Genomic DNA, 63,783 nt, shown 5'->3' with positions numbered 1-63,783 from the left:
GGGAAAGAGAGAAAAAGCAGATTAGCTTTTATACCTGCGCATGTGTGTGACGGGGAGTTTTGTTTCTTTCCTCCCATTTTCCCATTAAAATCTCTGACATATTGCCAGGTATATATGAAAACAACACCATATATATATATATATATATATATAAACAGCTTCCAAATTCCAATATTGTATTAAGGAGGCTCACGTTTGGTGGTTCGAGGATTCAAATTATGTAATTCAAATTATTTTTTATTTACGTGTATTTTTTATGAGAGAAAATACTGTAACAAACTACGAATCATGATTCGAATCAAGGAACGAATCCATCTACTAAACATCCTCTTAATAGATGTTTAATATAAAAATTCTGTTGTTTGGTTGGGACCCCGATTCGAATCATGGTTCATGATTTGTTATAGTGTTTTTTCTCATAAAAAATACACGTAAATCAAAAATGATTCTAATCTTATGATTCTGATCCATTAACCAAATGTCTATCTAGTTTAAATAGTAGTTGTTATCGCCAGGGTAAAAATTCAGTTGTTACTGTGTTCCCTAATTTGTGTTACATTTTTTGATAAAAACACAAAAACAAAGAACACAGATAACCTATAGAGTATAAAGTCTTTACCTTATATTTGTTCTTTTGGATCAAAACTCAAAAATGGACTTGTTCGGTTGTATTTTTGAGTTATGGTGATTTGAGTATAGATCTTGAGTTAAATTTGAATTATAACTTGAGTTGAAGTTGTAACTTGAGTTTGTATTTGGATGTGCACATTTGAGTTATAGTTTGAATTGAGAATCTATTTGAGTTTGTGTTTGGGTGGGTCAAAACTTAAATTTGTATTTATATAGTATTTTAATAAAAACCCAATGGTGATGAAAATTTTTAATATGGTATATAGATGATGTTTTATTCGTCTCTTCGTTGTGAACGCATAGAAACAAAATTATCTCAATCGGAATTAAAACGAAAAAGTTATGGTGTTTTTAAGAATAGAAAAAATATTGTTCATTAACTTGAGTTGAATGAGAAACTTGAACTCAGATTTTAGCCCAAACTCAAGTTAAAACTCAAATTTTATAAAAGAACATGAACTTGAATAAAGCTGTAACTTGAGTTTAAATTTTTTTTTTATAACTTATAATAAGTGGACTTCACCGAGTTATCCTTTCTTAAGAACTAATAATTAAAAGAAAATTTATGGTATTTATTATTTATGAGCACTTGATATCATAAGGATTCGTTTAGTTCGTTAATTTAAATTTTTAATTTAAATTAAAATGTTACTTTATGTGAAAATTTTTATTATAATAAAAAAATTAGATGTAATTATTTAAAAAAAAATTTTACCGTAATAAAAAAATTAAATATAACTATTTATGAGAATTTTTTTCTATAATAAAACTTAAATTTTAAATGTAACGGGGACTTGTCGGCTATATATATATATATATATATATTATTTTTTTCTTTTTGTTATTTGTCTTTGAATTTGGAGCATGTTCCAAGTCATCATAGAATTTCATCATTTCTCTGGAGTGCAAGTGTTCACATACAGAGTTCAATACATGATAGTGAAGAGTAATAATAAAAGAAGACATTATCCCGTGATTGAGTGTCGCAATTGTGGGAAGGAAGGAGAAGGACCGACCCCATCCTGCAAAAAGCAGAACGCAAATGGAATACAGTCTGTTTATAGGCACACTACCCACTAAGTCTACGCGCTGTCAACCCAACTATACATATACTCCTATTCTACTAGTGATACAAACACACGTGTAAGTGACAATAATAAAGCGAAAGAAAAAAAGGAAATCACATTGATCCCATCCATGCTTTGTCAAGATATTGTTGAATTCATGGGGTAAAATGGGACACGTGAGCGTTTAGTTTATATATTTAAAATTATTTTTATTTTATGTGTATTTTTTTTTTAAAAAATATTGTAATGAGTCACGAATTATAATTCGAAGTTTTAAATATTAGTTCATATGGGTATGGTATGAGAAAAAAATCTCTACCGATAAGATGTTATTTTGAAATGTTGGTTCGAAATTATATTAGATAACAATGGGTCTGGCAGCTTAGTAGAAACTGTTGAAAATTTGACATTGTTTTTTGTTTTTGCAGTTAGCTCCATAACAAACTGTAATGTAGGTAACATGGTTCTGTTCTTTTAATTTTTGCAAACCGAAGTGTTAAAACATTTGCAAATGAAGGGCTTTGATAAATTGTCAGATGATTTTCCGCACATGACCATCACAGATCTCCCTTTTTCTTTAAAAAGACTTAAATGACCCTCTTAACTGTGATAATAGCTGATGGTTTTACTACTTTAAGGCTCCGTTCACTTCACCGATTCAAATTTAGAATTCGAGTTTTGTTACAGTAAAAAGTTCTTATAAACAGTTATATTTAACTTTTTTACTACAGTAAAAAGCTCTCATAGAAAATCACATCTCAACTCGAATTACAAATTCGAATCAACAAACTAAACCGAGTCCTAAGAAGTTCAAAATCGATGGTTCCAAGTTCTCTTTTTCTCATGATGCCAAAGAATTATCTGGTAAGAAAGAGAGAAAAACACTGAAAAATAGATATTGACACTTGCATACATACATATATTCATACTGAAAAATAGATATTGACACTTGCATGCATACATACACATATAATATATTTTGAGTCTGTCTTTTGAAGACACCATTCTTTCATATGTACTATAGCATATTTACGTGGTAGAGTATGAAGAAAAAACTTTATTAGTAAAACACAAATTACAATTAGATTAAAATCAGAATCATATTAGGTCCAAAAAGCATATCACAATTTAAGTAGGGCTGTTCATAAATACGCAAAACCCGCAGGCCAAACCTACCTCACCCCAACCTAACCTGAAAAATACAATTTCTAGTATTACATTTTTTTTTTTTTGCCCATTCAACCCGAAGTTTTGGGGTAGGTGTGGGTTGGGCCTATAATGGCCTGCACACCCTAACCCAACCCGCGCTCTAACTTGTCTCCTCTAATATCTAATCCTATGCATGCAACTCATTTATACTTTCTAGTTTTTTCATGTTTGAATTAAGCCTCTATGTTTGCTTTATGTTAAGACTAATTTATGAATGTAGACTAATTTATGTTTGATGTTGGATGAACTATTTTGCTTCATGTTGGATTGAACTTTGAATTTCTATATGTTTAAATGTTAGAGTTATTATTTCTATTTGATGATGAACTTTGAATGTTGGATTGAACTTTGAGTGTTTAATTCTTTAAATATTGAAACCGACCACCTAACCCATCCCACACTGCCCCAACCCAACCCAAATATCATTAGGCTATGAAATTTTTTTAAAATCATCGGGGTTAAATATGTGCAACCCGTACCTTTTAAGGTACGAGAAGAAAAAATTATACCCCGCACTAACCCAACCCATGAACAACCCTAAGTTTAAGAGAACTTGATGTAAATTTACAAACCTGTCTATCCAAAAAGTAGAAATTACAGAACGGCACTTACACTAGCAATATATATGTGTGTACATAATTAGAGTCAGTCAGTCTCAGTCATGTACATTAAAGCATCAAGAACACCAAAACATTCAATAATAGTAAAGCCAGCCATGAAAGCCCTACTCCCCACACTACTAGTGTTAGCGCTGCTGCTGGTCACGGCCAGCGAAGCCCGAGCGGCCAAGTGCTGGAGCCGGCAAGACCAGGGCTCGACCCTCCAGGTCTTCCACGTCTACAGCCCCTGCTCTCCTCTCCGGCCGCCGCACGCCGCCGCGTCATGGGAGGAGAGCGTGCTCCAAATGCAGGCCGAGGACAAGGTCCGGCTGCAGTACCTGTCGAGCCTGGCGGTGGCCGGCAAGTCCGTCGTGCCGATCGCCTCCGGGAGGCAGATCGTGCAGAGCCCCACCTACATTGTGAGGGCCAAGATTGGGACGCCTCCGCAGGCTTTTCTCTTGGCTCTGGACACCAGCAACGACGCTGCCTGGATTCCTTGCGACGGCTGCCTCGGCTGCTCTTCCACCGTCTTTTCGCCCCTCAAGTCGACCTCTTACAAGCCCCTTCCGTGCTCTGCTGCTCAGTGCAAGCAGGTATGAGTATCAATAAATTATCACATTAGCCTTGACTTTTTATTTTTGTTTTTTTTTTTTTTGTATATTACTGGTTTTTGTTACAATATTGTTATTGTCGATTACAAATTGGACTGTAATTAGGGAGCTAGATGAATAAAGTCCAGATGTTTTTTTTTTTTTTTTTTTTTTTTTTTTTTGTAATTAAGACAAAAGAGTAGCTATTAAATATCATAAATCACTCAACATTTCATCGCTAGTTTGATTTTTCACAAGAGCTTTGTAGTTTGGAATTGGGAGTATCAATACTTATGGTTTATTGGCTTGAACAATGGTAAAGTAAAACAGATCCATTTTGGTAATTACGTATTAGCTTCCTTTTTTTTTTTTTTTTTCCTTTTGCTGAAGAGGTGATTTTTTGTTATTATGGTCCCGTTTGATTCATGATTCAAGTAAAGTAAGTGATTTTAATTTAGTTGCTGGAACTTTATGGGAGAATTATTGATAGGAATTTTTTTAATTCAAATCTTTTATAAAAGAAAAATATTGTAATAAAATTAGAATTATAGTTTTAAATACGTCAACTGGACGGGCACTAAATTGTACGGTTATGCATGAACAAAACCGATCACATCTCTCTTTTCTTTCTTTGGTTTTTTTCCCTTCATTTTACAGAAGGGCACCTAGATAGTTCTTAGCAAAAATACACAACTAGATGGTTCACAAAATTAAGTTATTTTGACTTAATGCAAAGGTGGAATTATTAAAAGGATGTTTGGTAGATAGATTCGTTCCCTGATTTGAATCATGATTTGTGGTTTGCTACAGTATTTTCTCTCACAAAAAATTCACATAAATCGAAAATAGTTCGAATCACATGATTTGAATCCTCCAACCAAACGTCTTATTAGGATTCGTTTGGTACTAGAGTTTAAATTAAAGTAATTCTAATTTTAATTTTAAAATCAGAATCATGATTCATAATTTTATGTACAAATTATAATTTTTAAATCATAACTAGAATTATGGGTTTGTATAAATAAATATTAATTTAAACTTGAAATCATGATTATAAGATCAATAATTATGATTATGAGATCAATAATTATGATTATGAGATCAGAATCTTTATACCAAACCGTGACTAAAATAAGCTTTTCTTAAAAACCGTACATAGTGTATTCGAGAAGGGTCGTATGAAAGTAACTTTTGTCTATAACTTTTATCTCAATTTCTGAAGTTTCTGTCCTGACCGACTAAAAAGAGTTCACGGGTCAAAAAACCTACACCAAAATGGACATTTCATGACCACCACCCTTCTGAAGGGTGGTATCTAATCTGCAAACGGTGCCCGTGAACTTTCAGGTACCCAACCCTACTTGCGATGGCAGCGCGTGCGGTTTCAACTTGACCTATGGTGGGTCCAGCATAGCAGCTGACCTGACCCAAGACACCCTCACTCTCGCCACTGACCCTGTCCCAGCCTACACCTTCGGCTGCATCAAGAAAGCCACAGGCACTTCGGTCCCACCTCAGGGCTTGTTGGGCCTGGGCCGAGGCCCACTATCGCTTCTATCGCAGACCCAAAGTCTCTACCAGTCCACATTCTCTTACTGCTTGCCCAGCTTCAAGGCCCTCAACTTTTCTGGGTCGCTAAGACTTGGGCCTATTGGACAGCCCAAAAGGATAAAGTATACTCCTTTGCTCAAAAATCCAAGGAGATCGTCGCTTTATTATGTTATCCTGCGGGGAATCAAGGTTGGCCGGAGAACTGTGGACATCCCTCCCAGTGCTCTGGCATTCAACCCAACCACTGGTGCTGGCACCGTCATTGATTCTGGTAAGAGATTATCAAGCTTTTTATGCTTTTTGATTTTTTTAAAATTTTATAAGTCCTCCCTATTGGTTAATTCGGTTTCTTTAAATCCGGTTAAAACTCAAATTAAAATTAAAAAATATATACATAATATACAGGGTGCGATACAAATTTAACGGATAAGAACAGAAAATTACCGATAGTTAATTTTTCATGGTACCACTAGAAAAACTCTCTTTATTTTCATGTCCTTAGAGAAAGTTTCATATCAAAAGGTGTTTTAGCTTTTAAAGGAAAAAAAAAAAAAAAAAAAAAAAAAAAAAAAAAAGAGAGAGCACTACAATACTCTTAACTGGTGGCGCTTTTAAAGGAATCACATTTTATTGGATTAGCTTATGTAAGATCCATTTACTATTATACAACAGAGTAGAGAGACAAGAATTGTAGTGGTAAACACGTAACACCAACATAGGCGATCTTAAAAATTTGGTGGTCATTTTTGTGGGCCATGAAAATCCTATTTAAAATGTTTGGGTGTTTAATATTGTCGCTAGAGCACATGAGGGGAAATAGTCTTGATTCCACTTAGGAGTTGTTCTTTTGCAACAAAACTCAGAAAAATTTTAAACTTAAATTACAACTTTATTTAAGTTCACGTTCTTTTAAATTCTCACTTTATTCAACTTTATTTAACTTTATTTAAGTTATAATTTCAACTCAAGTTATAACTCAAATTCAACTCAAAAACTATACTCAAATTACACTCAAATTACACTTCAAAAAAAACAACCAAATAAAACATTCTCCGGGAATTCAATAATTTCTCCATCCACCGAATTGTCTCCTAGCTGGTTTCCAATTTCGTTTATTCATTTTTTTAATAATCGGATTCGATCCTCTTGTTTGATTAGTTTTAAAGTAATATATAGAAACAGTGTGTCATATCGTGCCCCAATAATTTAGGGGACCATGAATTATTGGGCATGCCACTTTTGCCACATGAATATAGTAATAATGCATTTCTTTTGTTTCTCTGACCCTCCTTTTTCTGAGCAGGCACCGTCTTTACAAGATTGGTGGCACCGGCGTACACGGCCGTCCGAGATGAGTTCCGGCGGCGAATGGGAAAGGCGGCGTTGTCATCGCTAGGCGGGTTTGACACGTGTTACTCGGTCCCGATTGTCGTGCCCACTCTAACATTCATGTTTGAGGGGATGAATGTGACGCTGCCACAAGACAACTTCCTCATCCACAGCTCGGCCGGCAGCCTCACGTGCTTGGCCATGGCGGCGGCGCCAGAAAACGTGAACTCGGTGTTGAATGTGATCGCCAACATGCAGCAACAAAACCACCGGGTGCTTTTCGACCTCCCCAACTCTAGGCTTGGCGTGGCCCGTGAGACCTGCTCGTGAATTTATTAATTAATTTGTTTTGGGTTTGGCTTAGGCCATTGGTCCAACTGGTTTATTTTCTAGTGGCTTTTCGTGTTGGTTTTATGGGTTTCTTAAGATTTGCTGTTGGTGTTTGTAGTTAACTCTTAATCTTAGAAGATGCTAAAAAGGAAGATTGTAGCTTTTGTGTTGGGACTTGTGTTCTATCTTGGTATATGCATATGTATCTTTCTTTGTTGTTTTAGCAGACGATTACTTGGATAGATCGTACCAAGTCGCGAGCTATTTACAATCGGCTTTCATAATGTTATTGCCAAAGCATTTCTGTTACAACTTACAATAAAATAATTAGTGCGTTTAGAACTCATTTTAAAATAATTTTATTTTTTTGTATGAAAATGAAAATGAAAATATTTTCAATCTCAGACAGAAATTATTTTTAAAAATGCGTTTAATAGTTTTATCAAGAGATTATTTTCAGTGTAAAAAAACTCATTAATGTCCCTCTTTCTCTCTCTGCGCTCGAAAGAGGAGAAAACGAAAATAAAAAATGAAAAATAACTAAAAGTCATTTTTCATTTCTCTCTCATTTCACATTAAACTAAAAAATCGTTTTCATTTCCGTTTTTTATCTTTATTGTGCCAAACGCCGTTTTAGAAATGTTTTCATTTTTTTTTCTCGAAAAATGTTAAAAACAAAAACGGAATCAATTCCAAGCACGCCCAATAATTTTCCTAAACAGAAGTATTATATATATATATATATACAACATTTTTTTTTTAAATACAAGTGCATCATTGGATCAAAGGGCAAGCAAACAAGTCATTCCTAACCTAACTTGTTAAGCACTCGACATACTACCATTTCGGAAAGCAGTCAAACGTCTATTAAGAGTTTTTTTGGAACAACGCCCTAGAGTGAAGACAAGTTGTACAATTCATCCCATGCCAACACCAGCAAAGCATGATCACGAGCTGCCCTCATCAAATCTCGGTGAGTCGGTGACGGTGTTAGTTGCTGTCTTCTAAGTCCATTATCCTCCAAATGGAGGATTATTCCTTGTTGCAATAGACAAAGAGTGGATGGATAGTCTGTTGAGAAAAATACATGTGTGTGTTATCCCACGTAAAAAGTGAATGAGAATGTGAAGTGGTTTATATACATAGAACGACCTAAGACCTAATAGGTTAACATTTTGGGTCAAGGTAGACTTTTAAAGTGTGTTAAGCCAGTTTCACATGTGGTGTCTTCCTAACATAGTCGTCCAACGGATGTTCTTCACGGGATGCCATTGGGGAAAGAAAATGTGCGCAAGGCAATCACTACTGTTTATGTAAGTAATGTGTTGCTACATTTCCCAACAAATGAGGGCGCAATTGTGGACGATGCAGATGGAGGATTTGTTGTTTGACTTAGGTCATTGGTTGATCAACAGCCATCCCTAAACCCAAATGCCTCTAATAGACAAGAGTCAAGTAAACAAAAACTTGATACATGTAGCGAAATACTCGATAAGTGTCATGATGGGCTCTGGTCTAACCATTACCGTGACAAATTCTACTTGTTTTTGTCCTTAAGTGGAATTTAGGTCCACCATATTCATTGCTTGTTTACACCTCTGATTCGTCTGATTCAGAGTTAACGCGGATCCTTATTGGACATGACTGGCAATGATATGCCAATTCACCATACTAGTGATGGCAGTCATTAGTTCGCCAACTTTGAAGAAATTGATTAGTGTGTCTTGTATTATCGTCTACATGAGATAATAGCATTGTCTCTACACTTCACTATTCATACGTCTTATTTATTATTAATTTATAACAAAATTTGACATTACTTTTGTGCATGGCTGTTCATAAACCCGCAAAACCTGCAGGTCACCCACCCTACCCCAATCGAACCCGAAAAATACAATTTTTAGCATTAATTTTTAGGGAGGGGTGTGGGTTGGGTCTATAATGGCCCGCACATTCTAATCCAACTCGCGCTCTAACTTGCCTATTCTAATATCTAATCCTAGACAGACAACTCATTTATACTCTATAATTTATTCATGCTTGAATTAAGCCTAGATGCTTGCTTTATGTTTAGACTAATTTATGAGTGTAGACTAATTTATGTTTGTTTTATGTTTGATGTTGGATGGACTACTTTACTTCATGTTTGATGTTGGATTGAATTTTAAATTTCTATCTGTTTGAATGTTGGAGTTATTATTTCTATTTGATGATGAAGTTTGAATGTTGGATTGAACTTTGAGTTTTTGATTTTTTGAATGTTGAAACCGACCACCCAACTCAACTCAAACATCATTGGGTTGTGAAATTTTTTTAATATTATTGGGGCTAAATATGTACAACCTGCACTCTTTAAGGCGGGAAAAAAAGCCTTTTTCCGCATTAACCAAACCCATAAACAGCCATACTTTTGTGTAGCTATTTGTGGAAATTTGTTGGAGTATGCGTGTTGATGGCTAAATTTTGTCAACAGAAATACGCCGGGTTACCCACTGGTATCCCGTTTGGTTACCGGCTGGAAATTAACTGTATATTTAAAATCGAGCTGTGAAGTGTTTGTTGTATTTTTGGAAGCATGAGTGTAACGCTTGAATGAGAGGACACACGAAATTTATAGTGGTTCACTCTGTTAATGAAGAGCTACATCCACTTGTGTATTGTATTTCTCTTTAGACTTTTACAATTTACATGCATGTATGTTCTCTTTTTGATTCAATACTCGAGAAGTCCATCCCCTTCGTGTATGGGGCTTTGCCCCTTTTATAACTCAAGCTTCCTTCATGGGTGGTTTTCCTTCGTATGTAGAAGTACTCGAGTGGTCTACCTTTTTAGGCCCAGACCGTAGCCCACTAATCACCTTTTGGACTGTTCACTCAGCCAATTGGTCTTCTATTACGGCTCTGTGGATTCCTGTAATCCTTCACTGCCCACTGTAGGGCGGTTTAGGAGATTGTAATTAATGCCCGTACTGTAGACGTCTCTCATCCCTAGACGCAACTTGTAATGTCAAGCTCCTTTCTAAAGAGTATTCCTCTCGTCGTCTGTACTGCGTAGAAACTTTGAAGAAATTAATTAGTGTGTTTTGTATTATCGTCTACATGAGATAATAGCATTGTCTCTACACTTCACTATTCATACGTCTTATTTATTATTAATTTATAACAAAATTTGACATTACTTTTGTGCATGGCTGTTCATAAACCCGCAAAACCTGCAGGTCACCCACCCTACCCCAATTGAACCCGAAAAATACAATTTTTAACATTAATTTTTAGGGAGAGGTGTGGGTTGGGCCTATAATGGCCCGCACATTCTAATCCAACTCGCGCTCTAACTTGCCTATTCTAATATCTAATCCTAGACAGACAACTCATTTATACTCTATAATTTATTCATGCTTGAATTAAGCCTAGATGCTTGCTTTATGTTTAGACTAATTTATGAGTGTAGACTAATTTATGTTTGTTTTATGTTTGATGTTGGATGGACTACTTTACTTCATGTTTGATGTTGGATTGAATTTTAAATTTCTATCTGTTTGAATGTTGGAGTTATTATTTCTATTTGATGATGAAGTTTGAATATTGGATTGAACTTTGAGTTTTTGATTTTTTGAATGTTGAAACCGACCACCCAACTTAACTCAAACATCATTGGGTTGTGAAATTTTTTTAATATTATTGGGGCTAAATATGTACAACCTGCACTCTTTAAGGCGGGGAAAAAAGCCTTTTTCCGCATTAACCAAACCCATAAACAGCCATACTTTTGTGTAGCTATTTGTGAAGCTTATTGTTGACGGCTGAATTTCGTCAACAGAAATACACCAGGTTACCCAATGGTATCCCGTTGGGTTACCGGCTGAAAATTAACTGTATATTTAAAATCAGGTTGTGAAGTGTTTGTTGTATTTTTGGAAGCATGAGTGTAACGCTTGAATGAGAGGACACACGAAATTTATAGTGGTTCACTCTGTTAATGAAGAGCTACATCCACTTGTGTATTGTATTTCTCTTTAGACTTTTACAATTTACATGCATGTATGTTCTCTTTTTGATTCAATACTCGAGAAGTCCATCCCCTTCGTGTATGGGGCTTTGCCCCTTTTATAACTCAAGCTTCCTTCATGGGTGGTTTTCCTTCGTATGTAGAAGTACTCGAGTGGTCTACCTTTTTAGGCCCAGACCGTAGCCCACTAATCACCTTTTGGACTGTTCACTCAGCCAATTGGTCTTCTATTACGGCTCTGTTGATTCCTGTAATCCTTCACTGCCCACTGTAGGGCGGTTTAGGAGATTGTAATTAATGCCCGTACTGTAGACGTCTCTCATCCCTAGACGCAACTTATAATGTCAAGCTCCTTTCTGAAGAGTATTCTTCTCGTCGTCTGTGCTGCGTAGACCTCATGTCCTTCTTGGCAGTCGACCCTTTCCAGAGGAATTGTTGCCATAAGTTTGACGGTACGACTGGTCGACGCCCTAAGTTAGGCCTTTATTTGCAGTGTAGAGGGGAAGCGAGCTTCAAGCGTCGAGGGTTGTCACCTTTTGAGGGAAAATATGGTCACGTATCACGTTGTCATTGTTCCATATGTCACCCGTATTTTTCCACACAACAATGCACATCCTCGATCGATGGAGCTTCATTCCCCATGATCACATTATATTTGTTGGGTCAAGCGGAGGTTGGGATTGTAGAACGAGCAACAAACGTCCGTCAATTTTGCAAAATCCTGACTCTATACGAGTGTATTTCGCACCATACAATGAAGCAGGTCATTCTATGCAATGATTATTTTATCATGATTATATGATAGTTGGAAAATAAATATGGGTAAAGAAACACACGCATACGAGCTCAAGCGCGCACACAAAAAAAAAACAAAAAAAAACAAAGAAAAAAAAAGTTATACGCATCAAATATAGCCAACATATTATATTTCATATTTTTAATCACAGAATGAGCTCCAGAAGAGCAGTGATATAGATATTAACCAAAGTGTTATGTGATAAGTTTAGATAATCGACTATAATAATTATTTGTCTTGAACATGAATAATGATATACATTGACTCAATTAGTTCATATCATATTAATAATTATTCAAACAACCATAGATATGGCTACGATTTAGAAGCTGTAAATGTGCATTGTACTCTTATGATTAGTGTTGACGGTCAAATTTCGCCAACAAAAAACCGACCGGATTACCTCTTGGTTTCTCTACGGATTACCGACCGTGTGTGTATTTGTAAGTAAACTAAATCATACACAGACAAATGACACAAGGAGTTTTTATAGTGGTCCACTCTATAAAATGAGAGTTACATCCACTGTAATTTTGTATTTCTTTGTTGGAAGATCACAACTTACAATCGTAATTCTTACTAAATTTGTTCTTTCCTCGTTATTCTCTCGAACCCCTTCCTTACGGGGGTCTTCCTCCTTTTATATTCGGCTTCCTTCGCTTAGGGGGTTTCCTTCATAGGTAGAAGCACTCAAGTGCTCTCCTTTGGTAGGCCCAGACGTAGCCCACTAATCAGCACTGTTCACTCAGCCAATTAGTCTTCTATTACGGCTCTGTGCTTCTCCTTAATACTTTTCTGTCCCCTGTGACAGCTTACAATTAATGCCTGCAGACCTTCTCCACTTCTGCACGTAACTCGTTATGTCCTCTAAAGGACGTTCCCCTCGTCGTCAACACTGCTTAGCCCAACCGCCTTCTTCGGTGGCCCTTTTTGCGGTCGAGAGATCTTCATCGCTTAGTGTCGACGGTACAATCAGTCGACGCCATAAAGGATCGTCGCCTTAACTTGGACTTCGTCCTTGGGCCTTCGCAGCGGAATAGGAGGAGTTTGTAAGCGTCGAGGGTTCCTTGCTTGGTGGGGATTAGCCAAGGCCACGTGTCGCGGTATACTTTATCCACGCGTCCGTTACATTTTTCCACACAACAATTAGTAACATGAGTGTTTTTTTTTTTTATATATATCTATCTTGCGTTTCTTTTTTATTTTTGTTTTGTAGTTTTTTTATTATTATTTAGAGTGATAGAATTCAATCTCTTTATTTTATGGGAGAATAAAATCTAGAATTACCGCTAAGCTATATATGTAACCATATATTTTGCACTTTTTGATCTTTTGTTTTGCTCTATATTTATTTTGTTTTATAACACTAGCATATCTTGTAGATTCCCAATGAGCACATCACATTTCAAGACAAAACATTAAAAAACCATTTGACGAATAACGCTGATTAGCACTTGATGATAATGAAAGGGCAAATCCTAAACCCTTCAGCCAACCATTTCCCCACTTTTTGTTATCATATAACCTTTTATAGATATAGATATATCTAAAGTTCACATTAGTTTCTTTTGTTTTTGACATGAACTTTTATTTGTCTCCTTATCCCTAATTTTATTCCACATGCAAGATTGATGGATTGGTATATAAATTGGAATGTAGATTGGACTTCGTCAAATAGGCAAAAAGAGAAGGGTAACTTTGGACAAAGAATTAGTGTAGTTTACCTCACCATTGCATGCGTCAATTCCCCATACTTTCCTTCGTCTCTCATTCCAGGCTCCAAAGATGATGTTCCCTTGTCAATTGATCAAAGATTTTGAAAGATTCAGTGCAAAAAAGTGGGCTAGAGAAGCTTGTGAGGAAAAGTTACTTGACGGCCCGTTTATTTCGTTGATTTGAATTTTTAATTTGAGTTTAGATATAACTTTATGAAAAAGCTTTTTACTGTAGTAAAAAAGTTAGATGTAATTGTTTCTGAGTACTTTTTATTATAGCAAAACGCGAATTCTAAACTTGAATCGGTGAAATAAACGAGAATTATACTAAAATTTTTGGGAAGTGCATGGGTGAAAAAGTTCGTGAATGCATGGAAAAGGGAGGGACCCCTGCCATTAAAGCCCCAAACTTGGTCAAGAAATTACTGTAATCTTCTCCTTTAAGCACACACTTTTTTATATTCACAATTTTCTTCTTCTCCATAATTAGTGTTTGTCACTTCCATAGGATCTTTATTGTTGTTTTTAAAGCATTGTTTGCCGCAAGCGTATGATGTCAAGTTTTGATAGTAAAGTGTGAGTGAGTGTCGTCTACACATGAATTGGGTATTAAATTACCGCTAAGTACCACGATTATCGTAACTCTACTTTATCTAGGCAACCGAACTCAATAAAATAAAAATAGAACTAGAACAAATATAAATACAAAAATAAAATAAAATATGGAAACTTCTATGCACAAATGTACTAGAGACTTGACTTCACCTTATCATTTCTATGTTCATCCTATCAAACCATTGCTAGTTAATTCCACTCAATTCATTAATCAAGGGACCTATTCTAACCTCATTGCCCAAACAACCAACAAAACAAAGCCAACCAGTGCGGAAAAAAAAAAAAAAAAAAAAAATCACCAAGTGACCATATTGTTTGTAACAGAATTAAAATACAGATTACTTTTTTTCCCGAGTAACTTACAGTTTACTACATGTAAGATACTAAGATTTTAAGTTTTTCATGTGCTCAAACAGGACTTCCAGACCTATTGTTAAACGAGAGTGGAAACTGACTTCAATCTAGAACCTCTAAGAAGTTGCTTGATTTCTTCATTTTAAGGTTTCAACTCTATTATTTTTTTCTTATTATTATTATTATTATTTTTTGTCATTTCATAATTTATGTCCATTCTATGATAGTAAAAAACGCGGAGTTTTAAGTGCTTTGCTTTTTCTTTCCCTTTTCCTTTTTAGGTTTCAAGTCCTTTATTTTTTTATTTAATTTGTTACCTTAAAATTTAGAATGTTTCATGTATTTCTATGATTAGATGTAACCTTTTGACTAAAACTACTATTAACATATATTCTTCTTATATATATATATATATATATATATTGAGTGTGTGTATCAGTGTATGTATATAAGTTAGATACATAAAAGCCACACTCATATATATATATATATATTATATAGTTATGGACATATATATAAATATATTTGAGTGGGGTTTTAATAGTTGTAATTAATATGCTAATTATAAATATAATATTTTATTGTAAAAAAAATTCTTTAATGCAATACTATATGTTGTATTAAATTTACCATATACTATATTTTATGCTAAATTGATATTTTATTACTATTAGTTAGTTGATATATTTATTCATAGTTGATTATTAAAACACGGTCTCATGGCAATACCCAATGGGAAAGGAATATTTATGAAACTAGTCCTAAACGCAGTGGGAAAAGTGTTTGCACAAATTAACTAAAATAATTTATGGTCAAATGACAATACCCAATGGGCAATTGGTTTCACAACGAGACATTAAAAAGGTATCATAATTTGAGAAATAATAATGTGATTATTAGCACTTGATGATTGTGAGAGGACAAGTCGCAAAGCCTTATCCGCCATTTCCCCACTTTTCCGGCGGTTTGCGTCAAACGCTTACCGCCGACGCTACCAACCATTCCCCTCTTTCTTCTCGAGCTTCCACCTCCCCATCCAAGTGTCATCTTCGTCTCTTCTCACTTTTGGTCCTCATCATCCTCTTTTTCCAACAAATACAACAATATTATATCTTCCAAAATGCCAAAATTTCTCCCTCTCTTTGCGTTAATAATCCTACGATCACCTTTTGGCTATGTCAAAAGTTCCTTAATTTCTTGTTCCTTTTCAAATCCTTGATTTCCTGTTCCTTTTCAAATCCTTAATTTCTTGTTCCTTTTCAAACTAAAACCTTTTACTTTCCGTTTATTTTACTCCTTCAAACGGAACCCAAATAGATCCGAAGCAAAAAAAAAAAAAAAAAATGGATGTGAAGCGGCGAACGATCCGGTCTCTAGTATCAAAGCTCAGCTCGGTGTCGGAGCAGACGCGATCGGAAGCCCTGAGCGAGCTGCGTTTGATCAGCAAGCACGACGCCGAGAGCCGCTCTCTTATCGCCGACGCCGGCGCTGTCACTTTCCTTGCCGAGACTCTCTTATCTCCTTCCCACGCCGCCCAAGACGACGCCGCCGCCACAATCCTCAACCTCTCCATCTCCTGCCGCCACTCCCTCATCTCCACGCGGGGCCTCCTCGACGCTCTCTCCCACGCGCTCCACCACCACCGCAGCACCTCCTCCCCCTCCGCCGTCCAGTCCTCCGCCGCCGCCCTCCACAGCCTCCTCGTCGTCGACGACTACCGCCCAATTGTGGGGTCCAAGCGGGACATCATCTACTCTCTCGTCGACATCCTTAAAACCCCCAATTCCCCTCCTCGCTCCGTTAAGGACTCCCTCAAAGCCCTCTTCGGCGTCTCCCTCTACCCACTCAACCTTTTCCGTCATCGACCTCGGCGCCGTCCCCGTCCTCTTCTCCCTCGTCGTGAAGGACGGCCGCGTCGGCGTCGTCGAGGACGCCACCGCGGTCGTCGCGCAGCTCGCGGGCTGCGAGGAGAGCGAGGAGGCGTTTCGGAAGGTGTCCGGGAGCGGCGTGCTGACGGATTTGCTCGACCCAGCCACCGGTTCCAGTTTGAGGACGAAGGAGAACGCGGTGGCGGCACTGCTGAATTTGGGAAGGTGCGGCGGAGAGAGGGCGGTGAGGGAGTTGAGGGAATTGGGGATGGGACGCGCCGCCGCGGGGATCGCCGAGGTCGCCGAGACCGGCTCCGCCAAAGGTAGTGGCAAGGCAGTGGCTCTCCTGAAGATGATCGACAATGGCACTGGCTTGCTTCTTTCTCGGTTTGATTCTGATTTGCTAAACCAATCTTCATGAGATGCAATAGGGATTTGATTTTTTTTTTTTTATTTGAAGTTAGTTTTAATTCATTACACTTCTGATCTTCAAAACTAATTTTGTACAAATACATGATATGATGATTATATTGTTGACAGTGTGAGTTTGAATGTGCATTTTTTTTTTCTTTACTTGTTTTAGCTTCATATACTCAGCTCGTGTAGATAGGAAAATATTTGAGCTTCATAAGAATAGAGGTATATTTGTTCTACAGATGACGATTGTAGTCTTTGATTTCAATAAAATTAAGAGTTGTTTTATTTATTTACGATTTCAGAACTGACATATAATTACATTGCTTGAAGATTGTTCAGTAGTTTTGGTCTCCATGGTTGGTGAGATTTCGTGAAATTTTGTATTTACACGTTTTGGGAGATGAACTAACAAACGAAACAAAAACAAGTTGCAGTTTTTTAAACCTGAAGAGGAAAACATTTGCTGGAGCAAAGTGATTGATATATATCGAGAAATATGTTTTGCTTCTATGCCTTTACTATCTTCATATGACCTATGAGGTTTCCTAGTAAGGTTTTAATGATACGCGAAAAGGAGACGACAGATCTTTGCTTATTTTATTCCTCACAAAGCAGCTACCTTAAAAGATTCAACTCTTATGTACAAATTGACGTTTGTAAATTGTCATTTTTTATTAACATAGGGTCTGTTTAGTTCGCTGATTCGAGTTTTTAATTCGAGTTGAGATATAACTTTATATGAGAGCTTTTTACTGTAGTAAAAAAGTTAGATGTAATTGTTTATGAAAGCTTTTTACTGTAGTAAAACTCAAATTCTAAATTTATATCAGCGAAATGAACGGGTACTGTAGTAAAAAAGTTAGATGTAATTGTTTATGAAAGCTTTTTACTGTAATAAAACTCAAATTCTAAATTTAAATCAGCGAAATGAACGGACTGTAATATCTTATCATTAATTGATGTCTTAATATTTTAAATAATATCAATATAAAAATGATAACTCATTATTGGTACACAAAAGTTAAGAAGTTGGTGTCCGTAATATATATTTTTTTTTTCTTTTTGCGGTTTCGGGTCCATGTACTAATGGCATATAGCTGCTATTTGTGGTAGAGCTCTTGCTAGAGATTAGAGAGATAGATAGGTGGACCTCTCATCTGAAAGAGAAGCATTGGAAGAATTTTGTAAATTTATTGTGATAGTACTACTAGCACAGTCAAGAGATTGACATTTTGGTGCTTGTATTGATCATTTTGTTGATTGAGAAGTTGCTATCTTCACTTTTATTATATGGCCAGCCTTTTAATTTCTGCTAATCCTTTGAGATTTCTGAAGCATGAATCAAACATTGTAAAATTGTTGGATTGAGGGGGTTTGAATTTCAAGTTTATCACGGCGAATGACTAGAGAACACGTTTTGGACACCCATCTTAAAAGTTTAAGCTGTTAAGAAATTAGTCAACAATAGTTTTATAATTTAACACTCCTCACGTGTGGGCTAGACAATAAACAATCGTGTTGGTAAATTAATTTAAAAGCCAAATACGTGAATATTTAAGCCCGAGATATATTAAAGACCCAACATGTGATAACAATTTAAATGTGGATAAAAGTGCAATTATGGGGGTTTGAATTCAGGACCTCTCACTCTTATATTATGTTACAGAAATCAAAGGATATTGGGTCTAACTCAACCTAACAAAACCGGCTTGCTAGGGGGTGATTGCCCTCACCTTATTAAGTGAATCATGACAATATCTCCAGCCAATGTGTGATTCTAATACACTCCCTCATGCACAACGTGGACCATACCAAACCATTGCGAATAAGTCGATATTGGGGGACCCAACGTTGCAAAACTGGGGTTGTTATGATACCACTTATTAGGGAGACTACGCATGTAAAACTGACCCAACACATTTCAGGAGCCCACTTGACCCAAAAAGTTAACCTAGTAAGTCTTGGCTCCTTCCATGTATATAAACAATTTCATATCTTTATTCACTTTCTATGTGGGATAACATACACGTGCATTTTTCTCAACAATGTCCCCCTCATATGTGTATTCACTGAGCTCCCTCCCAAACTAAAGTTTCTAGTAGTCGGTACATCCAAACATCGCACTCCAAATGAGAGCCAACTCGAGCATGAGAAATGGGGCAAATCCATGTGAGTCCACCAAATGCTTCACCATCCGCACCTACTACAGCACCAACTGCGGGAACACCAACTCTCCACGGAAAGCAACGTGGGAATTACGACCAAGTGTGATCGTTTAGCCTATACGAACTATCGGCTTTGATATCATTTTACAAAAATAAAATGATATTGGGCCTAACTTAATCTAACAAAACTGGTTTGTTAAAGGATGATTGTTCTCACCTTATTAAATAGATCGTGTCAATATCTTCAACTAATCTGAGATTTTAATATCAACTATACAATGATTAAACAGACATCGTATTTCTAAGATGACAGCATGTTGTGATGGTTTTTTTTTTTTTTTTCCTCAAAAGGTGTTACCATGGTTATTAATTCATTACAAATAGCAAATAAAGTTAGTCAAATATTTTTCTTGTAAGCCAGAATCAAGTTTCGATAAAAAAGTATTCGTTAGATGTGCATAATAAGTTTAATCCACTTTGCTTCATTGCTCCTATTTCGGGACTTTATTTTATTCCTTTGTTACCTCTTACGGTTGTCGCTTGTCGGGGGATCCATAGTTGACTAACTTGAAACCGTTTTATTTATTCATTATTTTTTATGGTTGAACTTCAAACCTGATTTTTTTAGGTTGGAAGAATATAATAATTGCCTTAAGTCTGGCACCCGGATTAGTCTGGTAAATGTAATTTCTTTGTGTATTTTATTTATGTGCATCACACTCAGTTTATTTAAGTGACATTTTAAAAATGTAATTAAACACATGTAACATTAGTGTTACACCTAAGTAAATTGGTTATTACGCACACACAAATAATGTTACACGGGAACATGAAAATTTTACATTTGTCAGACTGTATGAAAAGACTATAGACAATCGAAAATCCAACATTTCAAAGTCCAAAACACATACATACCACCGATGTCGAAAGTCCAAAACACAATATCTCAAAAAATCCAAATTGACATAACAATCAACAACAAAAGTTGAAGGCCTTATCAAATGTTGCTACTTGCTACCCTTACTTATCACCCTCATCTAAATCCATTATATTCTCGTCTTTTTTGAAGGTACATAAGAAAATAAAATTGGTGTGTATATATATAGAGAGTGAGATATATATATATATATATATATCTTTGGTATATTTATAAAAAGAGTGTGTGTAAAAATAAAGTGATTTGAAAGTGAGAGATATCAAAAAAACAGAGGAATTTGGCCTTTAATTGGGCAACAAAAGAGGGAAAATTGTCACGTAGGGCTAAACAAGATAACCGGCAAATCGGAATTGTCTGCTGTAAACCGATAAAGCTTGTCGTAAATTGAGGGTTCATTTAGTTTGTTGATTTGAGTTTAGATGTGATTTTATGTGAAAACTTTTTACTGTAGTAAAAAAGTTAAATGTGACTATTTATAAAAAAAATTTACTGTAACAAAACTCGAATTCTAACTCAAATCGGTGAAGTGAACGAGATCTGACTCTTTTGGCACCATATGGAGCCGACGTCCATCGGTCAGTGAACGAAATCGCTGGAACATTGAGCGACTTCATGCTCGATTGGGGTCTTGCACTCAGTTTTGGAAGTAAAGAAACTGATCGATGATAGTGCTCTTCTTCATTGATTTGCATTTTGCAGGTCTGGAGTCTCTAAACAATCACGGCCACTGTCAATGGTCTGACGTCTCTTCTTTACATGCATGAATTTGAAATTGCTGATTAAGCCTAAGGGCATAAAGCATGAACCCATATCATACATATGTCTTCGAAAGAAAAATTATAATAAATAGTATATTTTTGAAACTAAATTAAGTGAATAACAGATTTTAAAATTATTTGAAGTAAATAGTAATTTATGTGACGGGTAGAAAATAACTTATGTGATAAAATTTTTAAAAAAAAAATCTTTTTATCAGTTATAAAAAGAAAATTTACTAAGAAAAAAATGTTGTTATTAGTTGTAAATGAATTATTTACGCATTTACCATATAAACTATTATTCAATTTATGTGACGGGTAGAAAATAACTTATGTGGTAAAAATTTAAAAATAAAATTTATTTACGCAGAAAAAAGTCTTTTTACGAGTTGTAAAAAGAAAATTTACTAAGAAAAAAAATGTTATTACTAGTCATAAATAAATTATTTACGTAATTACCACGTAAACTACTATTTATTTTAAATAATTTTAAAATATGTTATTTATTTCATTTAGTTTTGTAAATCTGTTATTTACTACGTGGGTAATCATGATAAATACTCGTTGAAAGTGTATGGGTCAAGATTTTTGTCTTTTACTCTTAATTCATAACTTTTTTAGTTAAATAATTACACTTAAAAAATGATATTTATCAAAAATAAAGAATGAAAATCTAGATAGATTCTACAATTTTCTCTTACTTTACATTCTCCCCTAGAAAAAAAAAAAAAAATCCTAATAGCCCATAAGTAACCTATTAACTCATAAGCCCAATAGCATATAACTCATAAGCTGAATAGCCTATAGTTTAGAAACCTGGAAGTATGCTACATTTGAAACGAGAAGAAAGTCATGCCACCAGTCACGCTGTCGAGTCCCCATGGCCGTAGTCGTTTCGGTTGCTAGTCAAGGTAAGCTCTCCTCTTGACTTTTTAATACGGTTGTTCTTACAAAAACCGAAGACCACCAAAAACCGAAAACCTATTAAAACATTAATCGAAATCGATCAAAGATGCACAAAGTGGACTCGGCTTCGGTTTCATATTTTCAAAAAGGGATGAGGTCAATTCGGTGACGGAACGGAGTAAAAGCATATGCATTCGACCGATAGTCACCGTTACTCACGGGGGCATATGCACTAACTACAAATCTGTAATATGAGTACGATTTGAGTTGAAACTCTAATTTGAGTTTGTATTTGGATGTGCACATTTTGAGTTATGATTTGAATTGAGAATCTACTTGAATTTATATTTAGATAGTATTTTAATAAAAACTCAATAGTGATAAAAAATTTTAATAGGGTATATGGGTGAGGTTTTATTCGTCTTTTCGTTGTGAAAGCATAGAAAAAAAAATCATATCAATTGAAATTAAAACGAAAAAGTTATGGTGTTTTTAAGAATAGAAAAAATATTGTTCATTAATTTGAGTTTGAGTTTAGGAACTTGAATTGAATGAGAAATTTGAAGTCAGATTTTTGTCTCAAATTCAAGTTTAAACTCAAATTTTATAAAAGAATATGCACTTGAATAAAGTTATAACTTAAATTTAAACTTTTTTTGAGTTTGGGTGCAAATAAATAAGTCCTATTAGTCCCTTCTAAAAGTGTTTTTATTGCCCATTGAGACATTTCCTATAAGAAAAATACTAATCAAAGAAGTCTAAAAGACATTAGTCCCTTGTAATAGTATTTCTATGGATATTGAGGCAATTCCTATAAGAAAAATACTAATTAAAAACTCTGAAACTCTAAGTGGACGTTTGGTTCATAAGTTTAAAATTATAATTCAGAATTATTCTCAATTTACGTATGTTTTTTGTGAGAGAAAATACTATAACGAGTTACAAATCATGATCTGAGTCATGACATGAATTCTTACTCCAAACCTAAAAATTAGGGGATGTATTTCCTTAATTTATCTCCTTTTCTTTTTTTTTTTTTGGGGAATTTCATCTCTTTAAAAGTAATAATAAAGAGGCATGTAGTTATGACCTTTAAGAGGACGTAAATCTTTATTCACCTCTACTGATAGAATCCTGGACCCCACCTGTTAATAACATGCCAACATAATTTATTTATTTATTTTTTTTGGTGGTTTGTGTTTATACCTTTTTGCTTTAGCATTGCCCATCTTGTAATGGAAAGGAATGGCTGTTACCCGTGATTCGTGAAATCGCTCTTCAACATTTATTACTACTTTAATCGAGTTAAATATGTATATCATGAATTATCTTCTATTCAAATAGAATTAAGGCATCTTGTAAAGTAGAATATTTATATTCTCCAATAAAAAGCAAAAGTAACGGATTTCATTAGTATACACGAGTAAAAAATAAAATGGACTGATGCGTAGGATTTTTTTTACGCTCTAACATTTTATTAAATTGGTGCCTTAGATTGAATTGATAAGTTATTTTTAGATATTAATTATAGCAATTTTTTTAAAATTATTAAAATACTAATGGTATTTAACATTTAAAAATAGATAATGTCATACACATGACGATGACGAGTCATGCTCCAATCATCATCTAAAATTGAACTCTTTTTTTAAATGAGCTCATATAAGGGGAAAAAAAAAAAAAAAAAAAAAAAACAAAACAAAATCCTCTTAAATTTTAAGAGTCTTTCTCTATTAGAATAAACTCTATAATACATTATTAAATTAATTTACCAAAACTCCAAATCAATAGTAATCAGCCAATTGTAAAAAGTTCAATAGACAGGTTTATTTAATTAAGCTAATGAAAAAGAGCCTTTTACCAACCGGCCAAAAAAAAAAAAAAAAGTGAAAAAGTTCTGTCCTTTTAAGTCCTTATTTTCTCCTCTAAACAAGTTCATTGATGAAATGCTGAATTATGTGGGTTTAAGGACATAAAAAAAGGTGCAAACTTTCCCATCAAAATGACTCAGCAAACCTTCAATGACTTGGAATGGCATTTAGTTGGCCAAACAGAATAGGTATATGCCAATCCAAGAGGTCAAGAGAAAGTTCCCCATAAAATTTTCTTACAGTCGGTTTCAGGTCATTAGATCTAATCAAAATCACGTCAAAAAATATATAAAATAAACGGTTCTTATTAATACAGATATGACTGTTAAAAAGCAGTGGATTATCAGTTTTTTCTGATCTTATTGAAAAAATTCCGTGACATTAACATTACTCATCAAGTGGCGATGAATCCCACCAAAAAGTATTCAAAAGGGCATAAATAAAGGCAAAGCTAAAAAGGAAAGCAGGAAAGATAAAAGGGCTAATGTAAGAGGTTTTGCGTTTTGAGTGAGTGACGGTAGCACAATTGGGGTTAGTGGTGGTGATAGGGATGTGGAGTGGGTGACAGACCCACGTGACTGACCCACCACCAGCACCACCAGCACCACCACCACCTCCACCATCTCTCTAGCAGTGGATGTTTTGGTTGGCTTTGTATCAACGCTAACAGCCAAAATAAAAAACCAACCTCAACAATAATAATAAAACCAACAAGCTACAAACCAAATAATGAAGGAGAAAAAGGAAGAAAAAGTTAGAGGGTTAACATCATTTACTCATTTGACTCAGAAAAAAAGGTGACCATTAATTTCCTTTGGGTTGCCCACTAACTCTTCCCTTTACTCGATATATATATATATATATATATATACATGTCTACTATAAACTATATATATAAATACTCGTATTGTGCAAAAACAATCGTTTTCTTAGTAAGAAATGGTCGTTTTATGGCCTCCATTAATATATGTTTTAGACCTTTTAAAATTAAAAAGTAACTTCTCATTTTGAAAAAAAAAAAAAAAAAAAAAGCAATGCGATTTAGAAAAAAATAATAAGTCAATTAGTGAGGTTATATGTATTAATTAGCGTGAGTTACTAGTCAATAACTAAAAATAATAAGTGATTATAGATTAATTAGTGAGGTTATATATTTATTAATTAGTGAGTTGCTAGTCAATAATAAAAAAAAAGCAATGCGATTTAGAAAAAAATAATAAGTCAATTAGTGAGGTTATATGTATTAATTAGCGTGAGTTACTAGTCAATAACTAAAAATAATAAGTGATTATAGATTAATTAGTGAGGTTATATATATTTATTAATTAGTGAGTTGCTTGTCAATAATTAACTCGCGCAAATCATACATCAGACGCTTTTTATCAATTAGTGTTTAAATGAATGATAAAATAAACAGGATCAAAGTATATTTATTTGTAACTTAATGCCTCAATTTTATTGACTGATATGCATGATTTGGCTTTTCTTTTTTTTTTTTTTTTTTTGAATACTACCAAGTACGTGGAATATTTGCTAAAAAAAAAGTTCATGAAATATGAGAATAATTGGGTTGTTCAATTTAAAAGTGAAACTAATAATGTGATCATAAATGGAATACACAAAGGTATCGTTCATTTCACCAATTTGAGTTTTCAGTTTTAGATTTTTACAGTAAAAAGCTCTCTGAATATGTCACATCAAACTTTTTCTGTTACAGTAAAAAACTCTCTGAAAATGTCACATCTCAACTCAAATTGAAAACTCGAATTCGCGAAGTGAACGAGGCCAAAATGTATTTATACTATTATTTTGGTATAAAAAATCAGAATATAGATTTAACTGAATACACACGTACTCTTTGATTAATGTCTCGGATACTACTGCTAGTGGCTTTCTCTCTTTACTTATCATTCTCTTTCTTCCTTTGGTTGGCCACTAACGCTAAGCCTTTTTTTTTTTTTTTTTGTTCTCCTTCTCTCTACATGCTAGTGGTTCTCTGTCTTTTACACTTTTTTCAATTCATGCCCTTTAACTCCACTTTCTGTTCGCTCTTGTGGATGCAGTTAGCTGCTTAAAGAAAGGGTAAAAATTTTTTTTTTTTTTTTTTTGGTTTTTTTAGCATGGGGAGAAGAGATGGACAAAGAAACTAACCAACAAGAGAACCCATCTCTCCTCCCCAACAACGCCACCATCGTCGGAGCCGCCGCCACCGTGATCATCGTCCCCAAGGAAGAGTCTCCGAGAAAACCCTTCGGAGGCGGCGGGGGCGGAACCGGTGGTGATAGGTTAAAGCGAGATGAGTGGAGTGAAGGAGCCGTTTCTAGCCTTCTGGAAGCTTATGAAGGCAAATGGGTTCTCCGGAATAGGGCTAAGCTCAAGGGTCATGACTGGGAAGACGTTGCAAGATATGTGTCGTCGAGGGCAAATTGTACTAAATCACCAAAAACACAAACGCAGTGCAAGAACAAGATCGAGTCCATGAAGAAGCGGTACCGATCGGAGTCAACCGCCGATGCCTCCTCCTGGCCTCTCTACTCGAGGCTCGATCTTTTGCTACGTGGCGGAAATGGGCCATCGGCTGCGGCGGCGGCGGCAGCTGCACAAACTCTGCAGTCACCGGCCCCTCCAACTCCGCTTTCTCTTCCGCCAAGTAATAATTCTGCTTTAGTCTTACTAGAGCCAATCTCTACGGCACCGCCGCCGCCGCCGCCGCCGCCTCCTCCTGCTTGCCCTCATCCTCCTCCTCCTCCTCCTCTTGGAACGGCACAAAATTCACATGGATCTAACGGCGTTGACAGACTGGCCAAGGTCAGTTTCTAACACTGATTTGTTTTTCTTCTTTCTTTCTATCTTTCCCTTTTTATTTTTATTTTTTATTTATGGATTTCACTATAAGTACACAAGTTTACTTCATTTATGAATGAAACTAATGAAGTAGCTTTTTTATGCAGAAATAATGCAGTAACTTGTGTACTTAAATAAGAAGTTACTAAAAAAAATACTTAAAATGGATTTATTTGTCAAAAAAACTTCTAGAGATTTTGGAGATAAAAATATCCCATTTGTTTCTTTTTTTTTAAAAAAAAAAAAAAAAAAAAGTTTTAAAAAATAAAAATTTCCCCTTTTTTTTTTTTTTTTTTTTTTTTTTTTTTTACTTTTTACTCTTATATATTGGCAATTAGATGGAGCACGATTGATCACGCCAGATACTTAACGGTATTACTCTTTTATTACCTCAAAAATTGATTTCAATTAGGCTGATATTAGAACATTCTAAGACTTGTAATATCTATATTTACACGAAACATGTTAGCATCACTCTTTCTATCATTCTCTTTGTGAGTATTGTCCGCATTCACTATTTGACATGTGCACTCCACTATTATTTTTTATTTAAATAATAATATATCATGTAAGTGGAGTCAACGTGTCAAACAGTAAATACAAATAATGACAGAAAGAGTGGTGTTAACATTTCTTATTACACGTAATTTTGTTGGGACAATTCTCAACTCATGAGTACCCATTGTAGTAAAAAGGAAGTTATTTAAGCACTAATTAAGCTGAATGGCACTTTGTTCCTTTTCAATTTCTTTTCCTGGTAAAAGTGTTAGGGCCTGGGGGCTTTTTTTTTTTCTTTTTTTTTTTTGCTTTAGAAGTCTTAGTGCCACTAAACGTAACGTTATAAAGTGTATAGCTAATTAAAATCATTTTAGCGAAGAATAAATTTTTCTAATATTATATGTTGGCGTAATTTTTATTTAACTTGTTGTCTACAGGAAGATCATGAAGCAGTAAACAAAATATTATCGGACCATGCATCCGACAAGAACAATTCAATGGAGACTACGTCGGATAGCAGCACGCCAGCGCTTTACAGCAAAAAGGCGGAGAAGATGAGGTTGAGATCTAAAACAACGAACAAGATGATGAGAATGGAGAAGAAGAAGAGGAAAAGGAAGGAATTAGAATTAGATATCGCGGAGAGCATCCGGTGGCTGGCGGAGGCGGTGGTGAAGTCGGAGCAAGCGAGAATGGAGGGGATGAGAGAGATAGAGAGGATGAGAGTTGAAGCGGAGGCTAAAAGAGCGGAGATGGACCTCAAGAGAACTGAGATCATTGCAAATACTCAGCTAGAGATCGCTAGGCTTTTTGCAGCATCTGGTGTTGGTAAAGCTGTTGATTCTTCCCTAAGAATCGGAAGAAATTAATCATTACAACCAATTATATATAATAATTAATCAAATTACTACCTAGTGATCTTCAAGGTGTATAGAATTTATGTCATCATATATATATATATATATATATATATATATCGTTTATATTGCATGAACTTGAAATAACATGCAGTCTCTACCTCATTCTGTAATTTCTCTTTTTCATAATGGAAATCAGTGTTTTGGTCATTATACTATTGAAGATGTTAAAGTTACTACATGACTTGCAAACAGAGAAAAAAAAAAGAGTTACTACATTAAGACTAACTTTGAGACAAAAGTTAAATTTTACATTAATGTAATAGTAATAAAGTTGATATGAATTACTTTAAAACCATGTTTTGTTTCATGTCTCTAAAAATAGTATTATAGTAATAAATAAAAAGACGAGGTCTACGATGTAGTGCATGTATTGTACACAGCAGGATGTACTTTGCTTGTGTGTTGTTATATTTTTGCAAGATCAAGCCTGATAGTTGGCCCAGAATGGAAAAATAGCAGCTACAGAAAGTTTGCAAGAAACAAGCCGTTAAAAGTCTACCACAAAGCCGTCTTTAAGTTGTTTCCATAAAGAGATCTATTTGTTAGGGCACAATTTCTTTCTGCGGTACATTTAAGAACTAGTTTGAAAAACAAAACAGCCGTTAAATACAGATGCTATAATGTATAATTTTTAGTAGTGTGAATGCAAAACTAGTCTCAATCGGTCAATTTAGGATTCTTATATTGTGAGAAAACACAACAGTAAGTGTTTGGCACACTTGAGATGACGTACAAGGAGGTTACGAGTATGTTGTCGCCTCAATTGATGACTACTCGACACATGAATATGCATACCTGTTTGTTGTCCATTAAGGGGGTGCATCAGTGCGTCTATTACTTTTTTTTCTTCTTTTGAATACCAAATCAAGGGTAATTTAATCTTTTGATTTGAAAAGTGAAGAAAATAAATGAAAAATAAAATAATTTTTATAAGGATAAAGGGTATTATTTGTTTGAATGTGTTTCTTTTGGAGGCTGCTGATTGATCAAAACAATGACCCTGACTCTTCTCGCCCATTTATCCATTCTTTAAGTTCTTCCAAGACTTGCTTTTCCATTCCTCAATCCTCCCTAGAAACCCATCACCATAACTTGTGGTATGCTCATTTTTGCATATACCATTCCATTACATAGTTGGAATTGCTTTATTTTCTTTTCGTTTTGTGTTAGAAATGATTACTGTTGCTTTTTATTTTCTTTTGTGTCCTGGGTTTGGCATAGCATATATTTCCTCAGTTCAGAAGCTAAAATGGGATTAGAATCTTGTTTGTTTTTGTTAATTTCAGTGACGTTTGATATCATTATTGAATCTTGAATTTCAGCTAATGTATCTTTTTTGTTGTTTTGGGAGTGCAGAAGTTGTCTGCTCAAGAGATCAGGAACTGGTTAAGGGAGAAAGAAATGTCAACCTTATGGCCTTATTATTGAATTTTATGCTACTTGGTGTGGACCCTGTATTCTAATGGCTCAAGAACTTGAAAAATGGTATGTATCACTATCTATTTATCTTTTCTCTGCTGCAATGCAAAGTAGTTTCAAGATATATAAATTGTCCCAAAACATAACATGTATAGGTTTTTTTTCGCATTGGCACCATGAACATGTTGGTGTTTGATAACTTGGACACCAAACTTTAAATTTTAGCAAATAGGACCCTATGTTTGAAACTTATAACTAGTTGCAATTGTGATTCAATAGCTAACATAAGTCAGTTTATAGGCAAAATACCCGACGATATTTGCCACGATTTTTGCAACCGAAACTTCTTGTTGGTTTGCAAGTTGAACTTTGAACGATTTGATTTTGGCCTTTGGGACCTTAATTGCTATTTATCAGTTGACGTCCATTATCAGTTGGACTACTATTTGTCAAAAATTGTTATATTTCAGATCCTAAATGCCAAAATTAATAGTTTGGAGTCAAAACTCACAAATGATGAAAAATTGGGGTGCACCAGTGCAATTAACTTAAGATATATGTATAATTTTGATGCAATCTTTTCCGTTAATGATATACTCTATATTATGCATGTGGGCACCTCTGTATACGATACAAACAAATTAAGTTTGATGAAGATCTGACGCTCGAAATGAGGAACTTGAAAGTTTAGTTTAGTAGATAAATATTTATGTTCATGGTTGAAACTAAAAGGCTGAGATGATGCATGAAAGATTTAAGTTCTTTTGGTTGGCAGATGGATCATTTTTGTAATTTTGAACCTTTATTTTATTCTTTGCACCAAATATTGCCTTTTGGATATTGTATTTCATGCGTTACATTTTCTTTTCAAGTAATTCTTTCTTCTTCTGTCTTTGAGTTTATGGCCTTCTGTAACTTATTTTCACATGCAAGTGCTTTTCAATGCGGGCTAGTATATGTTTTCTGGTCTATTACTTTATTTTGTCCTTATTTCACATTTCAGAAATCATCACACCAAATTACTAAGAAAATACGTTAAAACAAATATTTGTCTCCATTGGTGCAGCCGTAATCTCCAGTAAAAATCTCTAAGACAACGAGCACGTCGAGTTATTATCTTCCTTAGTCAAATCACCGGATTCTTGAATGGGATGTTTTCTCTCTAGATGAGAAAAAAGGAAAACAGCCAAATGATTTGACATATTGATGACCATAACCTAAGTTTTTTTATATAATGTCTCATTAGGCTCCCATTAAACCTAATTGGGTCAATATTAAGTATTCATCCATTTAGTCTATACCATGTTAGGAGACTATTTGGGTTCTCTAAAATTAGACCACTTAATTAGTTTAATTAATTAAATAGTATTAATATAATTATTATAAATATGTGGTCCATAATTATTATTAGGAAATATAATTTCCTAACATATTTCACTTTGAGAAAATCAGTAGGCAAAAGTTTTCAACTAAGAAGATTGTTGGTTTTAAGTTTTCATGAAAAAAGATATAGTCTGGTTCGGCGCTTTCTTTAGCATTTGCGTATTTGTTTTCGCAATATTGACAAACCATGTTTAGTTATAATAATCTGCAGGTATTCGGTTATTGTGTATTGGATTATACCATTTGTAGAACACGTTAACATTATAACTACTTTCTTAATTGGAAAACTGAGATAATAAATATGTTTTTAGACTTTTTACAGCAACTCTATTAGCTTGTTTCAGATTGCTGTCAAATAGCATGTATTCATCGTTAATTCTGAATTATAGTATTATTCTCTCACAAAAAACACACGTAAAACGAAAATAATCTGAATCATGATTCTGAATACATGAACCAAACGTCTACAAAATCATTGTACATATACATTTCACAATTAAGTATATGTTGTTAAATTGATGGAGTTGGTTCCTATTTACCTTTGCAGAAGCTGTTTCATGCGACACAAATTGAAGATTGTCTGTTAATTGTCATTCTCGGAATGAATCAGGTACGGCGGTTGCCCACACTGTTCTTTGTCAGTCCCGACCCAAATAAAGATCACGCCATTCAAACCGTAGATCTCATTCCGATATCAATAACGAGATCATATTTGAGTTTAGCAGCAAGAGTGGTCTAGCTTGTCAATTTTGAGAGAAGCAAGGTCTTATTCTGTTTCATGTGTCACAAATTTAAAATTGTCTATTTGTCATTTTGAAATAATTAGGCGTCATTATAACTTTTTATTTTTTTTATTTATTAATAGCAATGATATATTTTTAGTACCGAATAGCATAAATAATATTTTACCGTGGTATTTTTTTTTTATCAACTCAAGTAGAGTGTATTGAGGTCGAGCTCATGATAACCCCATGGTAGGGGTGTTCGACGGTTAAAAACCGTCAATTTTGGTCGGTTCGGTGGCCGAACCGACCTTGTCAGTTTTTAAAAACCGAGAACCGAAACCGAACCGTAGAAATACGAATCGGTTCGGTTAACCGAATTTTCAGTTTTCGGTCGGTTTTCGGTTTTGGTAATCTGGGTGGTGACTATCAGTTAACTATCCGGTTACCTGCATATTTAGTTGCATTTTTTGACCAAATAACATGCTTTCACTACATGAGATTTTTCAAATTGTACACAATGCTTTCACTAACAAGCATGAAATCCAAAGAAGGCAACTTGAACAATAAGAACAATGCAAAAAGCTTTGAATTTTGATACGTTTAAGGCAAACAAATTTACATCTTGGGGAAGCTTAAACACACCAACATTATGTCCAAACTCCAAACGTGCATTGAATTGAAGGGTAAACGTCAGTGGAAGTTGCTCCCAACAAGAAAAGGGACCAACTATTCTTGGACATATATTCCATTCATGTCATCTATCTACGTGACTGTATATATATATATATATATATATATGTGTGTGTAAAGTAAACATCCACTTCTTACACTAACTTTTTGCCAATCACAAGATCTAATTCTTCTGTGTAATATGTGTAATGTGTGTGCGCGCTTGTGTACCCTCCTTAACTTCCCTTTTAAGCCTTAAAGCATATATATTATATATGAGAGCTTTGGACGGACACAATTCCAAGATATTAGCAATAAACAATATGTGCACAGTGCACTCATGAACTTAAACACGTACAAAACTTGGCCGTTTCTTCATCAATCATCAACATCACGAAACAAAAAAAAAGTGGGGAATCAATCATCAACATAAACAATAAACGCAACAGCAATCCAACATTTCAATCCAATAGAAAGTGGGGAACAGGCGAACAGCAATCGTCCAAAATCAAAGCAATCATCAACATAAACAGCGGCCATTCCAACATAAACAGCGGCAATCATCAACATAAACAGCGGCCAATCATCAATTGCCCAAGCTTGATTGATGGAAATAGAAAGTGGGGAATCAAAAGCCTAACCTCGGCGGAGCTTGGCGGAGGTGGACGTGCGAGCTTGGCGGAGGCGGACGTGCAAGCGGTGGCGGAGGCGGACGTGCGAGCTTGGCGGAAGCGGACGTGCGAGCGGCGGCTGCCGGCTAGGGCTTCTTTCACCGTGAGATGCGGACGTGCGAGCAGCGGCGGAAATGCGATTGAGGACGACGGAGGAGAGAGGCGGCGGCTAGGGCTTCCGTGAGGGTGGGTGAGAGTGAGAGAGGTGAGGCGTGCGTGAGGGTGGGTGGTCGGTCGTGTGGGTGGCCGGTGGGGGGTGTATGTCTGGGCTGGGGTGAGAATCGTGAGATTGAGAAACAGAGAGAGTGAGAGACAGAGAGAGGCGGATTGGTAAGAGATTGAGAGAAGAAACGAAAGAAAAGAGGGTTTTGTGATTCCTAAGAGTGACAACGACATCCAATCTTCAGAAACGACATCCACTCTTCAAAAACGACAACATAAATTAAAAAAAAATGAAAACATTTTAAAAAACCTCGGTCGGTTCGGTTTTAACCGAAGAGTCCACAACAAAACCGAAACCGAACCGAGAATCTTGCTGATCGGTCGGTTAACCGAACCAAAGTAGTTCGGTTCCACGTGGTACTGCCGTTTCGGTTTTTGAGCGGTCGGTTCTTCAGTTGGTTGCAGTCGGTTTCGGTTTTACGGTTTTTTTGTACAGTCCTACCCCATGGTATCCCAGGAAGGATGTTAGGCATACTCTTTATGCATTTATTTATTTTTTGCTGAATAAAAAAAATAAAAATAAATAAATAAACATTGGCCTACCATAGTAACGCTGAATACAAGAAATACTTTGTGCGCCAATATGAATACTTGGAAATCGAAATCATAGGTCAAATTCAATTTTGTAAAAGAATTCAGCTTTGATAATGCTGATTTATTTCTTAAATTGGCCTTATTGATTCTCCTTAATTTTTCAGTTGTACAATAGTTGTTTCTCTTCCTCAGATATAAATAAATTCTCAATCGTAGTTTAGCCTACTATAGTGCTACTATCCTACAAATTAATTATATACTTTGTAATCAGAATATAGTGAACTATTTTAATTTTCATACCATTTTCCACATTTTCCCGCTAATACACTGCAACTGAGTTAACCCGCTTATAGTAAAATGGGGCGGGGACAACGCCAATCCGCGCTGTTGCAGTCCCCAACTTGGGGAGAGGTAACCAACTTCTTACTTCCTAGCTCAAAATCTAAAGAAATGTAAGGACGGTTTAGTTGGCTGATTCGAGTTTTTAATTCGGGTTGAGATATAATTTTATGTGAGAATTTTTTATTGTAACAAAAAAGTTAAATGCGACTGTTTCTGAGAACTTTTTACTGTAACAAAATTCAAATCGGTAAAATAAACTAGGCGTAAGATGTTTATTCAAATATAAGAAATGTGTGGCGTCTAACTATCCTGTTGTCACACAACAGTAGTAAACACAGAAATGTGTGTGTTCGTGTAGGCACATAAAGGGAGACGAAAAGTTTAAGGTCGGTAACTTAAGCCAATAAACAAACTCAAATTCTATTCGGTTTGTTCGTTTGAATTAAAAAGTGAATTTATTTAATAAAAAAACACTCACAGAGAAGCTGAATTTGAATTTTGTAAAAGAGAAACACTAAAACAAAAAATTTGAGTTATTCATGCCAAACAAAGCACCAAAATGCTTAAAACTCTAGTTCTATATAATATAACATATGAAGTACATTGCATCAAAGGAACTCAAACCCCACAAAGCCAAGTAACGTATCAGCACTCGTTACCAGATGACCTTTCTTCATCATCTCCAATGTATTGGCTGAGGCAAAACTCTCATAGAAAACTCTCAGAACTTTTTCCATGAGACAAATATCTCCGTACGCTAAATCCATAGTAAATACACTCCCAAGGCCCAAACGACGAAAACATAAAACGACAATGAAAGCGGGGAGCCGAGGATGTACTCCAATGGCTCTTCAATGTGGATGGATGTTCTAATCAAACAGTTCACCCTCGGCAGCATCGTGATAAAGAAGAAACGACAATTCTAGAATGATAATCAGTTGAGTTTGACAACACAAATCTCGTTCTTCTTTAATCTAAAATCACGTTTAAGCAAAACGCAAGAACTAAAAGTTTGTGTATATTATCCTTCCCTTTTTTCTGTCGTATATCCTCATCAGACAGAGCAAACGACGACGTTTGCCTCGATCGAAGGCGAGAAAGCGAGCATCATCAGGGCGGCCATGATCCCGACGGGAAAGAAGAGCAACAACAACGGTGGAGGAGGCAATGGCGGCAAGATCAACGGCAGAACGACCATCGACGCTGCTAGAGCCGCCAGTACCAAAACCGACCACACGCTCAGACACCGGCTCATTTCCAATCTCCGATGACCACGTTTGTAAACACTTTTTTTTTGTTTTGTTTTGTTTTGTTTTGTTTTTGACTGGAAATAGTGTTTTGCTTAGAATGGCAATGGGAGAAGAATCTGTTATTTATAAGAGGGAGCAAAATGAGAATTCGGTTTTGGGGTGTTGGTCCGAATCAGACAGAATCAGAGCGCCGGATCCTCCAAGATATTGAACATTATATTTTCAAATTATCGTAATTAATACTGACCAATTATTTTTATTAAATTCAATCTTATTGTAATGACTTATGCTTGTTTATTTGACGAATGTTTCTCAAATACTTAGGCTCGTTTCGTTCATATACAGTAATTCTTAATTTTAATATTTAAAATTTAATTTTTTATGAAAAAAAAATACTGTAATAAAATTAAAATTATAAATTTAAACACATAAAACAAACAAGCCTTTAAAATTTACAAAATAAATAATGAAAAGAAAAGTAAAATATGGTAATTTTTATGGTAGAGCAAGTTATTTTGCTTCACTTATGAGGTAATTTTTCAATTTACAGTAAAAATAATTTTATGTGATGTGTTATAAATTTTTAATTTTTTTTTTTTTTTTTTTGGGTGTCATCAACCTTTTCAGTGAACACTTTTTGAACGAAATTAGACGCTATAGGGGCTAGGGCCAACACGAGGAAGAAAAAAATATACCATCGTTTAGTTTACTGATTTAAATTTTTAATTTAAATTGAGATGTAATTTTATATAAAATTTTTTTATTATAATAAAAAAATTAGATGTAATTATTTTTAAAAATTTTTTACTGTAACAAAATTTAAATTTTAAATTCAAATCGGTGAAATATACAGAACTTATATATGCTTTTTTTCACAACAAAATAAGACAAAAAGGACAATATCAAAAACTGGTTCAAGCCTCAAGATTATTCTTATATAATAGTTATTTTTTTAATGTATTAATAATTTAGGTCAGTGATTTTAATTTTAATTTTGAATTTAAATTCTGTAAGAGAATTTATTGGCGAGAACTTTTCATTTTTTAATTTTTTTTTATGAAGAAGTAAAATCAACATTATAAGTTTAAGTCCTAAAAGTAAACGGCCCTAAAATATACCGTATCAATGATACTATTTCCCAATTCTTAAGTCGATTATTAGCCTATTATTTGAATTCGGGATCAAAATTTCTGCATAAGAATCAAAAGAAAATCATGGTTGCTTTTTAGAATATTCAACAATTTATCTGACATTACATCCTTGAAACTTCTAAACTGCTAAATTGTATCCTTTAATCGATAAAATACAATTTTTTGTTGTATAATTAAAAATTAATGGGGATCACTATTTGGTATAAAAATTTAAGAGAGAAAGAGGGAAATAGGCCAAGACTTGAGATGAATTAAAATTAATAGGCTAATAGTTTACATAAGTTAATAAATAGGTCAAATTACTATTTTTATCCATAACTTGTCTGGTTATGAACCATAACTTGACAAGTTATTGTCCATAATTCACGGTTTTTATCCATAACTTGTCTGACTATGAACCATAACTCGACAAATTTATCCATAATTTATCTGATTAAGAATCATAACTTAACAAGTTATGACATATTAATTTTTATAACTAAAAATTAACTTATATATCTTTTAAAACTTTTCATACGTACTATTTCTGAAAATTTAATGAATAAAACGTGCATGCGGTATGGTGAAAAAGAGTCAGAGTCAAAGATCGATAAATGCCTACAATTTTTTTTTTCTTTTTGTGGTTTTTCTATTGGCCATGTACATTGAACATAAAAGATCTTTATAAAACGAGCAATGAATACTTTGGTTGTTTTAATAATTTGGTTCCCTTTCAACAAGGTTTGTGTACATTTTTTTTGCTGAAAATGAAAATGACAAGACCACAACCTAATTATTAATGAATGCTAGATAGCTTTCATGAATAAGGAAGTATTCATGTTACCCACACAAAAAAAAAAAAAAAAAAAAAAAAAAAAAAATGTTTTCCCCCCAAAAAAAAAAAAAAAAAAAAAAAAAAAAAAAAAAAAAAAGAGAGGAATTATTCATGCACTTCTATGATGGAAAGATAAAACAGCAGGACCACTTGTTGTTGCTCTGCACTAGCTAGACGTGGCAATGTACCTTGTCTTCCATATTAATTAATTGGGCATATATACACATATTCGGGTCCACAATATCATTATTCCCAATGTAGGTAGATAAACTAAGAATTATTATTCATGATAAGCCGTGTCGGAATATATGTATATCAAATTCTTATTTTGACCTGTTTTATAAAAGAAAACAAAAAATGTTACTAATTTGTTTTTCTTTTCTTTTTTTTTTTTGTTTCCGAAAGTGGTTATTAATTTGTTTGTTCTTTTGTCAATTGTGGAATTTTGTTTGAAATAGTTTTTGACCTTTAGTTTATCAATCCATCATAAAAGTTTAAATTGTTAAGAAATAAACCAACAATAATTTTTATATTTTAACACTCTTTCTCACATGTGGGGAGTAAATTAATTGAAAGTTCAATACGTGAATATTTAAGTTCAAGATATATTAAAAATCCAACGCATGATGACAATTTAAATTGGGATAAATAGTGCAATTACGAGTGTTTAAACTCAATACCTCACACTCTGATATCATGTTAATTTACCAATCCATCTTAAAAGCTTAAACTGTTAGGAGGTGGACCGACAATAATTTTTATACTTTAACATAGATTAATAAATTTATGTATCAATGGAACATAATTTTTAGCCGTTAGATTCTCAAGTTCTATTGATTTCTCATATATTTTGTTTGACCTAACATAATTCTGACGATTACTTACTCATCTTTTATTTCCTATCCTATAAAACAAAAACAAAAACAAAAACAAAAAAAAAAACTCAAAACTTAAGAGTCCACAAATATTATTTAATAAATAAAAATGGATTATAAACAGATTCATCCTAAATTATAGTTAGTACACATATGACAATTCACTTTCCGCTTTATTTAGTATAAAACTTTTTGATAGATAACTTGGTTTGGTATCATATTTTAACTGATTAAGCGAAATGAATTCCTGACTTATGAGTTCTATCAATATGATTTAGCTATAAAGATTAAATTTCCAATTCACAAAATATAAATGACATGTAAGTTTGGTTAATCAAATCTACTAAAGCAAATCAATGTATAGATTGGGTTTTTTATTGGGGGTGCCAATTCGGGTCCGACACAATAAGATGACTCAAATTTGGCCAAAAATTAGGACACAACTGACCTGAAACTGACTTAAATTTAGTCCATTTATTATAAACTTTTGTAACAAATTTAATTTAAGTGAAATGAAAAATATAGGACTGGTAAATTTGCAAAATAAAATATAAATAAACGTATTAAGAAAGTAAATTAACTCAATTTGTTTACGTTATTTGTAATAATACTTATCCGAGTTAAATTTTCTAAAACGGATTGCACGTTGATCAACTCGAAATCGAAATCGACATCGACATGAATTGTTGAACATGACCTAGATCATCATCATACCATTTAAATCGTGCTAAATGAGTTGTGGAAGAAATGAAAAAGAAAAAGGGGGAAAATGATATTGATTTGGGTTATTTTTCTAAATTTTTGACATAATCAAATATTCGTTATATCTCATGCATATATATATATATATAGTTATAGGTAGTGTTGTCACAAAATATCAAAAATTATTTAATCCTTATTAATACATTTTTATGCTTCCGAAATATCAGTTTTGCTTCTAATTACTAAATTGTTAATAGACTGGGCCCGTTTAGTTCCGTTTAGTTCGCTGATTCGAGTTTTTAATTCAAGTTAAGATGTGACTTTATGTGAGAGCTTTTTACTGTAGTAAAAAAGTTAGATGTGACTGTTTCTGAGAGCCTTTTACTGTAGCAAAACTCGAATCGATGAAATGAACGGGGCCCGACGTATACCTCAACTTTATGTTCAATCTTTAGGCGAGAAAAAAAAAAGTTTGTCACGTCCTCAATCACTATCCCTTAAGAAGTGGAAAATTTACAGGAGTGTTAAACATTAGACGGTCATACTTGCTGTTTATTTCTTGAGTATTTATAAGAAATACACACAAATATAAGATTATATATGCTCACATATTAAAAATATTTTAGTTATTATATATTTTTTAGTTAACACGACATAATATATATGATTTGAGGGGCACAAAATAAGCAATAATGGGTTGAATCCACAAATTACATATATATATATATATATATATATAGACACACACTCAGTTAGATAGATATCACTTACCAAACTTTAAACAAAAAGATTTGACACATCTTTGATAAAAAATAAAAAAAAAGATTTGAAACATCTTCTTAGAGATATTTTATTTGGCAGAATTATATTTAATTTATGTGGAATCTATTCTATGAATTTCTTTTTCAAAATGCATAATGAATTATATTAATTTAAGAAAATTTTAAAATAAGACCAACTTGCATGTCAACTAGTTTAACACCGTAATGTCTTATCGTAAGTCGTAACTGCTTAATGTCACTCGATGTTCAGATTAATTTATTAATATAATTCATGATATAGGGAACTGTGCAATGGGCACTCGGTAAGCTTTATGACGTAATATTGTTTTAGGGTAGCTACATTAATATACCACCTAATTTAATATTTTTTTCTCATAATTTTGAAAAAAACTGTTTCAATTTCATCCATTGCATGTGTTATATAGACGAAAAAAAAAGAGAAGGAAAGATACAAATATCCTCAATTAGGCGAATTTATTTTTAAAAAGTATTTTTTGGAGAAAAATTATGATGATTATTTAAACATTTAAAATAAAATTTTATATTTTTTTTTAGCTTTTATGTTTTGTTTTAGGGTTTGTTTTATATTTTTTAAATAAAATAGAAACTATTTAAAGGTATTATCTGTCTTTGAAGTAAGCAGATGATAAAATTGAAATGAGTTTTTTAAATTCAAAAGATACCTACTTTACGTACTGTTTTAGTCCCGATTTACCGTTTCCAACCAGAGATAATAAAACGCAATATACACAAATATCTGTACATTTTATTTTAGATAAATTTCAAATATTGATTGCTAAAGGCATTTATGTCATTTTAACAATTTGATCATTTAAAGGGTTATATATTTTACTTCTTTTAAAAATCAAGCGGATAATTTTCGGAGCAGTTTAAAAACATAAAAAAAAAAAATTTCGGATTATCAAAAACATGGGATTTTGTTAAAATTCAAGGGATTATGTTTTGAGTTTACCCTCCTGCGGTCGAGTTTAAATATTTTGCCCTAACTTTCTGTCCTATTTCTCTCTAATACTTATTGGCAATGTATAATCTAGATTTAAGAACCTTAAAACATACAATACTGCTAATTTTGAATTAGATAAAGGTATTAAACTTTGATGAGTGAAACTGTTTTTTGTTACTCTCACAGAGTGAACGTAATAATACACTTTATTGACGTGACAAGAACATTTTTCATGTGATTACCGGATACATATCCAACATATACAGATTAAATATGGTGACATGAAATGTTACATTATCATGTATGAGATTCCTGTATGGAACCAAACACAGTAATGTATTATTCTTAAGAATCATATTACTCTCCATCACTTTCTTGAGAATATAATTCCTATTGATTCCCGTATACCAAACGCTCTTAAAAATATTAGTTTAGTGAGAGTTACTTGGAAATACAATGCATAAGGGGATAGCATAATTCTGCATCGAAAGTTCTTTTTTCTTTTTAAATTGTATATTAATCCCTAAATTTTGAATATAGTGACATTTTAGTCTCTTGAATTTTTTATTTTAGCATAGACTCTAAATTTCTATTTTTTGACAGTTTTGGCCCTCTACACAGTAAAATTGATGAATAATTCTGACAAAGATAATCATATGTTAATCACGTTATAACTTTAAAATTTACTAAATATTACATTATATGCATAATTTGATATTTTTTTTACTATTGAAATCTCTTAAAAACTGTCATTTTGACTTGTTGTAACTATTTATGTAAAATTTTCAATTATTATGGGATAAATATGTGATTATCTACGTTAAATTTCAAAAATCGATTGTCAACTTTAGTGTCAGGGACTAAAATTGTCAAAGATTGAAAGTTTAAGAAATAATATGTCAAAATTAAAAATTTAAAGATTAAATTATCACTATACTTAATGTCTAGGACTAACAGAGCCAATAAATTTTTTTTAAAGCTCTCTTATGAAAAGTTGCATATTTGCAATACGTTCTTTTATATTTTCTCCCATAAAAATGCTAAACAATTGGGCAACGTGGTGAATTTACAGTTGACATAGCAGAATCTATTGCTTGCAGGAGAATATACGTGTATATACATACATACATATATATATATATTATATAACCCATCATCACGAAGAAGATATGAATAAGATGATGATGGCGTGGAAAGTCTCAAGATTAAAGAATGAAAGGTGAAAGATGCTCCCAAAATCCAAGAATGCTTGGGATTTTTGCAGAGAAATAATGATTGAGAACTGCCCAAATTGGGCGCGCGCATATATATATATATATATATATATTAATTTACTAATTCATTCTAAAAATTTAAGCTATTAAGAGATGAGTCAACAATAGTTTTATACTTTAACATTCTCTTTTACGTGTGGATTGGACAATGGGTAATCGTATAAATAAATTAATTAAAAAGCTCAACACGTGAATATTTAAACCCGAGATATATTAAAGACCCAACACATGATGATAATTTTTAAATGTGAATAAAAAATATAATTACGAGAATTTAAACTCAAGACCTCCCGTTCTAATATCATCTTAATTTATCAATTTATCCTAAAAATTTAAATTATTAAAAAATGAGTCAATAATAATTTTATATATTAACAATATATATATATATATATATATGTATGTATATACATATCTTGGACTGAAACTCGGCTGTCCCCGTTCAATGCATGTTGGAAGCAAATGAGGAGCGTCAAAAGAAGGAATTTCTTTTTCTCTCTCTCTCTCTTTTTATGGCATTGAAAGCTGGCGTTTCAGAAGAGTACTAAAGGATTCATAGATACGATCAATGAGATGCTTTTGCCTTACAATATTTTGTGCAAGTTGGTGGAATTCCTCTACACGATTGGATACATATATATATATATATATATTTGGATATGATTTGGTTGGAATGCAAAATGCCAATGCAAATGCAATGAATCTCACCCTAAGTCTCGCTTTCCAACACACACCTACCACTCTAGTCTCCTCTCTACTTTCTATATTCTAATTTATGTTTTACCGGCACTTGTTTTTTCTTCTCTTTATTATTATTAGATAATTTCTCGACTTATAAGTCGAGAAAAAATAATTTACTGTTTTCTAGTTTTAAGTATTAAAAATAATTCGTTTTGCATAATTTTTTTAATATGATATGATTTTAATTAAATTTAATAGTTAAAAATATATAGTTATCAGTAGTTCATCTTTTTAATATTTATTAAGAGTCCGTTTAGTTCGTTGATTCGAGTTTATAATTTAAGTTGAGATGTAACTTCATGTGAGAGCTTTTTACTGTAATAAAAAAATTAGATGTGACTGTTTCTGAAAACTTTTTACCGTAATAAAATTCAAATTCTAAACTCTAATATGTGAAGTGAACAGGACCTAAAGAAGCCCCCTTATTATTATTATTATTATTATTATTATTATTATTATTAATTAATTAATATGCGAAATAATTAGTATAACTATCAATCGTAGCATGTGACTTAGCGAAATTTACAAGTTAAACCGTCTAATTGATCTATACATGTTACATGTAAAACTTGAGGTATAACATAATGTTTATGTTTTTTTTTAGTATCAAGTAAAGTATATATATGCCTAATTTTAACCGATGTATTAACCTTTTTAGTATTGTAATTTTTTGGACAAATAATATAGTAATTTTAAACTTTATTAAAATTTAAACTTTATTTTTACCAATTTTAAAACTTAAAAATGCAAGACAAAAACTAGATATATCATTTTAAATAGCATTATGCATTGAATATATATATATTAATTGTTTTCCTTTTTCTTTTCTCAAATATAAGAGTATATCCGATCCAGAGTCAGATTCATTTATTTATAGTCATACTTTTACACATTTTATTTTTATCGTGTTTTGTTGTAGTTGTATAATCTTTAAGTTCACTTTTTATGTTATGTCTTCCTTAATTTTTTGCAAAACACTTTTCTTTCTATCACAGTAATTCGAAGAGAATTATGTTGTGGAGCTAAATGCCACAAATAATCTTCAACATTTTTATATTTTATTATTTGGTTGTTTTCGAAGATTGATTAATTAGGCTATTAATGTGGTAATCGCTGCGCGTGATTGATTTTGTTCTACGTGTTTGCTGAAATGTCCAACCAGAATATATATATATATATATATATATATTGAAAGTTGTCCAACCAGATTCTCATATAAAAGACTAGCAGCAATCCAAAATTTTGGGCATGTTATATTTAGGGGAAACCAAATACGTTTTAAATTGATTCTCTAACTTCAAAAATATAAAAAAATATAAAAAAAATAAAATACGTCTTTGGATTTTTCACTTGTCCTTTTCTCTTCCAACAGGTCGGAAAATATATGAGCATCTTTTGGGTTCTAGTTTTACCATAATGGTATTGTGCCTAGGCACCTTCGTACTTTAATTATTTATTTATTTATTGGTAGAATGGTAGTGGAATGTGAATTTTTTATATTGCTAAATAGAAGAAAAAACGAAAAGATTTATTCGGAGTGAGATGGTAATAAATGATGTACTTTCTTGGTAAAACCCATCAGAAAAAAGAAATTTCAGGAATTTTATTAAGTATTACTTTTAATATCACAAGTCTTTTTTTTATTCTTTATTTCATTGTTACGAGTTTACAAGCAATAATAGTATTAAAACTTTTTTCTGAAAAAAAAAATTAAAAATATATATTTTTTAATGAGAAACATAAAAAATACAAGATTTAAAAAAAGACAACTGGACAAGCAAGCTAGAAGTTGAAGTGACTAAACATAAATTTGAAAAAAAAAAAATTTGTTTACTGTGAGTATTAATTAAAAGAGTAATCTTGATGAATACTCTTTAAGAGTGTATGTATCAGAATTTTTACTGTTTACTCTTTATTCGTAATCTTTTAAGTCAAATAATTACACTAATAAAAGGGTATTTATCAAGAATAAGAGATAAATGTCTAAACTCGTGTACTCTGAACGATAAATTCTGCATTTTTTCTAGTTAAAAAAGTATTTTATTAGGAGTGTACTACTAGATTACTAGAAGTAATCAAGAAGAAAATGTAGCCCTTTCAAACACATATCACCAGTCATTGGTGGCTACAATAATCTGCTAGATTAACAATGGTAATCTATCATATTAATTGCCTGAATCAACATAGATCACTATTGTCGCTCGTGACTGCTCGTGGGGCCGGATGGATGTCAGAGTAATCTGGTAGATTACCATTAATACTCTTATCAGAATATGTTGCTATTTTTTTCAACAGAATTCACCAGTGGTCTTCAGTTAATTCCCAAATTAAAAACAAATCATCATCGATCGGTGGATTATATTTCATAATCGACCAGATATCATCAATAGTTCACTAATAATTTATGCATTATTCATTGTATTTGTTACTACACTAGCTATGACAGAAAGGAGTCATGCGGTACCTCAAGAGCACTATCCATCATGGTCACCGCCACTCTCTCTTGGTCGTCGTGCATTGTTTCTTCAATATATATTGGGCTGGAAGTCAAGATGATCAAACTACTCATAAAAAGAGACAACTATCTATTGGATTTTTACTCGTTATTATATTAGTTAAAAGAGTATTATTAAGAGTGAGGGATAAAGACCGTATTTAGAATTAATCCTGTTTTTATTTTTCACATTTTTTAAAAAATAAAAAATAAAAATATTTTCAAAACGGCGTTTGGTGCAATAAAAATAAAAAACGGAAATGAAAACGATTTTTTAGTTTAGTGTAAAATGAGAGAGAAATGAAAAACGACTTTTATTTTTAGTTTTCTCATCTCTCGAGCAAAGAGAGAAATATAGACATTAATGAGTTTTTTTACACGGAACACAATCTCTTGATAAAACTACCAAACGCATTTTCAAAAATAATTTATGTTTGAGATTGAAAATGTTTTCATTTTCATTTTCATATAAAAAATAAAATCATCTTAGAACGAGTTCTAAATACGTTTAAAAATTCATACGCGTGTACTTTAAGAATAAGTTGATCAATTTTCTCCTTAAAACTAAACCATTATACTGCTCAAGATTTCATTCTTCAAAGACAAAGATGGGTGTCCTTGATAAAAAAAAAAAACACCATCTTATTGGGGCCTATTAGGGAGAATGAATCTTCATTAGTCAACGGCAACCGTAGAATACGGAAGATCCAATATCCCATCCACTACAGTTAAATGTTTTTTTTCTCATTACAACATATTTCTTTGTAATTACTCTCGTGTTATAGGTTGTCTATAGTCATACTTAACTTATGTTTTGTAAAAAGACTAATGAAAGTATACCAACACATTTAAAGTCCGATTAATTCGCATATTCGAGTTAAAATGTGATTTTATCTGAGAACTTTTTACTGTAGCAAAAAAATTAGATGTGACTGTTTCTAAAAGCTTTTTACTGTAACAAAACTCAAATTCTAAACTCTAATCAGTGAAATTGACATGACGTTAAAATCTCACTTATTCTACCATCTTCAATCAGTTAAGAACCAAAGTTTCCAAACTGATAAAACTGGTGTGTATATCTTTTAAACCATAGAGCAAATCAAATACTATTGAAAGTGAAATATACCATGGAAGTGTTTTTTAGATCTCGTTCATTTCACCGATTTAAGTTTAAAATTTGAGTTTTGTTACAGTAAAAAGTTCTCATAAACAGTCACATCTAATTTTTTTACTAAAGTAAAAAACTCTCACATAAAATCACATCTCAACTCAAATTAAAAACTCATATCAGCGAACTAAACATACCCTTAGTTTTTTAGAATTTTTTTTTTTTTTGGGATTTGGACCATCGCAGTTAGTTGGAAACTAGTGGTTGCCCAAAATTAAAGAAATCAACGATTTACAAAAATGGAGAAACCTCCACAAAGCAAGTCACTATTGTATCTCCTACTACAGGTACAGTGCTAGTTAATGCTTTTAATTATTGTAGTTCTTGCCACCCAAAATTAACAGACGCGAACAAAACGACCATTAATGCAACGAATTTATAAATTCAAAGGGTCGATTGCAAAAAGTTTTAATTCAAGAACCAATCCACTAAACGCGCAAAATTTAAGGGGTCCCTTGAAAAAAAACATTGTAAAATGAGAGCGCGTTTAGAACTCGTTCTAAAATAATTTTTTCTTATATGAAAATAAAAATGTTTTCAATCTCAAACATAAATTATTTTTAAAAATACGTTTGATAATTTTATCAAGAGATTATTTTCAGTGTAAAAAAAACCTATTAGTGTCTCTCTTTGTCTCTCTCTGCTCGAGAGATAAGAAAATGAAAAACGACTAAAAATCGTTTTTCATTTCTCTCTTATTTTATATTAAACCAAAAAATCATTTTCATTTATGTTTTTTGTCTTTATTACACTAAACACCGTTTTGAAAACATTTTTATTTTTTTCTCAAAAAATATGAAAAATAAAGACGGGATCAATTTCAAACACGGCCGATGTTTTTAGTTATGAGATAATATAATAATTTATCTGAACATAACTTTGTGAGAGACGCGATAAATTCTCAAATTGATCGTGTTATAATAATCCAATTTCATTCTATCATTCAAAGTACAGATGAGACTAACATATGCAACAACAATACCATATTAGTTCAATTCAGGTTAAAAAAAAAATCATATTAGTTCAAGTGATTCAATGCTAGCATATAAAAATACACTTCTCTCTCTTAATACTAGAAATTTTAATTCATTGTGGAAATCACATAATTGTTCCAGTAATAACCATACACCATGAGAATATATTTTGCTTTGACGATGGAGATTACGAGTACCAATTGGTATGCCATGAAAATATGTTGTTGTATAAAAATAGTATAATTAGAGAAATGAGTTATATAAAATTAACTAATTATAGTATTATTATATATAAATAAAATGGACAAACATTTGGAAGTAAAACAATAAGCACAGCACGTAATCTAATAGCCAACAATCGTATTGCCCGCTGCGAGATTTTTGAGAATTGAAGAATGAAAGAAAATGTATTATTAGCGTATGTTAAAGGTTTTCAAATTATCATGTTTAGAATTGATCTCATTTTTATTTTTTATGTTTTTTGAGAAAGAAAAAATAAAAACGTTTTCAAAATGGCGTTACAAAAAATGAAAATGAAAACGATTTTTTAATTTAGTGTAAGTAAAATGAGAGAGAAATGAATAATGACTTTTAGTCGTTTTTCATTTTTTATATTCGTTTTCTCCTCTCTCAAGCAGAGAGAGAGAGAGAGAGAGAGTAACATTAATGAGTTTTTTTTTATACTGAAAACAATCTCTTGATAAAACTACCAAACGCATTTTTTAAAAATAATTTCTGTCTGAGATTGAAAACGTTTTCATTTTCATACACAAAATAAAATTATTTTAGAACGAGTTTTAAATGCGCTAAAAAATAACGAATACTGACGACAATAATAATGATTAGGATTCTGTCACTCTTTTTGTTACTTTTTACATTTATTATTTGACATTTTAACTCTATTATATCATTTTATGTTTAAATAATAATATATTATGTTAATATACATGTCAACTGACATAAAAAGGGACATATGTCATCGTTCATTTCACCGATTCGAGTTTTCAGTTTTATGTTTCTATAGTAAAAAGCTCTCAGAAAATGTCACATCTAACTTTTTCAGCTACAGTAAAAAGCTCTCAGAAAATGTCACATCTCAACTCGAATTGAAAACTCGAATCCGCGAAATGAACGAGGAGTAGAAAAGAAGCAAATTACAAAATAAGGTGTTTACATTAATTTATTGACCAAATTTGGAGCTTTGATGGTAGCTAGGGGGTTCTTCTCTCTTCACGCATTCACGAAGTTTGAGAACTACACAACTCCCACAAATTTGGGCATAATTGTTATGGTTTTTATAGCTTTCTAGAGTTTCTTTACAAATTTTCTCAGCCCATTTTTTGCAGAGTTTCCTTTTGGAAGGTGGAGGCCGTGAAATGGGCACGTCATCTTTGGACCATGGAATAAGAGATGACGGATCATGATATTAATAAAATGCATACGTCGTTCATTTTGTAAATTTAAATTTTTAATTTGAGTTGAGATGTGATATTTTTTAAGAGTTTTTAATTATAACAAAAAAAGTTAAATGTGATATTTTCTGAGAACTTTTAACTGTATAAACTTAAAACTGAAAACTCAAATCGGTAAAATGAACGAGACTTAAAGACGGCATGCAAAGGGGATTGATAAGTGTAGCAACAAGAGAAACTACAGTTAAGATGACGATTGACACACAAATTGATCTCATATCTATTCCTTTGGAGGGTTCTCTTAAATTTTTTTTTTTTGTCTATTTAATGGATAATAGATTGCAATTTATATTCTAACCCGTTTTTAATCATGTATGATCTGTAAAGGTTAAGGAAAAAAATTATGTGTATTAATTACTTATGGCTTTTGAGATGAACTTTCTTCACTTAAAACATTGAAAAATGTAATTTTTATGGCCTTAAAATATAAAGATGTTTCACAAATTTCACTAGTTTGATAATTTGTTGTATCAATGCCACCTTAATTAATACAATAACTCATTAACCGACAATCATAATTATCGCGTACACGTAACATCTTATAATTACTATAATTACTAAAATAATTTGTTGTCATAGAGAAGCGAGAGAAAATGATCAAATTATCAGTTACCCAATAAATACTCGTTTTTTTAATAAAAATAATAATAATAATAATAAGTGTAGTAGAAAAAATAACCCTTCAAATAAAGCAATGAAATAAGGTTCTTCTTTTACCTTTTCGTTGAATCAGACACCTCACCTTATATATGTTTGTGTGTGTGTATATATATATATATATATATATAAGATTGCTTTTTCCTAATCAAATTAAGTTGTTCACTATATAGATAATAAACTAAAAATACGTACTATATTCAAAATACATGTAAAATTATACTATATAAATGAAAATAACGTTAGTTGTCTTAATTAAGAGTCTATATGACTCGTTGTTTCAACTTGAAATCGAAATATAAACCTAAGCCATATTCTCCAGACTCTAAAATTATATTTTTTTTTTAGTTTAGAAATTTAGAATTACATTTAAAATGTCAATTAACATACTTAGGCAAGAAATTGCAATTCAATATTACAGTTAAATATTTTTGTTTGTATATATACTTCAATAAACTTTTAGTTCATGGTCTGTGGTTTTGTATTATCAAATGTGCTTTGTCTAATAATCATGACCTACCAACTACTTCGGTTGTAGTGGTAGCCGATTAGGTTACCAACAAAAAACTACAAAGCTACTTTGGTACTAGAGTTACCATGTCGAGTTACTTGTGGTAACATGTCATGCTACTCTAACATTGTCAGTATTTAACTTTTAGGGAAATGAAATAAATACCCTTTAAAACTACATAGGTCAAGATTTTACTCCTTATTTTTTATTAATAACCTTTTTAGTTAAATACTTATACTAATAAAAAGAGTATTAATAAAGAATAAGAAGTACAAATCAAGACTCGTACAATTTTATAATTTTCTCCCCATCCCACCGAGAGAAATCTTAACAAATTCCCTTTAAAAGTGAATAGATCTTAATTTTTACTCATTTCTCTTAATTAATACTCTTTTTAGTTAAATAACTCTATTAACAAAAAGATATTAATAAAAAATAAAAGATAAAAATCCAGAATTTTCTCTTTTCCTCGTTAATAAAGGGGAAATTAAATGGGAGGCCCAGGCCTAAAAACCAACGAGCCTAATAGCAAGATTAATGGATGGGGCTAATAAGTGGGCCTGGGATGAGCACGTGATTGGCAGGCCGAATAAATGGGCAACAGCAAGCAAAAAATGAGTTGAGAGATTTGTTTGGACACTTCACAAAAGCACCAGACTTAGAGCCCGTTTGGTTGGAGAATTCGTTTTCTGATTCGAATTATGGTTCATTATTCGCTACAGTATTTTTTTCTTACAAAAAATACACGTAAATCAAAAATAATTCTAATCTCATAGTTTTAATCCATAAACCAAACGGACGCTTAGATTGACATATTCCAGTAAATATAAACTATTATAAAGAATACTACAATTAAAGATATTTAAAAATCATAAATATATACATAAAAAATCATAAAACTCTAACAAAATTTAAAGATACTGAATGAAATACATAAAAGTATATATATAATTTTGCTCAGCACATAAAACTTAAATGATATTATTGTGTTACATTTCGTACATAAAACTTAAATGATATTATTGTGTTACATTTCGTAATAGTTTTAGTATCCATGATAAAAGTCAATCTAACTTTAAAAATCATAACATATTACTTAAATATCTCAATTTTTTTTAGGGAAATTTAATTATTTTTCATAATTTTCTTTATGTGGATAACTTATATTGTGTTTTATTTCCTGAATGATTTGGTCACATATTTTTGTTTTTAAATCCTAGGGTCCTTCTCTGGTGCTCTGGCCTTTTTGAGTGTACCCATAGGACATGTAAAAAAATTGTTGGGAGAAAGGGGGAAATAGGTTAAGCTTGGGATGAATTAAAATTAATAGGTCAATAGTTTACATAAGTTAATAAATAGGCCAAATTACTATTTTTGTCCATAACTTGTCTGGTTATGAACCATAACTTGACAAGTTATTATCCATAAATCATGGTTTTTGTACATAACTTGTCTGACTATGAATCATAACTTGACAAGTTTGTCTATAACTTATCTGGTTATGTATTATAACTTGATAAGTTATGGCCTATTAATTTCTATAACTAAAAGTTTGCCTATATACTTCTTTAAGCTTTTCATATTGGCATATTTTCTACTATTTTCAAAAATTGTTTGACCACGTTTGTATTGGATATGATGCATCAGTTATATGATATTAACGTGCAATATACCGCAATGTAGTGGAAACGAAAGTGAGTTATTTATGGAACCCCGGCCATGGGGTGCTAGATGGTTTTAATTTTTATCATACACTATACATCGCAGGACCCAATAAATTAAGGATCCGTTTAATTCGTTGATTCAAGTTGAAATGTGATTTTATGTTAGAGCTTTTTACTGCAGTAAAAAAGTTAAATATGACTATTTCAAAAAACTTTTTATTATAACAAAACTCGAATCAGTGAAATTAACAAGGCCTAATAAACACCTCAGTGCACACACTACCCAAGTTTGTAATTCTCTATCCATCTTTCTTCTTCTTCTCGGTGCCATTATATGAAAATTTCTCTCTCTTTCTCTCTCTTCTTTCTTCTTCTAACTTCATCATTTTCTCTCTCGCTCTCTTTTTTCTTATTATACCATCGTCCATTTTCTTTGTACGTAAATGATGGTGTGAAACAAACACGTGCTCGACGGTTAGAAAAAAAAGGAAGTTTTTCGTTCATTTCACCGATTTGAGTTTTCAGTTTTAGGTTTTTACAGTAAAAAACTCTCAGAAAATGTCACATCTAACTTTTTCTACTACAGTGAAAAGCTCTCAGAAAATGTCACATCTCAGCTCGAATTGAAAACTCGAATCCGCAAAGTGAACGAGGCATTATGTTTTGGAATTTGAACTTCAAAAATGGGTTTTAGGGGATTTTATTTTATTTTTTTGCATGAAACTTCAAAAGCCATTTCAGACCACTTTTTAGAATTATTCTTTCAAATAATCAGACTTTGACTATCTTGTAGTGAAATAGGTGTTCAATTAAATAAAAAAAGCAATATACCAATACTTTTCTTGCAAAGTTTTCTTTTTCACTTGAGAATATTACCAAATAAAAGAAAAATCCTAATTGTAAATTCAGGTTTGTAGTTCTTCCATTGAAACTTTTGGTCAATCAATCTAAATCACATGTATACTAACAACTTCCAATCATAAACTAAAAATACCTAAACCACAGCAACAATTTTCAACTATGGGTTCTCGTTAATTTTAGATGTGTTACAATATTATTTCAAATTTTAAGAGAAAAAGACTTTCCCATAGAACACCACATGTACAATAGACTTCTCCGCACCATGCAACCTTCGCCATTACTACGGGTCCGTTTAATTTGTTGATTCGAATTTTTAATTCGAGTTGAAATGTAATTTTATGTGAAAACCTTTTGCTGTAATGAAAAAATTAAATGTGACTGTTTCTAAGAGCTTTTTACTGTAATATCTTGTAGGTTTTAGAACATCTTCAAGATTTTTCTAAGTTTATTAATTATCTCATAGCCTATATGATTTTTATAGTACTAAAATCTTTTAGTACTAGTTTTTGGTTATTTAATTATAGATACTAAAATGATTTTATCTCATAGCCTATATATTTGTAGGACATATCTTCAATCCGGTGACTATACGAGTCGACATATGTAACATTTTTTGTTCATCAATGTCACATTATTTATATGATCTTATGATACTCATTTTGTTTAAATTTAACACTCTATGAAAGGCAGTCCTCCCTTAAAAAAAATGCAATCCTCACCATATTACATTAAAAAATTTTTAGTATTAACATGCGATACAAAAAAGTTACAAATCCTTATGAAAAATATTACACTTACCGTACCATAGGACTGCAGGACTTGAGCTCTCCTTTGATTCTTTAGTTTGAATTTTGTTAATTTAAACTTTTTTGTTTGAACATAAAAATTTAAACTGTGTGGTTTAAATTGTAGTTCGAATCGGTGTTTGGATGTGCAGTTAAGATTTTAATCTGAACATAAAATAAAATTCGAATTTGAGTTTAGTATGTGTGAAAACAAATAGACTAGACACCTTTTTATTATTAAAAATGATAACTCAGTTTAAATAGAGAATATAACTTAGATTGTATACTTACAAAACACAAATTGAAACTGTGCTCATTGTTTGAACTGAGTTGAACTGAACTGCGTCTATAAAACAAAGGGGAACTTAGGGTGTGTTTTGTTTTTTGTATGAAAATAGAAATGAAAACGTTTTTAATCTCAGACAGAAATCATTTTTAAAAATGCGTTTGGTAGTTTTATTAAGAGATTATTTTTAGTATAAAAAACTCATTAATGTCTCTCTCTCTGCTCGAGAAAGGAGAAAATAAAAATAAAAAATAAAAAACGACTAAAAATTATTATTTATTTATTTTTTATTTTACACTAAATTAAAAAATTATTTTTATTTTTATTTTTTATTTTTAATTATATTAAACGTTATTTTAAAATCGTTTCTTTTTTTTAAAAAAAATATAAAAAACAAAAATAATTTCAAGCACGGCATTAAGATAGCAAGACTTGAAAAGATAATAAGAAAATTTAAATATAAAAAGAAATGAAAAGAAAGAATAAGTCAGAAAGCACAGGAACTACCCATTCTGTCCTTAGTAAAACACAAAAATGACAATTATAAGTCTCTCGGCAAAAAAGCCTTTCCTTCCTAAAACTCCCCCACCTTTTTTTAATCTTTTTTTATTCTCTCTTTCTAGATTTTCTTCCTCCTCATTAGTCGTTATAGCTTATTAGCTGAATAATTTTGATCATTCTTTGAAAAATCATTTTTTCTTTTCCTATTTTTTATTCGTTGTTTTCTCCTTTTTCCATTTTCCTTTTGGTCTCTCTCTCTCTCTCTCTCTCTATCTTCCATTCTTCCCCTAATTCGTTCATGGATCTGCCTCTTCGTCCTATCTACTTCGCCGAGATCTTCCCCTGAGCTGCCGACAATCTGCGGTCGCCGGATTTTCTCGGTTTCGTTTTCCGCCTCTCCGATTGATTGGCGAAGAAGAGAAAAAAGATGAAAGTGCCGTGTTGTTCGGTCTGCCAAACGCGGTACAACGAGGAGGAGAGAGTTCCTCTCTTGCTCCAGTGCGGCCATGGCTTCTGCAAGGAGTGTCTCTCCAAAATGTTCTCCGCCAGCCCCGACACCACCCTTCCCTGCCCCAGGTGCCGCCACGTGTCCCTCGTCGGCAATTCCGTCCACGCCCTGCGCAAGAACTACGCCATCCTCGCGCTCATCGACTCCAGCTCTGCCGCCTCGGCCGCCAACTCCTCCGCGGCGCCCAATTTCGACTGCGATTACACGGACGACGACGAGGACGATGACGCCAATGGTGATGAGGACGGAGACGCCGAATCCCTCTCGCGGCGTCGCTGCAGCCGCGCGTCTGCGGTGTCGAGCTCTGGCGGCGGGTGCGGGCCCGTAATCGAGGTTGGGGCGCATCAGGACTTGAGATTGGTGAGGCGGATAGGGGAAGGGAGGCGGCCCGGGGTTGAAATGTGGTCTGCCGTGATTAGCAGGGCGGCGGGGCGGTGCCGCCACCAGGTGGCCGTGAAGAAGGTTGCGGTGGCGGAGGGAACGGATGTCGATTGGGTGGTGGGCCAGCTTGAGAATTTGCGGCGAGCGTCGATGTGGTGTAGGAATGTGTGTACGTTTCATGGGTTTACGAGGCTGGAAAGCTCTTTGTGTCTTGTCATGGACAGGTGTTATGGGTCGGTGCAATCTGAAATGCAACGCAATGAGGGCAGGCTTACTTTGGAGCAAATTCTAAGGTTTTGTTGTTGATTTTGCTTTTAATTCCTTTTATCTCTCTGTTTTTTCCCCCTTTTCTTTCTTGGCTACAAGTTCTATATGTTTCAATTTAGTTTTGGTTTTTGTTTATGGTGATAATTGCGTGTGATTGAAAACGGTAACTTGACTTGGTCAATGGATTGAATTCTTCTGTGGTTTCTGGTGGTTTGGAAAATTGGCTTGAAGGGATCCTTGGAACATTTTGGATTTGAGAATTAGCGACGCAGGTTTTTAAGTTCTTTAGCTTTTAGATAGTTTCTCTGATCGAACATAAGGTAACGTTTTAGTTGCTCCTCTAGATGGTAAAAAAACATTGGTGTATCTGTCTTTTATTGTAGCGAGTGGCACAGTTTCTTGTACAAGATAGTATGAGTACCGAAAATGGCAAGAGATGTTTGGTTTCGGTTAAAATAGAATGGCAAAGGTGTTATGGAAGGGCATGGTGATCTCAATGTGGACTTTGTGCATGGAGAGGAATTCTCGAATTTTTTATGATAAAGAGATGGGGGTGGACTGTCGAGGATCTGTTTGAGAAGGCTAAGTACTCTGCCTCGTTATGGCCTACGGGCATCAGCGGACGGAGTTTAAAGACTACTCTTTTACTATGATTATTATTAACAGGAGTGCTTTCTATTTCTTGAGAACACCTTGTCCTCTAATCTTTGTATTTGATTCACATTAATATAGATTTTCTTATAAAAAAAATCATCAGTACTTTATGCAGTTTCTGCCAATAGATTTTGATCCGAAGTTATTTTACTTTTACATTATTAGCTTCCTATTGGCATTACAATGTGGGAGAGAATTCTTTTGGTAATAAAGATGGTGTTTAAAGTGAGAGAGCTTATTTTAGTACTTGCTAGTAACGATGCATATGGAACTGATAAAAATTAGAGGTCCACTCATTCTTTGTCAAATGGAGGCATATTACTCTATAAGTTGCTAAAATAATGAGCTAACCTTAATATCAAAGTTGATCAATCCTGCAAATACTTTCAAATACCTGTGGCTTAATTGAAGCCAGCTTGCATACATGAGGCGTACTTGAACTTCAGGCAGCTGATATGTTTATGATTGCTGAACTCAGTAACTCATGTTTTGATTCATTGAGATCTTCTTATTGTGTAGATTTGGGGCTGACATAGCACGAGGGGTAGCTGAACTTCATGCAGCAGGTGTTGTTTGTATGAATCTGAAACCGTCAAATCTTCTTTTGGATTCAAGTGGACGTGCAGTGGTTTCTGATTATGGACTTGCCTCAATTCTAAAGAAATCTTCATGCCGGAAATCTCGATCAGAGTGTGATACCTCCAGGATCCATTCATGTATGGAATGTACGATGCTCAGTCCCCACTATGCAGCTCCAGAGGCCTGGGAACCAGTGAAAAAGTCATTGAATTTGTTTTGGGATGATGCAATCGGCATTTCTGCAGAGTCAGATGCCTGGAGTTTTGGTTGTACATTGGTCGAGATGTGCACTGGTTCCATCCCGTATGTGTGGCAATGTATTCTCTACTTTAAAGTTCTTATCTTCTTTCTCACTTATCATTACGTTCCTTTTGTAGGTGGGCTGGTTTAAGTGCAGAGGAAATTTATCGAACTGTTGTTAAGGCTCGAAAGTTGCCTCCTCAGTATGCAAGCGTAGTAGGTGTGGGGATACCTAGGGAGCTATGGAAAATGATTGGTGAGTGCCTACAGTTCAAGGCAGCTAGAAGGCCAACCTTTAATGCAATGTTGGCAACTTTCCTTCGTCATTTACAAGAGATACCCCGTAGCCCTCCTGCAAGCCCTGATAAGTAAGATTTTAAGTTGCTTCTTGTCATAGAGTATTTGTGATTTTTTTATTGGCATAAAAATTTTCACTAGTTAAAGTCCTTGTGTTCTGTTGTATCTGTTTTTTGTAGGGAGTATCTCTCTTTCTTCTTATCTTATTTTTTTTTCTCTATCTGTATTATTGTTTCCATTTCTTGTTGGAAAGCGGAAAAGAGGAAAAGGATACGACCTATAAAACTGTTTCTTTTTTCCTTTCTCCTGAGCCTTTTCCTTTCTCCTGAGCCTTTTCCTTTTTCCCCCTACAAGAGACATACATCTGGTGTGTAACACACAAACACGTGTATATTTTAGTTCTAGATTTTAACTATGAGCACTTTTTTTTTTCCTTTCCAGTTTGGGAAGTTTATGTCATTTATTTCTGTTTATATACAGTGACTTTGCAAAATGCTCTGGATCAAATGTGACAGAACCGTCACCTATTTCTGACTCGGAAGTTTTCCTGGACTACACCAGCCTCCTACATAGACTTGTGTCTGAAGGGGATGTGAGTGGTGTTAGGTAGTATCTGAACAAAACTTATTGAGCTACATATTCACAGTGTTATCTTGGGGATTTTTTTTTTCTCATTCCATTTATGCCTTGTTCAGAGATCTGCTTACCAAGGCTGCATCAGGAAATGGAACTATATCGTCTCTATTAGAGGCTCAAAATGCAGATGGCCAAACTGCTATCCACTTAGCTTGTAGGCGTGGTAGTGCAGAACTTGTTGAGGCTATCTTGGAATATGGAGAAGCGAATGTGGATGTGCTGGACAAGGATGGGGATCCTCCTCTGATTTTTGCATTAGCAGCTGGATCCCCAGAATGCATTCGTGTTCTCATTAAAAGAGGCGCTAATGTCAAATCCAGCTTGAGGGATGGCTTTGGTCCATCTGTTGCTCATGTTTGTGCCTATCATGGCCAACCTGATTGCATGCGCGTAGGTCTTCGAGTTAGATAAAGTCACTTTTTTATTTTTTTTCTTTTCCTGCATGAAATAAGTCGTCCAATTCCTATAATTATGAATAACAACAGGAGTTACTAATTGCTGGAGCTGATCCGAATGCGATGGATGATGAAGGTGAGACAGTGCTGCACAGGGCTATTTCCAAGAAATATACAGACTGTGCTATTGTCATATTGGAAAATGGGGGCTGTGAATCAATGGCTGTCTCAAATTCAAAAAATTTGACGTAAGTACTAAACTTGAACTCTTCTACTTTCTTTGGCTAACATATTATTGCCATAAACGTGCTACTCAAATAGTGGGTTTTTCTGGGAAGCATAACGGTATAAATGTTTGTACTCAAGACAATAGATTCATTTTTGTTTTCAAAAGTGCCTCTTGCTATTTTGATAATTTTGCAATATGATTGGAGAAAGGTTAAAGTTGTAGGGATTGAAATTTGTGGAGGACATAAAGGAGAATGGCTTATTAGAATTTGTGCTGTTATATAGGAAGGAAAGAGAACTAGTGTGTTGTCATTTAAAGAAAAGAGAAATGAACACAATTCTTTGCAAAAGTAAAATTCTTACCCTTTTTTTTTACCGTAAGTTAAATGGAAGAAGGGGAGTTTAGTGAAGTTCATTAGTAGAATTCCCAGCTCACCTTAGAGTAATTTAGCTCTCAAGGTAGGTTAGGTGCTCACAAGTAGCCTGGATCCCTACTTTCTCCTTAGAAAGTATTTTTATTCATAAGTCTTGTTTTTATCCTTGAAAGAAATTCTCTTTTTCTTCTCATTTTTAGCTTATTATTCTACCTATCATCATTCTTGATGTTTGTGATGGACCAGACCATTGCACTTGTGCGTGGCAACATGGAATGTGGCTGTTCTAAGAAGGTGGGTGGAAATTGCAACTCCAGAAGAAATTGCAGAGGCAATTGATATCGTGAGCCCTGTTGGTACTGCACTGTGTATGGCAGCTGCCGTAAAGAAAGATCATGAAATTGGTAATGATAGCTCTTATTATTGTTTTTTTTTTTTTTGGAGAAAAAAAATGTTTATTTTTGACCTTTGTATGTTCAAAGCTAATTGAGCTGCTGTTTTAGCTTCAAATTTCTTTCCACCCCTGATTTACCTGCCTCCCTCCCATACCCCATCTATGCTCTTCATGTCTGGTTGCTTTTCTCCTACAATATTGGTTCTGATTTGTCTATTTATTCTCTCTGCTCCCACTCCTGCTTTAATTCTCTGATTTCATTCTTTATGCTGTTTGTAGAGGGGAGAGAAATGGTGCAGATACTGCTTGCTGCGGGTGCAGATCCAACTGCTCAAGATGCCCAGCATGGGCGGACTGCACTGCATACAGCTGCAATGGCTAATGATGTTGAGTTGGTCAAGGTATACAGGACAGCTTTATTGAGTATTTGAACTAAACGAATAGTATAAGGGTTTCTCTATTTTAGTAAACTGAATCTTGATATGGCCTTTTCTTATGCGGCGCCCTGGATTTAGTTTTTTGGTTCTTTTCCTATTCAACTTTCAAGTTTCAAGTTTTGTGATGTCATGAATTATAATTGTTGCGCAGATTATTCTTGAGGCTGGAGTTGACGTGAACATTCGGAACGAACACAATACGATTCCTCTTCATGTAGCACTGGCCAGAGGAGCAAAGTCATGCGTACGGTTGCTTCTGTCATATGGGGCAAATTATAATTTTCAGGTTTTTTGCAATCTTCTATAACCCGTTGTTGCATCATACATTTGTCGACTTTGAACCATTCTTCTCATCAGATATCTCCGAAGAGATGACTGTAAAGTACGATTTTGATATGAGATAATGTAATGATTCATAGGCATCTCTTTCTTGGCTGCTAGGATAAGCTGTTATATAAATTTGTGTACTTGATCAATATGATCTTTTCCCATATAGTGGTAATGTTGTTTTGCAAGCAAAGTAGAAACATAATTTCCTAGTTACAATTTACAAGTGGTTTGGTTGATCCAGTTAATTAAATAGTGCTAGAAGTAGTTTAAAGAGATTCCAATCGAGTGTATTGCATTCTTTTAGTCAAAAAAGAAGTGTCATATTTAGTGTAACATTATTTTTTTTTCCTGGAAAAAATTATGAAAAATTAATATAGAAACCAGCAAATGTGGTTTAGAGAAGCTCCAATGCAATGCCAAATTGACGTGCCAATGCCAAATTTTGGCATTTGAGTGAAAAGATTGCTCTCCAGTGGGGCTATTTTTTATGCTAAATTTGGCAAATGCTATTCATAGTGTCAAATTTGTCACCAAGTAAAGCAAATGCCAAATTTGGCATTTGATTGCTAATGGTTGATGGTTGAGATACTCTTTTATTTAATCATCAACATTGTTCTTTTTAAATTAATTTATTATTGAAAGGTTACTTTTACAAGTTTCACAGATTAATAATTTTGACAAAAAGTAGATATAGCATTTGAATCAGCACTATGCATTGGAGCACAAAATAGAATAGCACATCAAATTTGCCATCCTTGCAATTTTTAGTGGCAAGTATAGCATTAGCATTGGCATTTGCATTGCAGATGGTTTTACGTTTATCTTGAACCCAGATAAACCCAACTGGCACTTGGACCACACTGAATTGATGTGTATTTGGAAACTCATCTATACATTTTCTCCAGAAAGAAGTCTTAAACATAATTCTTTTTTTTTTTTTGCTCGAGGAACATTTGCATGTGATTTTACTCCCTCCCGACTAGCTATTTTTTTTTTAATACTCCTTTTGGACTTTATTCATGTCTAATTAGAACAGCTGTATTCTTGGTCTTATTACTGTTCCAGAGATCGTTGCCTTGTTGTTTTCGGCTTTCTAATGTCTCTTCTGATATTTTCCAGGACGATGAGGGGGATAATGCTTTTCATTTTGCGGCAGAGACAGCAAAAATGATTCGTGAAAATCTTGACTGGCTCGTTACTATGCTTGGCAATCCAGATGCTGCAGTGGAAGCCAGAAATAACAGGCAAGTGCCAACGAATTTCTTGTACCCTTTACTGTAACATATGTCTTTTTATCTTTTGGATTAATTGCACTCTAAAAGAAAGCTGTAATCATGTGCCGACACATTATTGTACTCTGTCCTATTACTGACTGCTATACTTATGCTTGGTGGCAGTGGCAAAACATTACGTGACCTTTTGGAGGCTCTTCCTCGGGAATGGATTTCCGAAGATCTGATGGAGGCACTTGTTAATAGAGGAGTTCATCTGTCTCTGACAATGTAAGAAAAGAGATTGTCAGTCATTTTGCTGATGTTGTCTTTGCAGGGCTTATGAACTTCTAATCTGTGTTTTCGTATTCTTTGTGGTGTAGATGAACTTCTAACACGTGTTTCATATTCTTTGTGGTGTAGATATGAAGTGGGAGACTGGGTTAAGTTTAAAAGAAGCATCATAGCTCCCACGTATGGTTGGCAAGGCGCAAAATCCAAAAGTGTGGGCTTTGTGCAAAGTGTCCCAGACAAGGACAATCTAATTGTCTCATTTTGTTCTGGAGAGGCTAGAGTTTTGGCAAATGAAGTTGTAAAAGTCATCCCACTTGACAGGGGACAGCATGTCCAGCTTAAACCAGAAGTACAAGAGCCAAGGTTTCTTTCTGCTCAAGTTTCTCATTCAAAGTTGTAAATAATTACAAATTCTTGGTTACCTATTCACTGCTTGATTTTCTCTTGTTCTTTGTTGTTGTCATTTTGTCCCTTTCTGCAAAGCTGTGGAAGCAAATACTTGCTGTATTTTTTTTTTTCCTTTACCTATAGAGCACCATATGTATGTAGCTCTTTTGAGAGTTTCTGTTGTTATTAGTACAGTTTTTTTTTTTTTTTTTTTTTTTTTTCAATGGGAGTCCAGTTCATCATTTGTTGTAAATTTAGCTTTTATTGTTGTATATGTGATCTTTAAATCTTTAAATATGATAAAAGATTAAAAAGTGTCCTTAAGATTGTATGGTGGGAGAAAGCATATCCTTTGAGAGGATGCTGGTTGAGTTGAGTCAAATCAGGATTAGCTAGTGTCCCTGTTTATTTATTTTCTCTTCTTGTGCTCAATTTTGTGCCCATGAAGCTGGAAACGAGATGAGATTTTGTGCAGTACAAGGATGACAAAGCTCAAAAGATCCTTTACGTCCTGAAACTCGGTCTGGGAATCAAAATCTGTCGCCGTTTGGAGAGGGGTAACATCAAGGATAGAAACAAGGCCCTGTTAGGAAAGTGTCCGATGATATTGCTTGGAACAAGATGTCCTATGGAGTGCGGTATTTAGGAGCAAAGATGGTCTCCATTTTAATGGTTAAGTTTCAGTTTGCTTGCTTTAGGTTCTTTTCGGGGGGACCATGGCACTGGATTTAGGTCTGGAAAGACATTTTGGAGCGGGCTCTTCTGTCGATTTCTTTCCTTCTGTTCTAGCACTCATAAGACAGACATGCGCATATACACACATTTTTAAATTTTAAATCATGTTTTAATATTGTTTGTCTTTATATATTTGATTTATTGTTGCAAAAATGGGGAGCCTAACATTGTTTTTGTACTACAAGGTGGTGCTGAATTTACATTTTGGTTACTTTGAAAATTGAATGTATATTTGTGATTCATGGAAGACGTGGTTTGTTCATAGCAATTTTTCTTAATTTTCTTGAGGAATTGAATATGTATGTATGATTCAGGGTGTCTTAGGAACTTGGGCATATTTACCTTTTCCTTAATTTTTTTTTGGTGTGGAGAGTTCTTCTACCCGGTTCTGTGTTAGTTTTGTTTGTATCTTTCTTCCTTACAGTCGGGGGAGCTTTGCATATTGCACTTTTACCTTTATTTGTTCCCCAACTAACTTTTCCTTTCTTATCCAATATTAAAATAAGCTAAAACTTTGACTCTTCTGTGTTATGTTCTCTGTAAATTTTATATTTTTTTTTCCCGTTAATTTGTAAATGTTGGTAACTGATCTCAATTTATTGTTAGGTTTGGTTGGCGTGGTCAGTCACGTGACAGCATTGGAACTGTTTTATGTGTCGATGATGATGGCATCTTACGTGTTGGGTTTCCTGGAGCATCAAGAGGATGGAAAGCTGATCCTGCGGAGATGGAGAGAGTTGAAGAATACAAAGTTGGGGACTGGGTTCGTATTCGGCCCACTCTTACAACAGCGAAGCATGGATTAGGATCTGTTACACCTGGGAGCATTGGTATTGTTTATTGTATAAGACCAGATAGCAGTCTGCTGTTGGAATTGAGCTATCTTCCAAGTCCGTGGCATTGTGAACCAGAGGAAGTTGAACTTGTTACTCCTTTCAGGGTACGACAGAAAGTGTTGATTGGTGTGTCTGTTATCCGTTTATTTATTGGCTTATTTCTTGCACTAATGCATGTGTTTTTAGATTGGCGACCGTGTATGTGTAAAGCGATCTGTTGCAGAACCCAGGTATGCCTGGGGTGGCGAGACCCATCATAGTGTTGGAAGAATAAGTGAGATAGAGAGTGATGGCCTCCTGATTATTGAAATACCAAAGCGACCAATTCCATGGCAAGCGGATCCTTCTGACATGGAAAAGGTGGAAGACTTTAAGGTAACATCTATGACGTATGAACTGACTGTTCATCTCATATATAGACTTAAGTTGTTCATATGTGAATACGTAATATCATCTATCATACAAATCTTGTCATATGATATATCCACCATGAGTAGGTTGGTGATTGGGTCAGAGTGAAAGCTTCAGTACCATCCCCAAAATATGGGTGGGAGGACATAACAAGGACAAGTTTTGGGATCATTCATAGCTTGGAGGATGATGGTGACATGGGGGTTGCCTTCTGCTTCAGGAGCAAGCCTTTTCGTTGCTCCGTTACAGATGTAGAAAAGGTCTCTGCTTTTGAGGTGGGTCAAGAGATTCATATTATGCCATCTGTAACTCAGCCACGAC

The 63,783-nt window shown here is 33.6% G+C and overlaps 4 protein-coding genes across 6 annotated transcripts in view; all 4 read left to right on the top strand.

Moving 5' to 3' along the window:
* The first annotated feature begins 3,563 nt into the window (after window positions 1-3,563).
* LOC21406734 (aspartyl protease AED3) lies at window positions 3,564-7,614 on the top strand. The gene is made up of 3 exons (XM_010097691.2): window positions 3,564-4,098; window positions 5,443-5,917; window positions 6,950-7,614. The coding sequence occupies exons 1-3, from the start codon at window positions 3,568-3,570 to the stop codon at window positions 7,303-7,305; spliced, it is 1,362 nt and encodes a 453-aa protein (XP_010095993.2). The 5' UTR covers window positions 3,564-3,567; the 3' UTR covers window positions 7,306-7,614.
* Window positions 7,615-15,635: 8,021 nt separating this feature from the next.
* Window positions 15,636-17,200, top strand: LOC112091505 (U-box domain-containing protein 11). The gene is given in 2 exon segments (XM_024165366.1): window positions 15,636-16,642; window positions 16,644-17,200. Coding segments are annotated over 2 exon segments (945 nt in total). The 5' UTR covers window positions 15,636-16,136; the 3' UTR covers window positions 17,083-17,200.
* An 8,491-nt stretch (window positions 17,201-25,691) lies between these two features.
* LOC21406732 (trihelix transcription factor ASIL2) lies at window positions 25,692-31,602 on the top strand. 3 transcript variants are annotated; one of them, XM_024165363.1, is made up of 4 exons: window positions 25,692-26,523; window positions 27,495-27,885; window positions 29,334-29,462; window positions 31,390-31,602. In XM_024165363.1, the coding sequence occupies exons 1-3, from the start codon at window positions 25,849-25,851 to the stop codon at window positions 29,438-29,440; spliced, it is 1,173 nt and encodes a 390-aa protein (XP_024021131.1). In that variant the 5' UTR covers window positions 25,692-25,848; the 3' UTR covers window positions 29,441-29,462; window positions 31,390-31,602. The 3 variants fall into 3 exon arrangements, with proteins under 3 accessions (XP_024021131.1, XP_024021130.1, XP_010095991.1); XM_024165362.1 differs by having other exon boundaries at window positions 31,327-31,602; XM_010097689.2 differs by lacking the exons at window positions 29,334-29,462; window positions 31,390-31,602 and having other exon boundaries at window positions 27,495-28,016.
* Window positions 31,603-54,089: 22,487 nt separating this feature from the next.
* LOC21406729 (E3 ubiquitin-protein ligase KEG) overlaps window positions 54,090-63,783 on the top strand; it is an 11,823-nt gene continuing 2,129 nt past the window's right edge. Inside the window, exons 1-15 of the mRNA XM_024165382.1 lie at window positions 54,090-55,050; window positions 56,198-56,560; window positions 56,635-56,865; window positions 57,275-57,400; window positions 57,490-57,820; window positions 57,916-58,073; window positions 58,674-58,831; window positions 59,101-59,222; window positions 59,410-59,544; window positions 60,708-60,832; window positions 60,986-61,090; window positions 61,223-61,456; window positions 62,822-63,155; window positions 63,238-63,426; window positions 63,549-63,783. The exon at window positions 63,549-63,783 is cut by the window's right edge and continues 71 nt beyond it. Of these exons, the coding sequence (XP_024021150.1) occupies window positions 54,296-55,050; window positions 56,198-56,560; window positions 56,635-56,865; window positions 57,275-57,400; window positions 57,490-57,820; window positions 57,916-58,073; window positions 58,674-58,831; window positions 59,101-59,222; window positions 59,410-59,544; window positions 60,708-60,832; window positions 60,986-61,090; window positions 61,223-61,456; window positions 62,822-63,155; window positions 63,238-63,426; window positions 63,549-63,783 (3,601 nt within the window). The 5' untranslated portion in view covers window positions 54,090-54,295. The remainder of the gene's footprint in view (window positions 55,051-56,197; window positions 56,561-56,634; window positions 56,866-57,274; window positions 57,401-57,489; window positions 57,821-57,915; window positions 58,074-58,673; window positions 58,832-59,100; window positions 59,223-59,409; window positions 59,545-60,707; window positions 60,833-60,985; window positions 61,091-61,222; window positions 61,457-62,821; window positions 63,156-63,237; window positions 63,427-63,548) is intronic.

This window comes from Morus notabilis, unplaced genomic scaffold, assembly GCF_000414095.1.
Source record: "Morus notabilis unplaced genomic scaffold, ASM41409v2 Scaffold179, whole genome shotgun sequence".
Classification (NCBI taxonomy): Eukaryota; Viridiplantae; Streptophyta; class Magnoliopsida; order Rosales; family Moraceae; genus Morus; species Morus notabilis.
Note: the sequence above shows the minus strand (reverse complement) of the source record. Positions and strands in the feature narration are given on the sequence as shown.

What these genes read in the sequence shown, in the direction of transcription:
- LOC21406734 (XM_010097691.2), top strand. Translation starts at nt 3,568, where the DNA reads ATGTACATTAAAGCATCAAGAACACCAAAACATTCAATAATAGTAAAG. An exon ending in CTGCTGCTCAGTGCAAGCAG is followed by an intron (nt 4,099 to 5,442) that starts GTATGAGTATCA and finishes GTGAACTTTCAG; the next exon opens with GTACCCAACCCTACTTGCGA. An exon ending in TGGCACCGTCATTGATTCTG is followed by an intron (nt 5,918 to 6,949) that starts GTAAGAGATTAT and finishes TTTTCTGAGCAG; the next exon opens with GCACCGTCTTTACAAGATTG.
- LOC21406732 (XM_024165363.1), top strand. Translation starts at nt 25,849, where the DNA reads ATGGACAAAGAAACTAACCAACAAGAGAACCCATCTCTCCTCCCCAAC. An exon ending in GCGTTGACAGACTGGCCAAG is followed by an intron (nt 26,524 to 27,494) that starts GTCAGTTTCTAA and finishes TGTTGTCTACAG; the next exon opens with GAAGATCATGAAGCAGTAAA. An exon ending in TTTTGCAGCATCTGGTGTTG is followed by an intron (nt 27,886 to 29,333) that starts GTAAAGCTGTTG and finishes TTGGGAGTGCAG; the next exon opens with AAGTTGTCTGCTCAAGAGAT.